General features: G+C 40.1%; 2 protein-coding genes, 1 non-coding gene and 2 pseudogenes across 3 annotated transcripts; 2 read left to right on the top strand and 3 right to left on the bottom strand.

Annotated features, from left to right (window-relative positions):
- Positions 1 to 8,976: 8,976 nt before the first annotated feature.
- Positions 8,977 to 10,900, bottom strand: LOC146915925 (uncharacterized). The gene is made up of 2 exons (XM_085721493.1): positions 10,736 to 10,900; positions 8,977 to 10,683 (listed from the first exon to the last, which is right to left on the bottom strand). Exons 1-2 carry the CDS (start codon positions 10,898 to 10,900, stop codon positions 8,977 to 8,979), a joined length of 1,872 nt encoding a protein of 623 aa, XP_085577619.1.
- A 497-nt stretch (positions 10,901 to 11,397) lies between these two features.
- Positions 11,398 to 13,227, bottom strand: LOC146915924 (uncharacterized). Its single transcript, XM_085721492.1, has one exon. It carries the CDS (start codon positions 13,225 to 13,227, stop codon positions 11,398 to 11,400), a length of 1,830 nt encoding a protein of 609 aa, XP_085577618.1.
- Positions 13,228 to 25,875: 12,648 nt separating this feature from the next.
- On the bottom strand, positions 25,876 to 27,854 carry LOC146915923 (uncharacterized; annotated as a pseudogene).
- Positions 27,855 to 34,478: 6,624 nt separating this feature from the next.
- Positions 34,479 to 38,753, top strand: LOC146915922 (ASC1-like protein; annotated as a pseudogene).
- Positions 38,754 to 56,933: 18,180 nt separating this feature from the next.
- Positions 56,934 to 57,040, top strand: LOC146915921 (small nucleolar RNA R71). The gene has a single exon (XR_015017059.1). It is a non-coding gene; the product is annotated as a small nucleolar RNA R71 (small nucleolar RNA).
- Positions 57,041 to 60,991: the final 3,951 nt, after the last annotated feature.

Below are 60,991 nucleotides of genomic sequence, written 5' to 3'. Positions count from 1 at the left end.
AGGTCCGGGAGTGCATCAACATCATCCACCACCTCCAGTTGTTGGAAATCTGGTTTTCCAAGAGTACAGTCGGAATCATCCTCCAGTATTCAATGGTCGTGGTGAACCACAAGAGGCCAAGAGGTGGATTAAGCATATGGAAAAGATTTTCTGTATGGCTGAATGTTCGGAAGAAGAGAAAGTAATCTTTGCAACTAATCAATTTCGTGGTGCAGCGGAAGATTGGTGGGAGACTGCTCAACTCCGCATGAGAACCAGTGGTGTGCAGATAAACTGAGATAACTTCAAACAAGTAATGTTAGAGAAGTATCTCTCAAGAACATACAAAGTCCGTAAAGAGCAAGAATTTCTTCAGTTGAAGCAGGGCAGTATGTCGGTGACAGATTTCACTAGGAAGTTTGAAGAGTTGTCTCATTACTCTACTCACAATGGGTATGCAGGTAATGAGATGTGGAAAGTTAATCAATATAAGCATGCTTTGAAGGGTGAACTGTCCGCGGTAGTTAGTCAACAGAGGTTGACGAACTTTGATGAAATGGTGCATAATAGCTTGGAGGCTGAAAGAGGATTTGACAAAGCTGTTAAAGAAGGTACCACAACTTTTGATAGAAGGAGAGGCAATTTTACTGATAGACACCATGAAAAGTTGAAGCGGAAGGGGTCTCTACTTAAAGGGAAGCAGTCAGGTTCATTCAAAACTTATCCGACTTGTAAGAGGTGTGGAAAGGCTTAAACAGGGGAATGTAAGCTGGGTGACAACTCTTGTTATGCTTGTGGTCAGAAAGGACATTATATGTCAAATTGTCCAAATAGAGGAGACAAAGGTAAAGGTGTAAATACCACAATGAGTAGAGGCAGGGTGTACTCACTAGATGGGAAGAAGGCTCAGGCAAATGAAGATTTGATTGGCGGTATGTGTTTTCTTGGTCAGAATCTCATTTGAGTTTTATTTGATTGTGGTGCATCATGTTCCTTCATTTCTTTTCAATGTGTGGAAACTCTTCAATTGTCTGTTTCATTACTAAATCCCCCTATGATGGTGACTACGGCCACCGATGGAGGAATTGTAGCGAACAATATTTGTGAGAATTGTCCTATCACTGTGTCTAGTAAGAGATATTATATAGATTTAGTATGTCTTCCAATGAAGCAACTTGATGTGATATTAGGTATGGATTGGCTGTCAGCGAATCATGTGTATATAGGGTGTGTAGAGAAAAGTATTTACATGCCTACTATTAACACGGTGGAAGGTGTGGCCTTGTCAGAATTACTTAAGCATACGTATCAGATGGTTCAATTTATTTGTGCTCAAGATAAGGGTTTTGATGTCATGCTCACTGTGACTCTAGAATCAGATTTGAGCCTCAGTGATATTCCAATTGTCAGTTAGTATTTGGATGTTTTTCCGACCGATATCACAAGTTTACCTCCATAAAGAGAAATTGAGTTTTCAATTGATTTGATTCCAGAAGCGGAACCAGTGTCAGTAGCACCTTATAGAATGTCACCCTTGGAACTCAAGGAACTAAAATCTCAACTCGAAGAACTTATTCAGAAGCATTTTATCAGGCCTAGTGTGTCTCCTTGGGGTGCACCGGTATTGTTAGTCAAGAAGAAAGATGGCAGTATGAGATTGTGTATTGATTATCGCCAGCTGAATAAGGTGACTATCAAGAACAAGTATCCTTTACCAAGAATTGATGACTTACTAGGTCAACTTAAGGGGGCGTCAGTGTTCTCAAAAATTGATCTCAGATCGGGCTACCATCAGATTCGTATCAAGCCTTCAGATGTGTCCAAGACGGCTTTCAGAACACGTTACGGACACTATGAATTTTTAGTTATGTCATTTGGTGTGATTAATTCTCCAGCAGTTTTTATGGACTATATGAATCGGATTTTTCAGCCATATCTAGATCAATTTGTCATTATCTTCATTGATCACATTTTGGTTTATTCCAAGAACCCGCAGGAACATGCTCAACATTGGAGGATAATGTTGGACATTCTTCTAGAGAAGCAATTGTATGCGAAATTCAGTAAGTGTGAGTTTTGGCTGTCGGAAGTTAAATTTCTGGGTCATGTTATTTCCCAAGGAGGTGTGGCAGTCGATCAGTCGAAGGTAGAGGCCGTTCAAAATTGGACTAGACTGAAAAATGTTTTAGAAGTTCGAAGCATTTTGGGATTAGCTGGTTATTACCGACGATTCATTATGAAGTTTTCCCAGATCGCTTTACCTTTAACTCAACTCACAAGAAAATATGTACCATTTGTGTGGGATGAGGAATGTGAGAAGAGTTTCAGGACTCTGAAGAAGAAGTTGACTCAAGCACCCGTATTAATTATTCTAGATCCGGAGAAGAAATACATTGTGTTTTGTGATGCATCATCCAAAGGACTCGGTGGAGTACTTATGCAAGAAAACAATGTGATAGCTTATGCATCTAGACAGCTCAAGACGCATGAAGAAAACTATCCCACTCATGATCTAGAATTGGCAGCCATAGTTTTTGTTTTGAAGATTTGGAGACATCATTTGTATGGAGCACAATTTGAGTTATTTAGTGATCACAAAAGTTTGAAATACTTGTTCGATCAGAGAGATCTGAATATGAGGCAGAGGCGTTTGGATGGAGTATCTAAAAGACTTCGATTTTGATCTGAAATATCTTCCAGGAAAGGCCAATGTTGTGGCGGATGCGTTGAGTCGCAAGGCCTTAGTTCAAACTGAAGTTATGATGCATGCTTGTAAGTTGTACGAGAAGGTCCGAGACCATAATCTTGAAGCCATAGAGGATGATGACGGTATTTGGTTACACAAGTTAGAAATCTCTTGTGACTTGCGGTCAAGAATTGTAGAAGCACATGAAGTAGATGATGAGTTATGGAATAGAATTGGTCATCCAGAATTTTCTATGGCTTCAGATGGAGCTATTTTGTTCGAAGGAAGGATTTGTGCTCCGAAGGATTCAGAACTTAAAAGGGTGATTTTAGAAGAAGCACACAAGAGTAGTTTCTCAATTCATCCTGGCACTACCAAGATGTATCAAGATTTGAAGAAAGACTATTGGTGGCCTGCTATGAAATCAGATATTGCAGAGTTTGTGGCAAGGTGCATTGTATGCCAACAAATCAAGATTGAACATCAAAGACCAGCGGGTTTGCTACAACTGCTAGAGATTCCTCAGTGGAAGTGGGAGCAGATATCTATGGATTTTGTGGGAGGTTTACCCGTACTCAGAAAGGACATGACTCTATTCGAATGATTGTGGATAGATTAACCAAGTAGGCTCATTTCTTACCGGTTAAGTGTACCTATAAAACATCACTGTATGCAGAATTGTTCATCTCGGAGATAGTTAAGTTACACGGTGTTCCAGTGAGTATCGTGTCGGATGGAGATCCAATTTTCACTTCACACTTTTGGAAGGCTTTTCAAAGAGCTTTAGGGACTCGTTTGAAGCTGAGTACGTCTCATCATCCACAGACCGATGGTCAATCAGAGAGGACTATCCAGACCTTAGAAGATATGTTATGTGCTTGCATTATGGAGGATGGTGGAAGTTGGAATCATCATTTGCCTTTGATAGAATTTTCCTACAACAATAGCTATCACTCAAGTATTGGAATGACACCTTATGAGGCATTGTATGGTAGGAAGGGTAGGACTTCCTTATGTTGGGCCGAAGTAGGAGATAAGAGTATCATTGGGCCATAAATTATTCAAGAGATAACTCTGAAAATTAAATCAATTCAAGAAAAGATGAGAACAGCTCAGAGTCGTCAAAAGAGTTATGCAGACAAGCGGTAGAGACCATTGGAATTTAGTGAAGGTGATCATGTGTTCTTAAAGGTTACTCCCAAATTGGGTTTGAGAGGTGTCTTTAGAACTAAGAAATTATGTCCAAGGTATGTGGGACCGTTTTTGATACTCAAGCGTATTGGACCAGTGGCTTATCAGTTTGCCTAACCTCCAGCTATGTCGGGTTTACATGATGTACTTGCAAAAGAGTATGGTAAGGATACTAGGATTCTAGGGTTTAGACTGATGATTAGATGCCCTGAGAATGCTCTCAAGAGTAGTATTTATAACCTGCTATGGGCTTGGGCTTTGGTTACTTGGTTCCCAAGCAACAGGGGTATTTTTGTATTTTAAAGGTTTACTGGACGGTTTCTAGAAGGTTATTAGGGCGGCGTCTATGAGCAAGCGCGCCGGGGCCTATGAACCCTTTAGGAGGGTACCTGAACCCTTCTGGAGGTTTTGGAGCCTTTCTAAGGGTATTAGGGCCTCCCCTGAGGGCTTCCAGGCCTTTAGGAATATTATGATGGTTCACAGCCCCCCAAGCACGAGTCTTGGGACAAGGCAAAGTGATGCTGATATGAGAAATGGGTTTTTGGAGGTCATTGGGCTTGTTTGGAGGGCTTCTAAGTTTTTAGGAATATTATGACGGTTCACATCCCCCTAAGCACGAGTCTTGGGACAAGGCGAAGTGATGACTCCGCAGAATCATGTCGTGCCATACTTCATTTCGAGAGATTTCTTTACGGTAATTTCAAAGCATCCAGGGAGGACTCAAGGGTAGAGCCACAAACTGTGCACATAGTATCGTACTGAGGCTGTCAGGTAATGTTGTGATAGATCTTAAGGGTGTACGTATCAAGCATTGTTAGTCCATGTAGCCCCCCAAGCACGAGTCTTGATACAAGGCGAAGTGGTTTGTATAGTTTTCGAATATCATTTGGGCGACGTTCGTCAAGGAGACCACGCCAAGGAGGCGGCGTGTTGCGTTTGTTCAACTGGCGCGGACTGTTATTTGAAGGGCGTTGTGTTTTCACTTTTGAGTGTTTCGCATTCCGCAGCTTTCGATGATCGCCACGTGTCACGATCCTACGATGTTTTCTACTGAATCGTTTTCGACACGCTTCCTGAGGTGTCTTCAGCTTTTTAAAATGCTTTTTGGTTTTACGAGTCTGTTTTCATTTCTTCCCTCTGTTCGTTTGCCTCTCCAATGGCCCTCAGGGTTTTATTGCTCCGGCTTTCGAAGATTTTTCCTTCTTCCTTCAACATGTATTCCTTTGATTCTTACTCTTTCTCAATTTTTAGTTATTTTCGCTCTTGTGAGTTTTCAACTTTAGGAATGGTTTGGATTAGAGAGTGTGATGAGAAAGGGAAATTGATTCACCCTACTGACCCATCCAAGAAAGATCAGTTGAGGAAAGAGTGTTTGAGACATGCAACCGGTCCAAACGGGGTTATTGACTGGGACATTTATTATCAAGGGTTACACAGGGAGAAATTGTTCAGTGATTTGTCAAGTTAATCTAGTGCTAGTTCGGGTAGTGATAGTGATTATGTGTTTCTGTCTAGTGAATCTAGTTCTAGTTCGAGCGTTGGGAGATTCATTCGTCTCCGAATCCTTTGTCAGCGCTTGTAGGGAGGGGAACTTCTTCTAGATCGATATGAATGTTTTCTTTTGCTGAAGAAGTGTTAGTAGAAGAGTCGTTGTATGTTGATGTTTCCGCCTTGGATACATTTCGGAGTAAGTTTGATATTTCGGCTACCGGGCGTGAAAAGGACGTCGTTTTGCTGTCTTGTGACCCTGACGAACGTGTTTGCAATCAGGAGATGGGTGAGGGCGATGAGTCTTATTTTATGTATACCGCCGTGCTGGAGGAATTTGGTGTGAAGATCCCATTCACGCCTTTCGAGATGGACGCCTTTCGAGGAATTTGGTTGTTCCCTCAGTATGCATGTAACTTTAAAGAGGAATGGCGAGATACTTTTGTGAGGGTACAAGGGGCCATTGGATGTTCTACTACCTCAGTGCTGGTGGCTGGACAGCCTAAGTTCCCCTGAGATGGACAAGTAATCCCTTAGCGGTGAAAGGGTATGACCGTGAAAGGATGTCTTCCTATGAGTGGCAGCTAGTTCAGTTTTTGGAGAAGGCTCCCCTTACCAACATCCATGATCTCCTGAACAGGGAGGGTGATGATGTTCGCATGGATGCTTATCTGCGTGAGTGTCTTTTCCTGTTTTATTGTTTTTCTTACATTGTTGTTTTGTTCTTGCTGATTATAACACTTTTTGATTATTTTGCAGGAGAGACGATGTCCCTAACTGGAGCTGAGATGAAGAGGTATTTGGCAGAGTTGGAAAAAAGTAAGAATCTGGATGGTTATGTGGCGAGTAACCCGGGGGGCGTGTCCCTGAGGAAGCTGAAGAGGAAGGAAACTGATGCGAAAGGTGATGCTGGAGTTATAGAAGTTGATGATTCCGAGGGTGTTGGTGAAGCAAATGTCCTCGTTCGGGCTGATTCTCCTGTGCCCAAGAAGTCATGGACTGTGAAGGGAAACAAGACAGGAGGAAGTCGCCCTTCGGCGAGTACTGAGGTTGGCGGGACTTCTTTGAACGACGAAGCTATGAAGTCATTCTGGCATTCGGAATTCAACTTCCATCGGTACGTTTGTTGTTTCACTTAGTCCTTTGCTTTATTCTGTTTGCTCGTTTTAGAGAAAGTGTGTATTCCAGCTATTCTTTATGCGAATCGCAACTTGAAAAGTCGTTTTCTAGTGACTTGTAGGTATATGGCGGAGTAAGTGCCGTTCGCGAAGGTTGATGTCGAAGCTGCTGTGAAGGCGAAGATTGGCGATTTGGTGGCGGATGCAGGGACGACATCTCTTCGTGTTTTGTTGATGAGTCATGCCATGGAGCTGAAGCATAGCCAAGTGGAGAAGACGTGCGAAGACGCCGTCGAAGATGTGGAAAAGTGGAAACACAAGGCCACTAGTTTGGATGGGTGCCTGTCAGATGCATTGAAAGAAAATAAGGCTGCGGAGAAGGCTTTGGAGGAAATGAAGCAAGCAAAAGAGGCTGCAGAGAATGAGAGGGACGACAACAAGGTGGCTTTGGATCAATCCAATTTGGCTGTGGATGAAGGAAGGCGTGCTTTGGCCGTTTACTTTGAGAATGGCTTTAGGCGTGCCAAAGAGCAGGTTCTTCTGTTCAATCCAGAGGTTAAGGTGGACGAGCTTGATCCATTTAAGGTGGTTGTTGAAGGAAAGTTGGTAGATGACAAGTGACTTTTTTTTTCTTTTGGAATTACTTTTTGGTTTGTAATTTTAACTTCAGCGACTCTATGAAGCGTCCTTGCGAACAGTGTTTATTACTTTTACATTTGAAGGTGCTAGACATTAAACTTTATTTATGTTATGCTTGAGAAGACTTTTTAGTTGATTGACGCGGTGTGTATGTTCTTCATGTCTTTGTTGTGTTTCTTTTTGGCGCTTGCCATTCGTCCATTTCAATGAGGTTGCCTCATCTTTTTGGTCTGTTTTCGTCAGTGCTTAATTTGATTGTTTAAACTCTTATTCGTGGCGTACTCAAAACTTCTTATAATGGCGATCATATATTGTTTAATTGTTTGGCGACTTACTTAGTTGAACCCGTTTAGGGTGATCGCATAATGTTTGTTTCTTCGGCGACTTATTTAGTCGAACCCTTTTAGGGTGGTCGCATATCGTTGCTGGAGGGTGGTCGCATATTGTTGCTGGCGACTTATTTAGTCGAACCCTTTAAGGGTGGTCGCATATTGTTGCTGGCGACTTATTTAGTTGAACCCTTTTAGGGTGGTCGCATATCATTGCTGGCGACTTATTTAGTTGAACCCTTTAAGGGTGGTCGCATATTATTGCTGGCGACTTATTTAGTCGAACACTTTAAGGGTGGTCGCATATTGTTGCTGGCGACTTATTTAGTCGAACCCTTTAAGGGTGGTCGCATAATGTCTTTTGTTCTCTGTTGTGGCGTCGTCTTTCTATTGACTTCTGTCTGTTCAAAATGACAATAACAAGTAACATAACAAGTGTTTCAGAGGTAGTCATATTTGAAAAGGAGAGGGTGCCTCGTTTAAAACCCCTGCCCTTGCAGCGGAAAAGAGTGCTACCCTCGCCCTGTGTTACTTAATAATTCAACGAGATAATAATAGTCATAGTGGTGGCTCTATGCCATCCTTATTCAGAAATAATTAACTTGCGAAAAAGAAATTACAAATGAGAAATCAACTATAGTAATGGCGTAGATTAGCTATATTCCAGGTGCGGGGAATAGCTTCTCCACTTAACTCTTCCAACTTGTAGGCTCCATGCGAACACTTCTCCCGTACTCTGTAGGGCCACTCCCAATTAGGAAATAGTTTACCTATCCTGGTGGGGGCGACGACTTGTTTTAGGACCAGGTCGCCCTCCTTCATTTCTCTGGGTGCCACCTTAGAGTTGTAGCGGCGAGCTGCTCTTTGTTTGGAGGCGAACTCTCGGATGTGGGCTTGTTCCCTGACCTCGTCGATGACATCCATGCTGACTGCCAGACCTACTTTGTTTGCTTTTCAGAGAAATAATTCGTGAATTCATGTGTCGTGAATGTGAAAGAAGTAAAATTTGTTTTCCTGCATGCAAAATTGTTAGATAAACTAATAATGATATGATACCTTCTTCTGAGAACGTGTCTCGCCGTCAAGTGGGGGTATCTATTTCCACAGGGAGCATGGAGTCCGCGCCGTAAACCATTATGAAGGGCGTTTCCTTGGTTGTGGAAAGTGGAGTAGTGTGATATGACCATAGTACCTGTACTTATGTTGACCATGACGACATTTATTTAAATATAAAGATGTAGTCTTTTTGTAATGTGTTTCGAGATAAATGACTTTAACTTGATAAGATCAGAATGACAACTATACTTACCTCATAGAGTTGTTCCGCCCATAGGCTTTTAGCCGCTTCTAGCTTTCTCTTGATCCCGTTGACAATGACTTTGTTGGCCGACTCAGCCTGCCCGTTAGCTTGCGGATGAATCACTGATGCGAACTTTGTTTGGATTCCAAGATGTTTGCAGAAATCTACCACAATCGAGCTTGCAAACTGAGTTCCATTGTCTGATACTATGCATTTGGGGAGCCCAAAACGACATATGATCTTCTTCTAGTAGAACTTCTTGACCCTCTCGACTGTTATTTTAGCGACTGCTTCTGCTTCGATCCATTTAGTAAAGTAGTCCACGCCCACAATGAGAAACTTCAGTTGTCCTGGGGCGAGGGGAAAAGGTCCGACAATGTCAACCGCCCATTTATGGAAGGGCCATAGAGAGTAAACAAAAGTTAATTCCTGAGCTGGGGTTTGCTTCTTGTCGGAGAATCTTTGGCATTTATCGCATCTTCTAACGAAGTTTGAACTATCTTGGAGCATGGTGGGCCAGTAGTAGCCTGCGCGGAGGAGTTTCGCAGCCAACTCCCGCCCTCCAATGTCGTTGCCGCACACCCCTTCATGTACCTCAAGCAGCACCAACTGGGTCTCGTCTTCACCTAAACAGCGTAACAATGGATTTGTCCGTCCTCGCTTGTAAAGCTTTCCTGATATGATGATGAATTTTAAAGCTCTCTTCCTCACTATCTGTTCTTCTTCGCTACTATTGGGCGTGAATGATCCAGTTAAGTATCTTAGTAGTGGTTCCACCCACCCTTCCTTTCCTTCGGCGACGTGATGCACAGTTTCAGTATTGGTGTTGGGCGTCGCGACTACTTCTTGGATGACGGTTCTGTTGTTGCCTGGTCGTTTGGTGCTGGCGAGTTTGGCTAGTAAGTCGGCCCTGGAGTTTTGTTCTCGTGGCACGTAGACTGCTTCGAAGAAAACAAATCTCTTGGCGAGGTCTTGTACCTTCGCCAGATATTTGACGAGTTGGGAGTCTTTAGTCTGGTATTCGCCTGTAATCTGACTTGTCGCTAGTTGAGAATCACTCTTTTCTCTCAAGTTTTCCGCTCCCATTTCTTGTGCTAAAGTCATGCCAGCAATTAGTGCTTCGTACTCAGCCTGATTGTTGCTCGCCTTGAACTCGAATCTGAGGGATTTTTCTATGAGGATATCATCTGGTCCCTCCAAGATGATGCCAGCTCCGCTACCTTTTAAATTGGAGGAGCCATCAACGGATAAAAGCCACATGAAAGGGGGGTGTTCCTGTGCTGGCGAGGTGAGCTCCACAACGAAATCCGCCAAGACTTGGGACTTGATACTTCCTCTCGGTACAAACTGAACGTCGTACTCCGACAGTTCTATAGACCAGATGACCATTCTTCCTGCTAGATCTGGTTTTCCAAGGACCTGCTTGATAGGATAATCTGACTTCACGACAATCTTATGGCTTTGAAAGTATGGGGGAAGCTTTCTTGTTGTTGTTACCACTGCCACGGCTAGGCGCTCTATCTTTTGGTACCGTAATTCCCTGCCTTTGAAAACTCTACTGACAAAATAAATTGGCTTTTCACCCGCTTCTGAGTCTTCTACCAGAACTGTGCTCATGGAATTTTCTGAAATCGCTAAGTACAAGAAAAGGATGGCGTGCGGGCTCGGTTGTTGAAGGATAGGCGGGATAGACAAGAACTTTTTTATTTGTAGGAAGGCGTCTTCACATTCTGGCGTCCATTCAAATTTATCCTTCTTCTTGATGGACACGAAAAAGGAGAAAGCTTTGTCGCCGGCGCAAGATAGGAAACGGGATAGTGCGACTAGTCGCCCTGTTAGTTGCAGGACCTCTTTGATGCTAGAAGGACTTCTCATGTCAATGACCGCCTGACATTTGTCAGGATTTGCTTCTATACCCCGTCTTGTTAAGAGGAATCCTAAAAACTTTCCCGCCTGTACTCCGAAGGAACACTTAGTTGTGTTCAAACGAATTATACTTTCTTACTTGACCCAAAATTTCTTCCAAGTCGTCAGTATGGCTATGTCCTTCCTTTGTTTTTGCTACCAGGTCGTCAATGTATACTTCTAGATTCCGTCCTATTTGATGGGAGAAAGCCATGTCCATAGACCTTTGAAAACTGGCACCGGCGTTCTTGAGGCCAAACGACATGACTTCGTAGTGGTAGTTATTTGTATTGGTCATAAATGCAGTTTTGAGGGCATCCAGGGGTCCATTCTTATTTGATTGTAACCGGAGTAAGCATCCATGAAACTCAGAGTCTTGTATCCTGAGGCGTTGCCGATTAGATGATTGATATTCGGGAGTGGATAAGGATCCTTTGGGCATGCCATGTTCAAGTTTGTATAATCCACGCACAATCTCCATTTCCCGTTTGCCTTCTTGACGAGAACAGTATTGGCTAACCATGTGGGGTATTTGATTTCACTAATGAAGCGGGTGTCCACTAACTTCTTTACCTCTTCATCTACAGCTCTTCTTCTTTCCTCGCCCATCTTTCGTTTTCGCTGCACGACTGGTTTTACCCTAGGCTTGATGGATAAGTGGTGGCAAGCAATATCTGGATCCATCCTTGGCATTTCGGATGGGTGCCAGGCAAAGAGATCTAGATTCCTTCGAAGTAAATTAACCAGGGCAGTTTCTTCCTCCTAGCTCAAAGACGTGCCAATCTTCGTTGTTTGATGGGCTTCAGGACCGATGGGAACTTCTTTTGAATCCTCCATGGGCTCTATTCGTTCATGTTGGAAATCCTCTCTAGGGTCGAGATCTATCATGTTGACTTCGTGTGTAAGCTCGTTGGTAGATTTCTTCTTAGTCTTCTGCAGGCGCAAGCTGTTGTGGTAGCATTCTCTAGCAAGTTTTTGATCGCCTCTGATGGTACCGACCTTTCCGTTATCCAACGGGTATTTCATGACCAAAAATTTTGTGGATAGGAAGCCGCGCAAAAGGTTGAAAGTAGGGTGCCCTATAATGATGTTGTAGGAACTTGGTGAGTTTACTACGAGATACCGTACGCGAATAGTTTTTGCATGAGATCTGTGGCCAAATGTTGTCTTGAGAGTGATGTAACCCCTGACGTGGACATGCTCGCCCGTGAATCCCGCCAGCGTTCCTTTGAAAGGTTGCAGTTGTTCTGGGTCTAATCCCATTCGATCAAATGTGTCGTAGTAAAGGATATCAGCAGAACTTGCCAGGTCTATTAACACTCTCTTCACATCCCACTTGAAGATTTGTAACGTGACAACCATGGGATCATCGTCGTGTGGTACGATGTCTTTGTAGTCTTTAGCAGTAAAGGATACATCAAGCTCATGCTCCGGGACCTGCTTTTCATATTCTTGGCATATCATTACCTGCCTTACATACTTTTTGCGAGATGAGCTCGACTCTCCTCCTCCGAAGAACCCGCCAAAAATCGTGTTTAGTGTGTGCCTCTTTTCTTCCGGCGCCCCCTTCTTTTTGTCCTCCGTCTTGTGTCTGTTTTCATCCCGCCGGTCTTGGGTGTATCCCCTTAGCTTACGACTCTGTATTAACTTTTTGATTTCCCGACATAGATGTATGCATGAGTCAGTGTCATGACCCTTTACCCTGTGGTATTTGCACCATTTGTCCTTGTCGGCTCCCATGGTGTTGAATCGCGGTGGAGGCGGGTCTGGGATCAACTTAGTCTTGTAGATTTCATTCATGATGCGTTCTGGTCTTGTGTTCAGGGGAGTGAAGTTTTCCAGGCGTGATCTGTAGGAATAAGGCGCGTAGTTTCGCCTTTCTGTTCTTTGGTAAAGGACTCGGTCTATGTTTGAAGGTGGTTGATAAGGTCGCCGCTCCGAATTATTGGATGCCCGCTCCTTGGCGTCCCTCGCCTTCTTCACTGCGTTTCTTTCTTCACCTTTGATGTAACAATCTGCCCTAGCGATTATTTCTTCCATGGAATCAGTGGGCTTTTGGGCTAGTGACTCGTTGAACTGTCCTGCCCTGAGGCCATTCTGGAAGGCGCCTACAAATACCTCTTGGTTAGGATTAATTACCTTTATAGTTGTGTCGTTGAACCTCGCCAGGTAGTCTCGGAGAGATTCGTTGTGCCCCTGTCGAACGTTGAAGAGGCTGGTGGCAGGAACTTTGCGATGGCGACTTGCAGAGAACTGTTGAATAAGCTTTCTTGTCATGTCCGGATAGCTGATGATGGAGAAGCGTGGGAGATTCATGTACCATCGTAAGGCGGCGTCAGAGAAGGTATCGACCAACAACTTGCACTTGAGGGAGTCTGGGGCTCCGACTACGGCCATGCGAGTGTTGAAGGCCGTGACATGCTCTATAGGATCGCTCTTCCCGTCGAAGACGGAGAGGTGGGGGGGCTTGAAGTTTTCCGGGACTGGTGCTCCCCAAATCTCGGCGGACAGAGGTTGGGGTTCTGGGTCGTTCATCTCGCCGTGGTTTGACTCGTCTCTTTCTTCTTGCTGCTTCTGCTGCATGGTTTCCATTGAAGCCAGCAGAGTGTCGTTGTGCTCCTTTAGCTGAGAGACTCTAATTCTTCATGTGTTGCCATGGTGAATAGGCTTTTCTCTAGGCCGTACGTGAGGTGCGACCTAGGTATGATGGATAAGATTTCCGAATCGTAAAGAGGTTTACGATTTGGAGTGTTGGTTTAAGGATCGTGGAATCGCAAAGTGCGATCCTAGAAAAACGTGGTCCTGGTTTGTTTTACCTTTTCCCACAAACGGCGCCAACTGTACTTGCAAAAAAGTACGATAAGGATACTAGGATTCTAGGGTTTAGACTGATGATTAGATTCCCTGAGAATGCTCTCAAGAGTAGTATTAATAGCCTGCTATGGGCTTGGGCTTTGGTTACTTGGTTCCCAAGCAACAGGGGTATTTTTGTATTTTAAAGGTTTACTGGGCGGTTTCTAGAAGGTTATTTGGAGGGTACCTGAACCCTTCTAGAGGTTTTGGATCCTTTCTAAGGGTCTTAGGGCCTCTACTGAGGGCTTCCAGGCCTTTAGGAATATTATGACGGTTCATACGATGTGTTTCATGTATCCCAATTGAAGAAGTACGTACCTGATCCTTTCCAACCAGTCGAACTAGATTCTATAGAGTTGAAATCGGATTTGACATTTCAGCCGGAACCAGACAGGATAGTAGACCGTGATGTCAAGTCTCTCAGAAACAAAGAGATTCCTATAGTAAAGGTAGTATGGAAAGGTTCGTCGGATGGTGAAGCTACGTGGGAACTAGAATCAGAGATGTTAAACCAGTATCCGCATTTATTTTCAGGTAAATTCTAAATTTCGAGGACGGAATTTTTCTAAGGGGGGTAGAGTGTAATACCCCGTTTATCTATGTTGCGAAATAATACCTGTTAATGATAAAATGCGCGCGATTAAGATTAGGGGTGAGCGTGAGGAGTATTTAAGGGATTTAGGTCCCAAAATATTCATTTTGTTACCAAATTTCCCTCTATAGGTTTTGTCTCAACTCTGCTCTCTTCCCTATCTAGAAAAAAATCAGCCCTCAATCTCCCTCCAATCCATTCTCTCTTTGTGTTATCTCCTTAGGCTAGCATCAATGTGAGGAATAAGTTATTCTTGATGGAAAATCACTAAGGGAACTTGAAGCAAGCTATCTCCTTTTGATCTCTACAACTTTAGGGTTTTGGTTTGAACATAGAAATACTTGTGTATCACTTCCTTTGGTACAAGGTGAGTTCTTAGATAGTTAACCTTCCTTGGGTGTGGATTACTTAGTGTGGAAGTTATGATTTTGTGCAGATTTTATTAGTTGTGCTTTTAGTACCCTAAAGCCAATTCATGATGATTACTTGTTAATATTGCCATGGAATATGTTTATAATTGTTTCTATATGTTGCTGGATGTTTTGGTGCATTGCAGGAACCATTAGGATGAGTTTTGGGTCAAAAATTGCAAATTTTGCACCACAGACCCGAAGAAACTCGCTATTAGCAAAATAATTTCGCAAATAGCGAAATTCTTGAGCCAAGCCCAGAAGAAACTCACTCCAGGGTCGCTAATACCAAAACCTTCTGGTTTGCCAGCAAGTTTTTTTGGCTTGTTGGCTCCTTGTAGGGACAGTGGTGCATTCCGAAGCTTCCCTTTCAGTGTTTTACAACTTCATAACCCTAAAACATCATCGAGGCAATGCACATAACATCAAACGATTCCTGAATCAAAAATCATGGCAATCTTAGCATAATTATCAAGAACGACATATGAGAATTTGTACTCGAATCATGATGGGGTAGAGATGAATTAAGCAAGGAAAAAAACATAGAGCCTCGACATAGCTTGTCGAGAATAGAACATCATCATAGGATCGATGTATGATAGAATGTGATGCGATTATATATCTTATTCACAAAGAATGTTTAAACAACATGTAGGTACCGTGTTGTTTACACTGATTTTTGGTAAACAATCGCTGGTTTAAAAATAGTTACTTGCAAGATCAACCAGTAAATCTTAAGAGCATATTTGTGCTTCTTTATATAACTTCCGATAAAGATTTGTATTGTTCTTTGAAGAACTTTAAGTAAATGAAACAAGTAAAGTAATCGAATTCAACCCAGTTGAATTCAATCGAAATCCGTTTAAGTGAAATAACTTTGAATTGCTCAAAAGAAACAAGTAAAATGTAAAAACATTTAAAGAGACAAATGTAAATTGCATTGATTGAATGTAAATTGATACACAGATTCATACATTGCAACTTGTAACTCGTTTCTCGCTTCCATACGGATAATTTGAGTGTAAGTTTTGTATGATTGAATTGTGACCCCTTTTTCATCAGAAAAACTACTATTTATACAAATAGAAATAACTACCTAAATTCGAATTCAAACTTATAACTATAGAAAACTAACAAGTCTTATCTATTAAATTTGAATTTCGAACGCGCCTCTTTGGAGATGTCTGTTGCTTGCCTTTATTCAAAATAACCGTCCCTCGATAAATTTCGTCCATCGAACTGAAGCACGTGCTCCCAGCAAGTCCAACTTCGATAAAACTTGAGAACAATTCTTTGTTTCTTCGATGATAAGGTCAATTCTCTTTGACTGCATTTAATGATAGCCTTTAAAATTATAGGCTAACAAATTGCCCCCCAGAAACTTCATTGTCGACTCATCTTATTGATAGGGAGAGAAAGATGTTTCTGACTTTGATGAAATATACTTCAGTTTGTTCGACATTTTGAACTTAAATGACGTCATCCGTTCAGGGAAACAATTCAAAAAGTAAGATTTTGGTGTCCCCACCTTAATTAGTGGGCCACGTTCCAGTTATTGGGAACTACTTTGTAGAAAACTGTCAACACAAGATGTTGACACATGTCTAGATCAAAAGGCTATAAAACATAAAAACTTTACCTTTACCTTTCCAAACTTTTCCCTTTTTACTGTTCAATCTTCTTCTTCAAAAAAGGACCAAGAAAAACCCTTTTTCAAAACTTCAACTTTTCCAGAAAAAGTTACACCATTCCATTTGCCTTTCTATTTGACAAACACTTCTAACCATGACGAATGCAGAAAGCTCCTCCTCAAAATCTGCTAATCGTGATGAACCTATTAATTTTTCCAAGGAATTTTCCGTTGGTGCTCCTGTGTTCACTGAAGAACCAGACATCAAAGAAGCTGAAGAGAAAATCTGGAAATCCCAGGTAATTATCTCTTGCCCTAAATCACCATATGCATTATTAGGGCCGCTTCCAATAGACAAAGAAACCCCAAAAGGTCTTAGTGTTGTTTTCCCATGTCTAGAAGAACAACCACTCTTAATTTTTACCAAAGGTCCATACGACTTAAGTTTCTTGAAGTCTAAGTTCAGAACGGAGCCAAAAATTGGTGAAAATGACCCTTACATTGGCTGGTTAGATAAATTAGAAAGGAAAAAAGGTCAATTTTGGAAAGACATTGGAATCTTTGACCTTATTCAGCTGTCTAGGCAGGGACCTAAGTACCATAATGAATTGTTAATTGTTGCCTTACATTTTTGGAACCCTTCAACAAACAGCTTACATTTGAAATGTGGTATGCTTACGCCTACTCTGCTTGACGTCGTAGGCATAACTGACCTTAAACCTACTGGCCAAACCTTTGATCCTGATGGCCATCAGTCAGAATTCTCTTTTGATTTTACCAGGCCTGCTTATGGTAACATTGCCATAGACCATCATGACACTTCGACTACCGAAGTTTCTGACACAGAACATATTGCCTTTTTAACTTGTTGGTTATCCAGGTTTATTTTCTGTTCAAGGTCTATCCAGATCCCTAAGAAATTAACAACTTTAGCCATTCAACTACATGAAGGCAAAAACATTTGCCTAAGCAAACTTATTTTAGGATCTCTGTATGAAAACCTGAACCAAGCAGTGATCAATATTAAAGAATACTCATCTCAAGGAAGCCTAATTATTCCTGGTCCTATATGGTTGTTTCAATTGTGGCTCTTGGCCACTTTTAGGACAAAACTGGCTGTTACACTTCCTACTCGTCTTAAGAAAGCATATGAAGATAGCCCTATCGAAGGCATAGGTCTGGCCATGCTCCAATATGGCAATGGGACTTCTCAAGATTTATTCTCTATTGCTTTTAATGCCCTTCTAGAGTGTGATACTTTCACTCCTGCTATGGCTCCATTTACAGTCAGACTTCGAGGACCAGCTTGGTTCAAGAAAGAATTTCCAGCAACTTTTATCGAGGATGAGGCAGAAACTAACGCCATTTGGGAAGCCTACTTAACTCCCACACTTTTGTCTAGCAGGCTCACCGCTGGTGGTCCTTATGGATTATACGGCTACCAGGCAAACCATGTTGCTAGACAATTTGGGTTAGTTCAGCCTAGGCCTACTTCTTTGTTCTAAAGCGTAGATGACGTGAAGCAACCAATGATAAAACACCCTTGGAGGTCAGCTTTACGCAAAGTTGAGAAACGAATGCTTGTTTTCAAGCCCATTTCATTTGCTTTATCTACTTCATGTACTGAGGCATTCTTTCGATGGTGGCGAGACTATTATAAGCGCCAGACCAATCTAGTGAATACTGATCGAATGCTCCCTCAACTAATTCTTGCTTTTACCACTGTGCAGAACAGGAAAAAGAAGAACAAAGGTACGCATATTCGAGAAATTCAAGCTTTTCTGAAATATTTCCAAACCACTTATGACCCTTTGCATTTAAAATGGACAGTTAATTATGCTACCCAAACTTTAAGGGATAAAATTTATGATAAACTTCCTTCGATGAAATTTCCACCCTACACTCCCAGTAAATATCTTTTTGCGTTACATTTTAAAATGAAATTCCCGCCGTTGCCAACTAGTAAATTGGCGTTGGCCTTTAGGCCACCATATACAAAATGGCTACGTTGTATTTCTTCACTGGAAATGAAACAACAATTAATAAAGAAAGATGAGGATAAAGTGACTGCATCGAAATGTGATCTATACACTTTTAGAGGTCATCTTGGCTTAGACCTTCCTCACATTCGAATCACTTTTCCGATAGGAATAGGTATGACATTATCAATCAATTTTTAAGAAAGAACAAGCAATTTAGAAAGAAAAAACTATTGGCACTTATCTTGTATCCTGTCTTGCAGCTATTACCTTAGATTCCAAAGATGGAGGCGAAATTGATGATGAAGATGTCCCGAAGCCATCGAGGTCAAAATCAGGGAAAACATCAAAGAAGAAAAAATCATCGAAATCAGAGAAGAAATAGATTGCACCCTCCCTTGAACCATCTCCCAAGGAGACCGGAGATCTTGGTCCTAAAGATCACGTAAGTCCTATTCATCTTGATCTATCTTCAAGTATTACTTTATGTGATAATCTCTTATTGCTAATATCTTTTCAGCCTGACTCTACTTCTGGGGCCATCGAAGTCACTACGACTTCAGAAATGCCAAAAACCAAAGATAGCCGAAGGAAAAGGAAGCATAAAGTTCAAGAGATTACTGTTGAGATTACACATACCGAGGGGTCTCTAGTCAAATCGAGCCTAAAAAGGAGAAAACAAAGTCACAAGAATTCAAATCCTAACAGCGCTCAATCTTGTGTAGGCGACAACGTATCGAAGGTAATCTATCGATTTAATGCCATATTTAACATATTCTATTATTTTAACAACCCCTTATTACATTCATTTCTTCTTTCAGGGTATCGAACATGGCATTGTTGATACATCTCAATAGGGTCAACTTTTCTCAACTGATAAAGAAATTCCAACTCCAATTGTTGAGGAAGAGGAGGGCGTTGAGACTAGCTCTCCGGATGTCGTTGTCACTTCTCCCAACCAACTATCAAAAAAACATGACGAGGGTTTAGCTCTTGACAAGTTGATTGAGGAAGAAAGGCCAGTTCTTGAGAAGAACGCCTCTGATCACATCGAGCCTTCATCGAAGAAAGTTACGTCTCTGGCCAATTTAGATTTGGCGGATGCCACCATAAGCCAAGAAGAACTTGATCATCTTGAACAAGAGAACCCTCTAGACGCCTTTGCTTTCTTGATGAAGAATGACGCACTTTTCTCGAAGAGTAGCGGTAAATCTTTGAATGTTTCCACTGATGTTCCGTCAGAGACATCAAAAGAAAATCTCTTAGCAGAATTTCGAGACGAAGTCTTGAAAGTCAATTTATTGGAAGCTATCGAACAAGATGAGAGCATTATTGATGAAGTAAAAGGATTGCTTCCCAAACTGTGCGAGCTTCCTTCTGGCTCTAAATTCCAGAACCTCTCTCAAGAGTTAGGGCCTCTTCTTGATAACATTAATCAAAGTTTTCAAGAAAAGAAATCTGATCAAACCCAACTCGAGGAGCAAACGCAACGCTGCGATAAGCTTTTGGCAGATATTTCCGTATTCAATGTCAAATTTGAAGCCTTTCGACAAGAAACTCAAGTTATTCAACAAAAGGTGGGAGAGATCGATGCTGCCATTGCAAAATACAAGGCAGAAATCCAAGCATTGGAAACCCAAAAGACCAACCTCTTAGACAAAGAAAAACTTATGAAACAAGAGGCTCATGTTGTCCTTCAAAAGGCCAGGGAATCACAACAATCTCGACAGCAAATACAAACCCTCACTGAAAATTGCAGTGCTCTCGATGGAAAGCTTTCAGAATTCAAGAGCCAACTCGACAAACTTTTGTCTGACTTTGTCATTTAGTACAAATATTCTTGTAATAATTTTCCTTTTGAAACATTTTGTTCTTTATTTTGTATTTCATGACGGTATCCCTACCATTTAAATGGCATTAACAATTTTATTTCTTAACAAAAAAAAATCACTTGCCAAATTTATTGTCTTTAAAATATTACCAAAATACTGTCCAGGAACAAGTTTCAAGAAAAATAATGATGAGAAGCTAAAAAGTTCCTTTTGTTTAACCAAACAAGTTAAACTTGTCTAGGAAACCGTAAAAACTTTCTTGTCAATTATGATTTTAGAGGAAAATAAGTAATAGTAAATAAATAAACTTTACAACTTCCCTCTTTTTCCAAGGCAAATCTGCAGTTATCAAAGCCACGTGTATGCATCTGTAAAGGCTTAAAAAACCATAAGAAATAACCCCCTCAACTTCTACCTTCATTATAAATATCAAACTTCTCTTGAAAGTTCTATCATCTTCTTCCCATTTCCATTTCTTTGCAAACTTTTTCAAACTTTCTTTCAAGTTTTTTTTTCTTTCAAAAAAATGGATTTTCTGGGTGATGATCTCCTCATCAACATAGCTGCGAGGGTTGCTAAAAACAGTATGTACGACCTCTTTTATTTCCAAAGAACCAACAAATGGCATGCAGTTCTTTGTAGGGATCCCATTGACACCAAATCTTTTAGAAACGACTGCATTCGTCTTCTTACTGACTTGGAGCCTTCCCATGAGAAACTTGATTTCATGTTGCGTTTAAGGAACCATGGCAATCCTATGTTCTGCCTCATTCGATGTTCTCAACAAATGTTGCATGAAACACTAAATCTTGGTACCATAGACCGTTTACTAAAGAACGCTGCTCCTTTTAAGAGTGCTGAATATTTCCAACTCCTCTTAAGGGCTCTTGGTCCACCTCCTTTGGACTATGAGGGACTCCTTGAGGATTTCAGGGAGCATTTGATGACCAGGCAAATGGAGCGCTATCGACTGGACATTCTTGGGGGCAGTACTCCTTTCAGATTCCGCTGTACTTGGTACAGGAGAGCCATGCCTGCAGGCCTATTGCGTCGACAATTTTGCAACAACTGGCTTAACTGCCTAGGAGACGGGAGAGCAGGACACTATCGTGGCTTTCTACCTGCTGCCGATGAAGATTACAGCTTTCACAACTTCTGCATTGATTGCCGCCTTGATATCGAAGTTTGATGGTTTATCGAAGTCTTTGGCATGAATCACCAGTGGTAGATTCACTAGTCTGTCGTTGTTTAAACTTTAATCTTATCTAGTTTGTTTTGTTTGCACTTTTTTTATGGTTAGTTTATCCATTTTGGGACTTATGATGTAAACTGCCCGTTAGTTGGCACTATCTTTTAATGCCATCTTTCATTTTCTATTTTAAACTATTCTTGTGCAATTTTAATTTCTTGCAACATCGGTTTATATTTTTTCAAATATTTTCCGTTTATGCGCATAACTCTTTGATCATCATTTAATTCTTTAATTTCATACGCATTATTCGAAAATACTTTTCCAATTTCCCATGGACCTTCCCAACTAGGAGACCATTTCCCCAACACTCGACTTTTCTTGTCGATTGGCAGAATAACTTTTCGTACCAAGTCTCGTTGAGCAAAAAGTTTTGACTTGACTTTCTTATTATAAGCTTTCGCTATCCTTTCTTTTTGCTTTGTAAGAATTTCTAGTGCCATCAATCTTTCTTCGTCTAGATCCACTAATTCATCCAGAATCATGCTCCAATAATGATTCGTTGGAATCTTAAATTGTATTTGGACTCTAGTTGATTGAAGCAAAATTTCGACTGGCAAGACAACGTCGTGGCCAAATGTAAGCCTATAGGGTGTAGTATTTGTCGATTCTTTGGGAGAAGTTCGACATGCCCACAAAGCTTCACCAAGAAATTCATGCCAATTTTGGAGTTTACGCTTGGCTTTCCTTTTAACTATCGAAATAATATTTTTATTTGCTGCTTCAACTTGACCATTGGCTTGAGCATAATATGGTGTAGAAGTTAATAACTTGAAGCCTGTACTTTCAGCAAACTTTACCATCTTTCGACCAGTAAACATAGATCCTTGATCTGTAGTGATAGTTTCAGGAATGCCAAACCTGTATATGATGTATTTTTGAATGAAACTCATCACTTCATCCTGTGTAACTTCCTTTAGTGGGATTGCCTCTATCCACTTAGTAAAGTAATCTATCCCTACTAAAATATATTTGTGGCCTTTCGATGATTTAGGTTTTACTTCCCCAATCACATCCAAAGCCCAACCTCTGAATGGCCAAGGTTTGACTATCGAGTGTAGTTCACTTGCTGGCACACGTTGGATTCCAGCGTGCTCTTGGCACCCTTGGCAACCTTTGGCAAATTCTATGCAATCTTTTAGCATGGTTGGTTAATATAGTCCTTGTCGAAATAATAGCCACTTCATCTTATGGCCCGCTTGATGCGTACCACATGCTCCACTGTGAGCATTGGAAACGGAAAGATATGCCTCAGTTTCTCCAAGACATTTAAGTAAAACTCCTTCTGGAGTCTTTTTGAACAAATCGTTCCCCACAATCATGTAACTCAAAGCTTTATATTTTATTTTTCGACAAGTTGTACCATCGGGATTTTCCAGATAATTAACAATGGGCTTTCGCCAATCATCATCAGATAAATTGTTAACAACCAAAATTTCGACCAAGTTCGTACCTTGTACTTGTCTATGAGATGCTTCCATGCCCCCAAATTTTGGTGTTGACAATTCTCCAGGGAGAGATTCTGTCGAACTGCACTTATTCCTGATCTCGATGGGTTCCTGTTCTTGATCTTTTGAAACTTTATACCTAGAAGCTTCTTGAGCAAGGTCATTTGCTTCTTGGTTTTCCATTCGGGGAATGTGTTTTATTTTAACATGGACAAAACGTTTGAGCAACGCATTTGCTATGGAGAAGTAGAGAATTAAACCTTCCTTGACGCATTTGTATTCCTTGGTCAATTGTCTCAACACTAATTCTGAATCTCCTTTAATTTCGATGTTTTTTGCCCCCAGTTCGAGTAAGATCACTAAACCGGTAATTAAGGCCTCATATTCAGCCTCATTATTGGAACAAAATTGATTAATATGAAATTTATATTTAGTGATAGTGTTGTTAGGCGAAACAATCACCATCCCAATCCCGATGCCATTTTTATTACTAGACCCATCGAAATACAACTTCCAACACTGGTTCTCGATGCCCCCAGGCACTGGTTCTTCTACCGAATGATCAGCAATAAAATTAGCCACAATTTGGCCTTTAACGGACTTCAAAGATTGATAAGTCAATGAATATTCCGTAAGTGCTAAAGCCCTTTTTCCCACTCTGCTATGCAAAATAGGTTTTGACAACATATGTTTAATTATATCGAAATGAGACCAAACACAAACATCAAAAGGCTTTATATAATGCTTAAGTTTTGTACATGAGAAATACAAACAAAGACATAATTTTTCACTGGGGTGGTATCTTGTTTCAGCATCATTCAATACCCTACTAAGATAATAAATGGCTCTTTCTACGCTATCTTCATCCTCTTGAGATAACATATTTCCCATAGTACTTTCAGATGTTGCTATATACAATTTCATCTTTTTATCTTTTAAAAGAGATGACAAAATAGGAGGATTCATCAAATAAGATTTAATCTCATCGAAAGCCTTCTGGTGCTCTGGTTCCCATTTGAACACATCTTCCTTCTTCAGGCGAAGTAGTGGCGCAAATGTTTGTGTCCTGCCACTTAGGTTTGATATGAACCTTCTAAGAAAGTTGATCTTTCCCAACAAAGACTGCAACTCTTTCTTGGTCGAAGGGACTTTAGTCTCCATTACTGCTTTGGTTTTGTTTTGATTGATTTCAATCCTCTTTTTGTGGACAACAAAACCTAAAAACTCACCTGCACAAACACCAAATGCACATTTCAATGGATTCATTTTTAATCCATATTGCCGCATTCTTTCGAATGACCGACATAAATGATCTAAGTGCCTATCTTCTGATGAAGATTTCACCACAATGTCATCGATGTAGACTTGCATAAAGTCTTCTATGAAGTCATGAAACATCGAATTCATTGCTCTTTGGTATGTAGCACCAACATTTTTTAGGCCAAATGGCATCACTAGCCATTCATAACAGCCTAATGCCCCCAGGCATTGAAACGCTGTCTTAGAAATATCTTCTTCAGCAATAAAGATTTGATTGTAGCCTGAATAACCATCAAGAATACTTTGATATTCGAATCCTGTTGCTGAATCTACTAGCATTTCTGCTACAGGCATGGGATATTCATCTTTGGGAGCAACGAGATTTAAATCTCTGAAGTCAATGCAGACTCTTATTGTCCCATTTTTCTTTTTAACAGGCACTACATTTGCTAGCCAATCTACATACCTGGATGGTCTGATGAAACCGTATTTCAAGAGTCTTTCGATCTCTTCTTTAATCTTTGGAAAGATTTGTGGCGCAAACCTCCTGGGAATCTGTTTCACTGGTTTTTTATCTAGTCGAATTGGCAATTTCAACTCTACCACTTTTCGATCTAAACCAGGCATTTCATTGTAATCCCAGGCAAAACAATCTTTGTATCCTTTTAGAAGTTCAACTATTCGATCTTTGAACTCTTTGGGAATCTTTGCGCTCACATAAGTGGGTCTTTTGACGGAGCCATCTCCCAAGTCTACTTCGTCGAGAGGATCTTGCGCCTTCATCTTAACAGTAGAACCCATATGATCTTCTTCGAAGCCCAAAGGTTCGTCATCATATATGCAATCCAGTTTTTGGTCTTCAAGAAGGTCATCAGTAGCATCTCCTACCAGAGTTTCGATCACCTCTTTTTGTGAAATTTCGGCCTTTTTAGCCATTTTGAATTGAGTTTCGGCCACGTAGGCCGTAATTTTATCCCAAACATTGGGCTTAATCATGGATCCCTTTTCGATATCTCACCCTTTTCGTGAGATTGCATACTCTATCGATGAGGTCGTCAGTAACCTTCCTGTATGCTGAAGTTCTGGTTCTAAGTACATCTTCCTCTTCTAGGGGAGCTTCTCTAGGATTTACCATTATGTAATCATGATCCATAAGCTCTCGTTCCCATAAAAAACCATCTGGATGCAGTTTCATAGTGCACACTTCATCTTCAGAAACTACATATTTGGGACCCAAAGTCCCAACTGGAGAAATGTTTGCAAGTTGTTTATCGAAGTTCTTCTTGGTGATGGTATTGACTTCAGCCAAAAAATAACTTTGATTAACCTCTACATTTTCTACCAAACCATCTTCTCTCTAGATAGCTATCCTTTGATGCACAGTAGATGGCACTGCCCCCACACCATGGATCCATTCCCTGCCTAATAACACATTGAAGTTAGCCTTAGACGGGACTATCATGAACGTAGTTGGTCTTTTCACACTCCCAACTATCGAATCCACTTCGATAGCCCCACGCGAATTGCCAGTTGTTCCTTCATAATTAGTAAGAACTATGTTATGTGGTTTCAAATCAGAATCAACAAGTCCAATTTTTCCTAAAAAGGATTGGGGTATCAAATTCACTGTAGCATCTCCATCTACCAAAACTTTATTTACTCCCACACCATTTATCTTGGCTTGGATAAATAAAGGATTAAGGTGATGCATCATCGAGACATCAGGCCTCTCGAACACTGCATGTTGATCTTCGACACAACCATTGTTCATAACATAATAGCACAATGGCTTGTGTATAGCCATTTCTTCAGTGAAATCACTTTCCACTTCATTAACCTCAGAGGGCACATCATATTCAACCGGCAATATTGACACAACATTACACACTATGTCGAGACTTGGGTCAGATTCAGAGAAATTTGAAGTCATTTCTTCATCCTCCTTTGGAAGATCTTTTTTCAAAGTTGATAAAGGGGGAAATATTCTTTAAGTGGCTGGTCTTTTGACCATTTCGAAAACAGTTTCTTGTTTTTCTTCCTTTTTCTCAACATTAGTGATGTCTTTCGAAGCACTTGCCTTTTTCTGGCGTTGATACCTTCGCCATTGTGTTTTGGTCATGGGGTTTTTTCCCTTGTAATTATTGTTGTAGGCATACTTGCTGGAATTCGATGTCTCCTGCTGATGAGACGTTGTGGCCACTCTTTTCACCCATTTCGTTGGTGGGGCGGAGTAACCAAATTTCTTGCCCCCAGAAAAGAACCAAGTATCTGTAGGAACCTTCGAACAAGGATTAAAAGTTTTCCTGTTATTTTTGCCTGGATTTTTCTCTAAGGCTTTCATCTTATAAGGAACCCCTCGTTTGTCGAAACCAAATTTTGGACGGTTATCAACCCAACCGTCTTTGCGCTTGGCTTGGGGTCGAAATCCCTCGACAGATTTTGCAGCTTCTTTGTCGAAAAATGCACTGCATCTTGGACAGAGCATGGCATGTGCATTGGAAATTTTGCATCTGTTGAGAAAATCGATTAAATCTTCCTCAGCCTTTGGATATGCCACTTTCATTTTTTCAGCAAAATGGTCTTCAGTAACCATTGCATTTTCAGACTGATGGTCTTTAGTAGCCATCTCCTCGTCAATTTTTAAATTTTCATTCGAGACTGGGGCCAAGGAAGGGGATTCAGTGCCAAACTCCTCAGAGATATCTACCATGTTTATGGCGACCACATCGGCATACGTTGAATCAGCTTTCTTCAAAGGATCTGCATCAAGTTACAGTGGCTGTTTGGTCTTATCTCCAAACTTCAACCTTCCCTCATCGAGAGCTGTTTGTACAGAATCCCTGAAACGAGTACAACGAGATAAGTTATGGCCTAAAAATCCATGGAATTTACAAAATCCTCTTTTCTTTCTTTGTTCTAAAGGAGGTAGTTTCATGTTTTTTGGCACTAATATTATGCCATCTGCTACTAAGAGATCAAAGACCTCTTCACATTTAGAAACATCAAACATATATGTTTTAGGGGGTATTTGTCATTTTTAGGCTCTTCGGGATTTTTCCCATTCGATGGCCTTAACAATTTGCATATGTAAGGCAGTCCATCTTTTAGTTCTGCCAGATTAATCTCGTTTTCTTCGACAGTATCGGATCCTCAATCGAATTCGGGATCGCTGTCTCCTGCATCTACATAGGCGACTTTTTCCTTTTTAGGGAATTTGTTCGTCCGGGCTTTTTCAGCTTTAAGCCTTTCGACTTGTCGGACTCTATCCGCTAATTGTGCCATGTCTCTAAGATATTGGGTATCCAATTTCTTTCGAACAGAGTAATCGAGACCACAAGCAGCCATTTCGACCAATTCATGTTCGGGCACTGAAGTAAAACATCTGGCCTTAAGAAGACGGAATCTATTCAAATAATCATCTATTGATTCATGCGTCCTTCGTCGAACGCTGGCCAGTTCCTTCAAACTAATTTTAGACTGGCCCATATAAAATTGCTCATGAAAAGCCTGTTCTAATTGATTCCAACTATAAATTGAATGAGGAGGCAAAGTAGTGAACCAAGTAAAAGCATTTTTCGTCAAAGAACTTGGAAAATATTTTAATTTCAAGTTTTCATCGTTTGCCATTTCACCTGCCTCCATCAGATATCGAGCAATATGTTCGACTGTTGACTCATTGGTTTGCCCAGCAAACTTAGTAAATTTGGGGACTTTCCAATTCCTTGGTAAGTCAGTCTCTAAAACATATTCAGATAAACCTGACACAAAATTTGGCCTATGTAAACCCATATTAAAACCATTATGGGCCAACAAAGTCTCGACAACATTCGCTATATTATTATGGCCCTCATAATTGTTTCGACGGGCTTGCATGACCACTTGGTCCGCATCTTGGTGCCTGTTCACCAATATTGGTGCCTTTTCCGGTTCTTCTAGCATATGTGCCAGTGCATTTGGCGGTTGCATTTGATTTTCTGGCACCTGGGCATTTTGACTAACTGCAGGGGGTTCTATTGACCCACCGTTTAAGTTTCGAGTTACCGGTGTGCTTCGCGCCGCAGGGGCACCGAAAAAATCAGCAATTCACTCCATTTGAGCGGATAATGCTTGGTAACTGTTGTTAGTATCTCGAATTAAAGGATTAGTTATTGCACCCATTTGTTGTGTTACTAAATTGGCCATATCATGGTTGGCCTCATCCATTTGTTGCCTTAATGCCATCATGGATGCATTTGTTAAGGATTGTTGGGGTGTTGCAATCAGAACGCTCACCCTAGGAGCGAACAATTGGGGCATTGGCACATTTAAACTTTTGGAAAACGAAGATGGGTTCGTGTGTAGGACCTGCATTAAAGAAGTTGGCATGTCGTACTGCATAGTTCGACGGCTTGTGCCAAGATTAAAAAACCCTTGGTTCGATGTATTAGGACTGGCCTGCGAAGTTTGCGCGGCCAATGTAAATGCTGGAACGGCCTGAGTCATTTGGGTAGTCATAGTTGAACCCGTCGAAGCGGCCTGAGTAGTTCGCGTGGCCGACGTAACCACCGGCATGGCCTGACTCGTCTGCATGGCCATTGTCGATTCGACCGGTTCTATCATGGTCGTCATGGTACTAGTTGGTACCGCTTGTGTACCACCAGACGATGTGGGCGGAGGGCGCGTCATTTCAGGAAGTACTTTTTTATTCCTCAATAACATGCATAACGCAAATCAACAACATTGAACAAGTAAATATAAAACGTAAAGTTATTAAAAAGCAAGCACAAAACGGTCCCACTGGGCGTGCCAATTTGTTTACACTAATTTTTGGTAAACAATCGCTGGTTTAAAAATAGTTACTTGCAAGATCAACCAGTAAATCTTAAGAGCATATTTGTGCTTCTTTATATAACTTCCGATAAAGATTTGTATTGTTCTTTGAAGAACTTTAAGTAAATGAAACAAGTAAAGTAATCGAATTCAACCCAGTTGAATTCAATCGAAATCCGTTTAAGTGAAATAACTTTGAATTGCTCAAAAGAAACAAGTAAAATGTAAAAACATTTAAAGAGACAAATGTAAATTGCATTGATTGAATGTAAATTGGCACACAGATTCATACATTGCAACTTGTAACTCGTTTCTCGCTTCCATACGGATAATTTGAGTGTAAGTTTTGTATGATTGATATGTGACCCCTTTTTCATCAGAAAAACTACTATTTATACAAATAGAAATAACTACCTAAATTCGAATTCAAACTTATAACTATAGAAAACTAACAAGTCTTATCTATTAAATTTGAATTTCGAACGCGCCTCTTTGGAGATGTCTGTTGCTTGCCTTTATCCAAAATAACCGTCCCTCGGCAAATTTCGTCCATCGAACTAAAGCACGTGCTCCCAGCAAGTCCAACTTCGATAAAACTTGAGAACAATTCTTTGTTTCTTCGATGATAAGGTCAATTCTCTTTGACTGCATTTAATGATAACCTTTAAAATTATAGGCTAACATGTGTCTCTTGTGATCCACACTAGCTTGGTCTCAAGAGGTTTCCATTAGGTGAAACAGGATTAGCCGTAAGGGGCCCGCACGTCACATAGGGAGTTCCGATGGTTATACCTTAGATAGGTTTCCAACGGTTAGTGAGGGATTATGCTCGGGTTTACTCCACCCCGGGGCTCTCCGTAAAATGAATTCAGATAATGTTATTGTTCAACGCTAACTCCTAACTTAATTACACTTGTGTAGACCCTGATTTTCGGGTGTCAATCCATTAATTGGTTTTGAACCTTCAATCGTTTGGACTTTTCGATCTTTATTCGTGGGAAGGGAAAATATGAATTTAAAACCCTTTTTGGATCCGGGGGTTGGTTACGATTGGGGAAGGTGTTAGGCACCCGCATCGTCCACAGTATTCTGTGGGAACCTCTTTTTAAGTTTATCTTGTGCTAGGTTATTTTTATTTGAAAAATTTATTGCTTAAAATCTAAGTGAAAGAATGGAGGGAGAAGAAGTATGAGTTTTTGTTCTTTTTATTTGATCGATTTGGAAGGAATAAAGCCCTTGCCTACGTACCCTTAAAAGGGATCAAAACCGCCGTAGTTCTCTCTTAAAAATATTTTTTGTGGGTTAGGTTGATTTTAATTTGATTTTGAAAAATGGTTTTAAGAAGGGTTGCGAGACCTCAAGGTATAGAAGAATAAAATAGGAGTGAGGTTGTTTCATTTTATTTATGAAATTTAGTCTAAGTTTAATTAAGATTCATTAGAAGTTGATTAAGAAAATAAAAAGAAAAACAACTTGGATTTTGATCCAAGGTTTATTAAGAAAATATTTGACTTTTTTACTTATTTGATTTTTTAGGATAAAAAAGATTTTTCTAAACTAACGGTAAGCTAGTGTAACGACGTGAAAAATAAAGCGATAAATAAAGTGATATGGTGTCGGTGCAAGTGTCAGTGTGTGCAATTACTACGCTATTACATACCATCCTAGATCCATTCTAAGGCGAAAAATGCGAAAAAATAAATTACATCAATACCTAAAATACACACTAAATAAATAACTATAAAAAAACAACCCAAAAGCAAAAATAGAATGAATGACGAAAATAAAATATGTATGCAAAAATTCTAAACACAATTAAAACATAAGTAAGCACAAATTAAATTGAGCACCACAATTAAAAATAAACAAGCAAGCATTAGGAGAAAGTAATGAAAATAAGCAATTAAAACAAAATTTAAGGTTAGAAAGTTTAAAAGGATGAAGATATATTTTTAGGAATAAAAGAGGCATTTAAATGCCAAAAGTGATGTAGAAAATAATAAAAATGGAGAAGAAATTAATAAAATTAAAATTGGCTCAGCAGGATTAAATCTGGACCACTTGATGCATCAAGGGGTCCAAACTTAATCACTAAAGGGCTCATCACAGCCACTAGATTGATCTAAAGGCTAAAAATAACACAGGAAAAAATCAAGGTAAAAAGTTGAGGCCACAGCAGTCATTAGATCAATCTAAAAAGTTAAAAACAAAACAGAAAAAAAGAAAAGGAAAAAAGACAGGGAACATAGCAGCCACTTGATCAAAGTTGATCAAGATCAGAGAGTGAATCCTCCCAAGAGCATCCTCGGGCGTTGGATCTAGGATCCAATGGCCTAGTCTTTAGGTCACATGGCCACACAATAAACAGTAAGCATAAAATCACAGTTAATACACAGTAACCATTGGATTACAGGAAAAGAGACATATCTGAAAGCATGTCCACACACGTATAATCAACCGTTAGGTTGTATTGTAGACACGTAGTAACCGTAGGTGTTCCCTAAGGTTATCACTAGCTTAGGGTTAGGTAGAACTCACTGAGGCATTATGTCTCGTCCCTCTCCTTATTTGTTCAGGTTCTCAGGTGTCACGCGGAAAAGGTAAAGAAAAAGCTTTGGATTGATTATGCTTGCGAGGAATCAACTTGGTGTTGGAGCAGTTGATGCATATGTTCTATTATAGATGTTTTGTAATGAACTATGTAGCTAGATTTCGTTCGGCAAACGCATTGTGAAATAATATAACATAAGACTTTGGGTGTTTTGGTATCTGAATTCTCGACTTAATGTCATTCATCATTGTAAATTAATGTATCCAATATAAGTTTTAACGCACTTTTGAATATTCTAGACACTTTCAAAGTGGGCGTTACATTAACCTTGGTTAGTTCATACACCACTTAGCTAACCTTGGCCTAATTAGGATTCATCATTGGAGGTTGGAACATACGTGTGGCTTAAAATGTTTTTAATGCCCGTTTGCGTTGTCCTATACATTTGTTTGTTTTTACTGGGTTAGGTTTATGTCCCCCTAGTTTTTTTTTTTGTATTTTTTTTAATAATATTTATGAGCACTTAACACAAGATTAGAGTATAGTTAAGAAATCACATATTCTATTTCTTGATGTTATTATGCTTTGGCCTTATAAAAAAAAAACTTAACTTGTTAAATCGTATATTTTTAAACACCAAAGGTCTAATAAATTTTTAAATAGTCAAATAATAATTTGTAATAATAATTAGGGAAATATAAATTGAACCTAAATCATCTATGTTTTGAACCCCAAATTATCCATTTATTCACCTTAAAGGTGAAAAATTTGTCACCAAACTACTTGACATAAAAATAAAGTGAACCGAAAATCGTAAAATTAAAATAATATATTTTAATAATTTAAGATGCTATTTTTTATATATTACTTATATTGTTAAGATGTTTTTCATTATACCAAAGTTATTTATTTTCAATATTAATAAAAGGAATTTACTTTACTGTCTGTATAAAATTGTTATACTAATATAATCAAATTACTTTAATGGTCAACTATTTTATAGATTCAATGTTTCTTTATTTCTTTTGAATGATTCAATGTTTTTTCTCTTTTTTTCTTTTTTCTAATATATGGAAATAAAATTTGATTTCAATTATTTTTTTCTATAATTTTTTGTTTTAATTTTTCCCTTCTTAATTTTTATTGTTCAATTACTTACTTTATTTTGACAAAACATATCATAATAAGATATGTCTGTTATGCAGTATGAGAATATATCTTGCCATAAATAAATCATTGTATCTTAATAAAAAAAATTAAAAAAATATCATTGTATGCGCGTACGTGTGTGTGTGAGAATGATACAAAATAGTTCGACAATTATAATACAAATTTAATTATTTACTATGGTTCTAATTTTATGTATAAAAAATAGTTAATACAAATTTAATTATTTACTACGGTTCTAATTTTATGTATAAAAAATAGTTAATTGTAAATTGTAACCTCAAAACAACAAGTTAATTGTAAAATAGTTATTAGTGTCAAAGTATTTAATTTTTTTTATAGGCAAAATAAAGAGATAGGCATCAGGGAGAAGCTGAAACATCCCAACTAGGTTGGCACCACCTCCCGTCCTCTGCCGCCTCCCTAATACATAATAATATTATTAAATAAATGAAAAATCTGTACAAAAGAGGGCGGACTAGGCCAATACCCTCAAAAAAGGAAACGAAAAAAAATAGAAATTAAAAAGACTATAAATGGCTACGTGAATCTGTAATTAGGAAGCCCATTTCTGTCTCTAGTAAAATCAACCGACAGTGAAACTGGCATAGGGTGAGCAATAATTGCTTTGACTGCACATTTCTCGAAAAGCTATCCGGGAATCATTGTTACCGATCCCCCGAATGTTCCAGAAAATAATCACGATGGAAGAGGACCCTGAGAATGGGTTTGATAACTGACCTTATTCTTATTCAATTTTTTCTTCCGAGACTTAGAAATCACTAGTGAAAAAGGTAGATCAGTTTCAGCCGCTTAATTCAACCAATCTTGCATAAAATTCATTTCCTTCCGTCAAGTGGGATCTATAGTTGCACCAGGGGCTGCCGCTGTAGAACTAACATCTAAAAGCAGGACGGGCGTTAAAATTGGCACATGATAAATAGTTTCAGTACGAACTATATCACCTGTAACATTAAAGAGTTGCATACTGTAAGAATTAGCATTAGTGGGGATTACCCTGTTTGCTTCGGAAGGAGTTTTGGTGCCTGCAATCTGGTCTGAATTTTCATCCACATGGATATTCATATTTGTGCCAGTGTCATATTGAGGAGTAGTGTTGTCTTCAACATGAATAAAAGACTGATGTTGCGCTCTACAATATCTTCCTCAAGAAAGTTTAAATCCCCTATACTCCCCCAAGACGCTGAGAGAGTTAGTAAAATTTAGGAGTTGCCAATTTCGGAAAGTTTAAATCCTCTATAAGACAATAACTGAGATCAATTCTTGGAGTTGCCTATTTGAGAAGTAGTCCATTCCTAACCTATGTGAAAAAAAACCAAATGTCCTTTGATAGACTCTAGAAATAGTGGTATAACACGTCCAAACGTTGGGGATGCCTTGCGGAACCCATCTCATGCCTATGATTATCCTTTTTTCCCCATGAATTTGGAGGGAATCCATCAAGTCCTTTTTCTGTATAATAATATTAGTAAAATACTCAAATAATAAATTGGTAATTTTATTTCATTTCACTATTTTAGCATATTCCATCCAACTCTCCTTTTTTATTTTTAAACGGAAAACGTTAGTATGTTGATTGTTATGTTAATTTTTCACTCTTTTTGAGGATTTGAACTATGCTTCTAATATTTTCTCAGATGGGGGAGTTATGTTAGGATAAAGAATAATTGGAAATTCGAGTATTTAGGAAATATTAGGAAATCATTATGTTCATTTGATAGATTGTGAGTGATAGTGGATAGTTCTTTTCTCCACTTTCTTTCAGTTTTCCAGTAATATAATTATTTTTTGTTCCTAACAGACGCGTGGTTAAGAATTTTGTGAATGTGAGTTACAGACACAGTTCAAATAGATCAAATCTAGTTTATTCTTGGATGATAGGATTGTTGCGTTTAAACTTGTAATCGAAAATAAGTATGTAAACACACCAAACAAATGGTACAATTTTTGGAAGATTTTAAAGATTATTATAATATGTGTTTATCATTTCATGTCTGTCTATATCTAAATGAATCTTCTCTTATCATGCTTTGTTTATAATAATGGACTCAACTTATTACTTGTTTCTGCCTAAAGTATACCTTTAATGAATCTTCTCTTTCTATACATCTAGTCAATCTAAAGTTAGTGAAATTTGCAGAAAGTTGCCAGAAGATTGATTTTCGGAAATGTGAAAGAAGCGCTTGATTTTCAGACAGAAGATCGGAGAAAGAAGATTAGTAAGTTTAAGGAATCTGCATGGAAATGTGTTTATTTTTTATCGGCCGAAATATTTGCATTGTCTGTAACATATGATGAGCCGTGGTTTACTGATACAAAAAAATTTTCGGGTCGGGCCAGGGGATCAGATATGGCCAGATCAAAAGATTAAGTAAGATTAATATTGATATTCCCAATTATTGTGTTTCAGACTTCAGTTGCATGCAATTTCAATTTAACCATTTATAATTTTCAGACTAAAATTGAAAGGGTTGTATATGTATGGTGCTGGATTTTATTCATACTCCATACCTGCTTTAATATTCTGGGAAACAAGACAATCTGATTTTGGGATTTCCATGGCACATCATGTTGCTTCTCTAAGTCTCATTTTGTTATTCTATATTTTTAGGTACAATTTCACTCTCTGAGTAATGCCTTTACCTTAAGGAAACTTAAATTGGTTTTCTACGCACATTAAGGACTCAACACCTGCACTATGTAACGGCCTGATTTTTCGATTAGATTTATTTTAATTATTTCATGTGTGTTATATGTGCTCTCATTTGATTACTTGCCTCTGAGTTTATTTTTGGTTGTGATTCGTAGAATTAGGTGTTAGAAGGGTATTTTGGTCATTTTGAGAGTAAGGGTAATTTTGTAATTTTGCTGAGGATTACTTTTAGTGCTTAGTGAGAGTTGTTATTTTACTAAGTTACTAGAGTGAGTGTAGTAATTATTTTATTACCGGTAAGTGACCGTTAGTATTACATTTTTACCGTTAAGTGAGTAGTAACATTTGGGTAAGAATAGAAATGGGTTAGGCCCATTAAGGTGTTGTGAGTTAAGCCCAATTAAATAGAACATATATAAACTCTTGTTAGTAGAGAAAATAGGTTTTCACCAACATTTCACAATTGAGAAGAGATAGAGGTAGAGAGAGAAAGACAAGAGAAGAAGGGTTTGGAGAGGAGGCTAGAGAGAGAGCTAGAGGGAGGTCAAGCTTCAAGGATTGGAGCTAGGATTGGAGCTAAAGTGAAGCCTTAGAGTTGATTGTGAAGAATTAAGGTAAGGGGGTTAGGCTTTAATCATAATCTAGTAGTTTAACTTCTACCCTAATTCTTTGCATAATTGTGGTTAAGTGCTTAATTTGATTTTGATTGTAGAATTTCGTGCTTATGTTTTGATGCAATGTTTAGGTATGCAAATTGAATGTTAATTGAGTTGTTGATGATGAAACTACATGCTTAAGTTGTGGTTATATGTGTGCTTTGCATTTTTGCCCAAAAAAGATGATATGAGATGTTGTTGTTGATGAATTATGATAAATTCATGATTGGTTGTTGTTGTTGATGATGAGAGATGATGTTGTTGATGATTATAACCTTGGGTAATCATAATTGTTGAGTTGGTTATGAATTTGAATTGTTTTGAAGTTTTATAATAAATGGGTCAAATGATGAATTTTGTGGGAAGAATGTTTTGGTGCAAATTTTATATGGACTTGAGTGTCTTTTCATGTTTAGAAATGTTTAGACAAACCTTGGGATCAAATTTGGGCATTGGGGAATCAAAATTGGGGTTTTGGAGTGAAAATGGCACTTTTTCCCAAAACTACTGACACAACTCCCCACCTCTCTCGCAAGGCGAGTTGGACGCGAGCAAGGGGAGGCTCTATGGAGCTTACTCGCCTGTGGCGAGTTGCACAGGGCAGCACCCCCTGTTTCACGTTTTTGTGTCTTTTCTCCCGTTTCTGTTTTGAGCTGGCTTTTGGCATAAACATGAGAATTGTAGATAATATTTTTAGCTTTCCAGAGGCTTTGGTTTGACTTGAAAATGATTTTTGGTTCTCAAGTTATGAGAAAAATACTTTCGAAAAGTCTTATTGAACAACCCGCATAACTAATCCTAAGTCGACCCAAACCTTATGGATTGTTTCCTAACTTTAAACTTGGTTTCTATGAGTCCAATTTAAGTGTTTAATGGTTCTTAAATCGTAATGCGGTGAATCTAACTTGTTTTGTTTTGAAAATGGGATTCTTTGGTAAAAATAACAAAGAGAGACGAACTTTGAGGTTTTCATGATTTCGTCACATTTGGCCGGTGAAACGCCTAGGTATCCTCTACTGCACTCACATGTGGCCTAGAGGTATACTTAGTTGAGGCATTGAATCTTGTTCAGTTGGTTTGGTTCAATAATTTCAATTATTTTGAAAATGAGATAAGATAGACGAACTTTGTCGAAACGGTTCCTTTGAACCAATTACCGTGTAAATATTTTGTGAATGACTTTATATGATTAATTGAGGATATATGAATGGTTGTTGAAGGTTGAATGTGATGTTTATCATAAATGTTGTATTATTCCACTTTTCTTGGTTTATGAGTAGTATCTGGAATTGTTGTGAGATATTGTGTAGTTGATGATGACTTATGTGGTGATGACTCATATGTGAATTGTGATTTGTTGAATGTGTGTGGACATGAATACTTGATAATGCAATGTTGTTGAGCTAGTCAATGTAATTGGAGGTGTACATTTACATTGTCGTTGGTAGTTGTCTGTTGAAGTTGTGCATTATCGGGTCATTTGTTGTATGTCCATGCATCATATCATATGAAGTTAGTTGTGAAATGTAAAATGAGGTGTACTTTTACATAGTAAGAGGAGGTGTACTCTTACTTAGATGTGCGGTTGGCATCTAATGTTGTTGTATGGTACCACATGTATGTATGTGTCGAGTATAGGCGCATTGCATATTGAAATGATATCTTGATGTAATGTGTGAATGTTTTGGTGATAATTGGGTGCTTGCTTGTAATATTTGGATTGGTTGAATGAATGTATATATAGAAGTTAATTGTTTATTCAACTATTTGAGAATTAATTTAACTTCTTCACATCCAATTATTGTTTATTGATTATGATTAATGTAATGCTAACCTCCAGTGGTTTTGACCGCCTACCAGTCTGTATGGATGGGTAGACGCTGTACAGGAGTAGTCCGCTTGCGGTGAGTGCTTGGATAGCTGGAGTTAGCCTCCGCTATCTTTTTGGAGTTATAGTTTAGGGCTCTGATTAGGTTAAGTCAGTGTCTTTTTACGGTGTTGGACTTATTTTATTTGAGGTGTACTCACTGTTGAGACATAGAGGATTTTATGATGTTGATGTTGATGTTATTGGACCATGGCATATGTATTGATTTGGAGATGTATTGATTTTATCCGTTGTGACTGTTGAGATATTATATATGCATGTATGTTGAGATATTTGGATATTATGTGAGACGTAGCGTCTATTTCTTGAATATTCGTTATATTCGCGTGTTTTATCACTTTAATAGAAATAAGGCGTTACACACTAATTCTATTTTTTTCGCTTATTTGTTTAATACACACAGGTTTGTTCGAATTGGATCAGTTGTTTTAGCTCTTCACGATGCCTCTGATGTGTTTCTGGAGATAGTGAAAATGTCCAAATACAGCGGTGCTGAAAGTATAGCTTTCTTTGTGTTTGTTCTTTTTGTTTTATGTTTCACCATACCACGTATCGTTTACTATCCATTTTTGGTTCTTTGAAGTACAAGGTTTGTTTTCTTTCTTTCTCCTTTAATTTGTTAATGAATAATTGATTATACTAGATACATTGTCTAAAGTCTAAACTGAATTGCTCAGTTTATAGGAGCAATGTTCCTTCACATGTCATTATATTATGGTATTTAATCGTTTTCATCTTTTTTCCAGCTATGATTCGGCTGCCATCTTGAAATTGGAAAATCATTGGGTGAGTGGCCCTATAGTTTATTATGTTTTCAACAGTCTTCTTTTCTGGTTGCTTGTTCTTAATATTTATTGGTGGGTGCTGATGCTTCGGATGGTTGTTGGTCAAATCCGCGCAAAAGGAAAAGCTAGTGAAGATATTCGATCAGGTAAGTTAAACATTTGATTGCATATAAGGCCTTCTATTATGCATAACATCAGAAATTATGACATTTCATTCAATCAATCTTGATGTGGAAGATCCATCTACATAGCCATAGGAATGGCTTTGGTTGGTAAACTGTTGCCCTTAACAATTTCTTGTATACGCAGATTCTGAAGATGAACATGAAGAATGAGCATGAAAATAAGATTGGGTAATGTCTCACTTGTTCGACATGGTATCAAATTTTTTACACGCACCTAGGCATGTTATACATTGTCACATTTTATGTAATGACTGTAAAATTCTCAAAAACTAGTGTTTATAAACAAGAAACTCCTAGTACAAATGTTCAAAGGTCAGCTTCTCTTTCTTTTCTTCCCCTCAATCAACCAATGTATGTAGTTTACTAAGCTACCATTACATTAAATCTGAGGCCAATTTGTGAGAGCTTCTGTAACGCCCATACTAAACGTACCTAGGAAGTTTAACATGTGCATTAACTTGATATTGGATACATTAAATTTTACAACAATAATACATAGAATGAATAATCTATACAACAATGAGCGTTCGTACAAACAAATATACTCTACTACTAGTCCAAAATGTTGAAAATACATCCTTGAAATCCCTGACATCCCGCAGCGGGTACGAACGATCGCTTGCTGAATTATCCATCTGACTACGAGCTAGCAAAACCATCCTGCTTATCTGAAACAAATAAGGATAGGGATGAGACATAATGTCTCAATGAGTTCTACCTAATCCTAGGCTATAGGTAACCTCGGGGGTAACCTATAACCTGGCGGTTGATTATACGTGTGTGGTCATGCTTTCCTAGACGGTCGTGCATACTAGATCCGTCATAGGTTTTTCTTACTTGCTATAGGTCTTTACTAACATCATATGTGTCATGGCAGTTTAAGGGAACCTAAGACCACTATGCCAAGATATGATAAATGCATCGAGGCCTGAATATTACATATTCATGACACGATCCTAAACTGGACGAATAGGGGAAACCTAGGATCGTCATCGGCATAAACTTCATAACTTGCTCTATTCACAACTTGCACGTGTCTAACGTCATCATGCTATCATATTAGTTCTCGACGATCTACGTCAAGGCTCTATTACATAACCTATGCATAACTAACATCATAACATAATCAAGTTCATTCATTAAGTTAGAGGTTAGCGTTGAACAATAACATTATCTGAGTTCATTTTACGGAGAGCCCCGGGGTGGAGTGAACCTGAGCACAATCCCTATCTAACCGATGAAAACCTATCTAAGGTACATCGGAACTCCCTCTGTGACGTGCAGGCCCCCCTTGCGGAGCTTATCCCGTTTCACCCAGCGGAAACCCCTCGAGATCCAACCTAGTGTGGATCACAAGAGACACGACACCTAATAGATGACTTTGTACATGTAAACAGTCTAAAACTAAATAATTCAATAAACAGTTAAAGTCGTATGCTTGAGTTTGTTCCATAAACCGACCAACCTAGCTACAAACATAATGCTAGGCTGGTGTTGTCGTGTTGTTGGTTGCATATTCATATAATTCATAATTTATTTTGGTACTGGTACAAATTCAAGTACGCAACTTTCAAAAAATTCGATATGTGGTACGTTTAAATCTAATTATCCATACTTGAATAAAAATATTACTATTTAATTTATAACTTAAAAAAAACGGGATAAAAAATAATACCAGTAATAAAAATAAAAATAAAATAAACATTAGTTCATACACCACTTAGCTAACCTTGGTCTAATTAGGATTCATCATTGGAGGTTGGAACATACGTGTGGCTTAAAATGTTTTTAATGCCCGTTTGGGTTGTCCTACACATTTGTGTGTTTTTACTGGGTTAAGTTTATGTCCCCCTAGTTTTTTTTGTATTTTTTTTAATAATATTTATGAGCACTTAACACGATATTAGAGTATAGTTAAGAAATCACATATTCTTTTTCTTGATGTTATTATGCTTTGGCCTTATAAAAAAAAAAAACTTAACTTGTTAAAGCGTATTGTTCTGGACCGGCCAAGAGGTTTCTTGGCCCATCCACTTAGGCCCAATATCACTCAAAGCCCAAACTCCACGTTTGGCATTATTGCTCGTAACTTACCCCCTTCCCGAGGGGGGTGCACGAAGCAAACGAGACTGGTTTAAACGAACCTCAATGTTTCTCTTGCACATTCTGCACGTTCCCGCAATAAACTCTCTGGCGGTTACACTTCCCACGATTTCGTAACCGCCAGAGCCAGGTGTGCCTCCTTAACGGCTCTGTAGCTCTCCACCTCTATAAATAGGGGACTCACTGCAGTCCCCAAGGTAGAACTCTTTCTTCCTCTCAAACCCTCACTCTCTGATGTCTACTGACTTGAGCGTCGGAGTGCCTGCAGGTACACACTCCCCATCCGTTCCAAGAAGCATTCTGACGTATTCCACCACCATCACAACCACCGCATTCAAAGCACCGGCAGTCACCTTCTGACCAGGTACGATCAGTGGCGCCGTCTGTGGGAAACACATAAGCTCCCCCATTTTTATAATACTAAAAACCAAAGCTTTCATAAAATACCATGGTTGCATACGGTGCCAAATCCCAGTTACGAAGTGAAGTGCGCATTCCTCAACAGGATGGCATGACATTCTCACCTTGCTGTGGATACACCCAGGGAGGAACCAACTCAAATAGTTCCTCTCCAGCAAGGGCCTCTGCAAGGTCCCAGCCGGCCTACAGAGACAACAGAAGATGCTACCCCTACCGTATACTCATCGGTAATCGAGGAACAGAATCGCCGACTGATGGATCTGGAGCAAGCACGTCAAACCGTTCAAACCTGGCGATCTCTCTCCCCAACACATAACAGGAGAGGAGATAGCCCCAGTCGGGCACGTTCCAGATCCCCCGGCACTCAGTGAGCATCGGATCTCCTTCTTGCACCAGGAGGTCAACAAGGAGATCTCCCCGACGGTCTCCACCGAGGAGATCTCCTTCAAGGCGATCTCCACCCAGGAGATCTCCTCCAAGAAGGGCCCCGTCACGAAGATCCCCTCTGCGCCGAACTCCACCCAGGAGGTCTCCACCCAGGCGCAACGAGCGTTCACGTTCACCTTCCAGTTCATTGGACACTCGCGATACCGGAACAGATCGTAACGCTTACGGTCCGTTCACACGGCGTATCCGGGAAGCTCCTATCCCTCACGGACTAGAATAGCCGCCTCAAATGGACTCATACGACGGGACTACCGATCCGGATGATCACATCGAGAACATCGAAGCAGTTCTCACCTACCGGTCGGTGCGGGGCGCCGTCAAATGCAAGCTTTTCGTCACCACCTTGAGACGAGGAGCGGTCATGTGGTTCAAGAACTTGAGGAGAAACTCCATTGACTCTTGCAATGACCTCTGCAACGAGTTCACTACCCATTTCACCGCGTCAAGGACGCAACCAAAAACAGTGGCTTCCCTCGAAGCCATCGTCCAAGGAAGAAGCAAACCTCTCCGAGACTACATCGAGAGGTTCAACAAAGAAGCCGTCCAGGTCCGAGGCGCAAATGAGACTATGAAGTTGTACCTCTTTGCCAAGGGCCTACGCGACGAGACGGACGTAAAGAAGGCTGTCCTCCTGGATCGCCCAAGGACTCTCAACGAGTTCCTAGCGATCGCTAAGATCTATATCGCCTACGAAGAGGCTTTGTACGCGGACAACCTCAACAAGGTCAAAAAGGAGGAACCTGCTGCTGAATCCTCCAAAAAGCCCTTCCACAAGAAAAAGAATGAAGGAAAAGCTGCTCGCGAAAGCAAGAGGCCAAGCGGCCACTTCACCGAGTACACTCCATTGACTATGTCAAGGGAGAAAATCCTCGCCGAGATCGCCGTAGCCGATTTAGAAGAAGTTGGCATCAAGCCACCAAAGGCTCCATCTCAGGAGAGGAAGGGAATCAACAAAACAAAATATTGCTGGTTCCACAAATGCCACTGATACACCACCGACGACTGCGTCCATCTGAAGGATGCCATCAAACTCCTCATCCAGAGGGGTCGGCTCAAGCAGTACGTAAAAAATCCAGAAGCCGAATGGAAAGCTGTCGAGCTCATCGGTGACGGGTCTGAGCACGGAAGGACCATCGACATGTCCGTGGAACATCTCGGTGATTTCCCTGACAACATGGAAATCACCCCCTATTCATGCACCTGGGAACAGTTCCCCACCGCCAACATCATCACCAGAGGAACACTGAACATCTCCATGGGCAGTATGAAAAGGAAATTCGAAGAGCTCATGAGCGTCAATACCATGGCTCCCTCCAATCGAGGAGGAAGGCCACCTCTGGCGTTCTATGACTCCGAACTACCTGGTGGAGCTTCAAATTCTGCCATCCCTTTGCTCGTACGAGCATCGATGCCCAATGCAGATGTCCGACGAGTCCTGATAGACACAGGAGCCTCATGCGACATCATCTACACCAGCCTGTTCAAAACTCTCCAACTAACAGAGAAAAACCCTTCTCCTTACATTGGGGATGAACTCTACGGCTTCAACGGATCATCCACCCAACCATGGCGGTACGTGGAGTTACTGTCTCTTTCGGCGAAAAGGAGGCCAAGAAGACAATAAAGGTCCCATTCTTGGTGATCGACTGCCCTTCTCTCTATAACTGCATTATAGGGAGGACCGGGCTAGCCTAGCCAGGGGCTGCATGTTCAACCGCTCATCTGAAGTTGAAATACCATGCAAAAGACGGCATCATCGCCTCTCTCAGCGGAGACATCAAAGTTGCAAGAAGATGTTTCCTCCAAGCCAATAAAACCCAGAACTCGGTTTCCCAACCCAGCAAGCCTGCTGAGGACAAAGGGAAAGCTGCTGCGAGTACCCCAGGTTGGTCGAACTTGACCCCAGGTTCACCAAGGAAGACCTAAAGGAGCAAAAATGGGAGAAAAAGGATCCGCTCAAGGAAGACCTGTTCCTGATGGCGAGTTCGAGCTGGTCCCTTTTGGAAACGACCCCTCGAAGAATTTCAAGATCGGCAAGGACCTCCCAGAGCTTGTCAAGAACCAGCTGATCGCTTGCCTAAGGGAGAACACTGACCTGTTCGCCTGAAGCGCGACTGACATGCCCGGAATCGACCCCAGCGTCGCCTGTCACCAACTGACAGTGGATCCCGGAGATAGCGTTGTAGCCCAGCGTCGCAGGAAGCAGTCTCCTGAAAAGTCAGAGGCTGCAGAAAAAGCTGTAAAAGACCTCCTAGAGGCAAAATTTATTTCCGAGGCCAAATACACTACCTGGATTTCCAATGATGTACTTGTCAAGAAATCTAATGGAAAATGGCGTATGTGTGTTGACTATACCGATCTTAATAGGGCCTGCCCTAAAGACGCATATCCTCTTCCTAACATCGATAAACTCGTTGATATTTCCTCTGGCTATGAACTTTTATCCTTCATGGACGCCTATTCTGGGTGCAATCAGATACCCATGGCTGAAGAAGATAAAATGAAAACAACCTTCATGACCGAATCAGGGAACTATTACTACAACGTAATGCCCTTCGGTCTACGAAACGCGGGGGCTACTTATCAATGTATGATGAACAGAGTCTATGACAAGACACTTCTGGGCGACATTCTAGAGGTTTACATGGACGACATGATCGTAAAATCCCAACAAGAGGTGGATCATGCCGCCCATCTCAAAAGAGTGTTCGAGCAAACTTGGAAATACAACATGAGGCTCAACCCAGAAAAATGCACCTTTGGAGTCCAAGCGGGTAAGTTCCTCGGTTTCTATCTGACAGAAAGAGGACTTGAAGCGAATCCAGATAAATGCCGAGCATTTACTGAGCTTCCAACACCCCACTCCAAGAAGTGCATCCAAACGCTCAACGGAATGTTGACCGCCCTCTCAAGGTTCGTGGCTAAATCCGCTCAACACGCACTTCCTTTCTTCATGCTCTTGAGGAAAGAAACGAAGTTCGAATGGACGGACGAGTGCGAGACCGCTTTAAAGCACCTCAAAGAGACACTCTCTACGCCACCAATGCTATCGCGACCAGATCAAGGTGAAACACTATACCTTTACCTCTCTGTCTCCTCTAACGCGGTATGCGCCGTCCTCATCAGAGAAACGGAGGAGGGGCAGAAACCGGTATATTTCACCAGCAAAGCATTGCTGGGACCTGAAACAAGGTACCAAAGGCTTGAAAAGGCAGCTCTCGCACTCCTCACTTCAGCCAGAAGGTTGAGGCAGTACTTCCTAGCACACACGGTGGTAGTCCGGACGTACCAACCCATCAGGCAGATCCTGGGTCGCCCAGACGTAGCCGGTCGGATGATGAAATGGTCACTCGAGCTATCCGAGTTTGACATTCATTACGAATCCAGAAAGGCACTAAAGGCTCAGGTGTTCGCCGACTTTCTCGCCGAGATGACTTTCCCAGCCGAGGAAAGCCCTGAGGAATGGATCGTCTTCGTAGATGGGTCATCCAACTCCAAGGGAAGCGGAGCCGGAATAATCATCGAAGACAACAAAGGTATCATTGTCAAAATTTCCCTTGCTTTGTCTTTTCCTGTTACCAATAACACTGCAGAGTATGAAGCCTTCCTGGCTGGCTTGCGAACCGCCAAAGACATGGGGGCCAAAAAGGTGAAAATCTTTACCTACTCACAACTAGTGGCTTCTTAAGACACAGGAGAGTTCCAAGTAAAGTAAGATCACCTCCAAAAATACGTCCAGTTAGTACTAGAGAAAATGGAAGAATTCGAAGCCGTCGAAGTAACCCATGTTCCCCGGGAACAAAATACTCGGGCAGACATTCTTTCAAAACTCGCAAGTACGCGAACTGCGAACGAGAACAAAACAGTAATACAAGAGGTCCTCGGCGAGCCAAGCATCCAGAACATCCGAACTATGCATCGGAATGGAAGATTGGAGGGTACCCATCTCTCGATACATAGAGAATGGCGAGCTCCCGACCAATCCGCAAGAACAGACAAGGTTGAAACGAAGGGCCTGCTCATTCACTTTAGTGGACGGAACCTTGTATAAAAGAGGTTTCAACATTTCGCTAATCAAATGCCTAGGACCTAATGAGACCCAAGAAGTCTTCGCCGACATCCACAACGGCATCTACGGACAACACCTTGGTGCAAAAGCTCTCGCAGAAAAAGGTCCTACGAGCAGGATACTACTGGCCTACCATGTTGAAAGACGCCCAAGACTACGTGAACCTATGCGATAAATGCCAGCGACACGGGGACATGCACCTAGCACCTCCTGCTGAGCTAACATCCTTGGTCTCACCTTGGCCTTTCGCGTGGTGGGGCATCGACCTTTTGGGACCATTCCCCAAAGCCGATGGGAAACTAAAATATCTGGTCGTCGCAATTGACTACTCGACCAAATGGATCGAAGCAGAACCACTGGCCAAGATCACAACCAAAAACGTACTCCGCTTCTTCAAAAGAAACATCTTAGCAAGATTCGGAGTACCAGCATTAGTGATATCGGACAATGGTACACAGTTCACGGACCAAAGGTTACAGGACTACCTAAGGAATATCGGCATCAGGCAAAGTTTCACCTCTGTCGAACACCCTCAAGCCAACAGCCTCGCCGAGGCTGCAAACAGGGTCATTCTGCGAGGAATACGAAGAAGGTTGGACTTGGGCAAAACTCAATGGGCTGAAGAGTACGCGGTACTATGGGCCTACAGAACTACTCCCCATTCCACAACTGGCGAGTCACCCTTTCGACTCACGTACGGGACAGAAGCGGTCTTACCCATTGAGTTAACTGAACTCACATTGCGTATGGACGCCAGTACTGACTTCCCGGCCAACACGGCAAATCTACGTGAAGAGCTCGAATTCATTGACGAAGTCAGGATAGGGGCAACCTTGCGAGAAGCAGCGCTAAAACAGAAAATAGCCGCTCGCCACAGCAAGAAAGTCATCAAAAGGGAATTCGAAGTAGGCGATCTCGTCCTCCGGCGAAACCAGAAGGATTCTGAAGAATGGAAGCTCGCCGCCAACTAGGACGGCCCCTTCAGGATCCGGATGAAGACCGGGACGGGAGCTTACGGACTCGAAGACCTCCACCAAAACGCAATTCCAAGAACTTGGAATACGGAAAAACTCAAAAAGTACTACACTTAGATGGCAAACAACGCCGACTCACTCTAATGTACGTACTTAGTCCTGTACAACGAACTCATCGCTCCCAGTCGAGCAAATAAACGGAAGAGGAAAGTCGTGCCACTCTGAATCCAAAAAGAAAAAGGATGAGAGGAATCTACATAACAAATTCTCTTACTCCTCAGTATGTACGCTTACCGCTGCGACATCACTGCTCGGCATGATAGGTGGAACCCCACCTCGCGATGGGTGTTTCACGCCTCAGTGGAGTGAACTTAGAAAAAATTCTCTCATTCATCCGCCGTTACATGTCCATAACTTTGGACACACATTCAGATAAACAATCACTTGGATGTGCAATACTTCTGACTAATACCCCAAGTAAACAGTTGGAAACTCCCTGCCTGAAGCTCTTCCTTGCAAAACTACGCAAAGGTAAAAACTTTCCAAGCAAAGTAACTTATTACCTGGAAAGAAAAAGGCACAGCTTTGATTTCATCAAGCCAAAGCAACAAAACGCTGGGCGAGCGTGCAGGACTCTCCAGTCATTAAGTCACTTCGTCGAAATAATGACTACGGGGGGTAGTCCATCCCACCACACTCAACTTAGGAGCTTCGCAATTCGAAAGCAGACAAGTTCGCAAGTTGAACAACTAAGAGCACAGGAATTATTGCAATCTGTCAAAAACACAAGGCAGATAGATAATTCGCTCTCGACAGCGGCTAAGAGCATACGAATTATTGCAGTCTATTATACACACAAGATAAATCATACATTATAAATAATTAAGAATAAAACAAGTATAATTAAGAATAAAACAATCATATTATAAAGGTGCTAAAACCACAAAGGGCGCACAATGTCATTACAAGTTTGGTTGTTAAAGAAGATATTAATTACAATGCCTCATCAGGCCTGGGATTCATCAGCATGCCCGTTATCTTCTTCGGGATCAGGGGGAGGAGTAATTACACCATCTTCCACCTCGCTAAGGGGATGAATTCCTTCGACGATCAACTCGATACCCGGGTTCACCACCTTCAGCTGAGCCACTGCCTGCTCAAACCCAAGCTTGACAGCGTCCACCAAGCTTCCTTCCAGCTCACCAATCCTATCCACAAGGCTGGCGCGCCGCAGGACAGCGAGGTCTTCCGCCTCATCCTCTCCAGGCAGGTCCGCCTTCTTCAGAGCCTCTTCCAAAGACGCCTTCTCCTCCGCCAGCTTTCGGGAGGATTCGGTTGCTCGCTCGAGAGCAGTCTGGGCCTCAGACAACTGCTCCTTCAAAGAAGCCAGTTGATGGTCACGCTCTTCAGCGACAGACCTCTTGCTCCTTTGATCCTCCTCAAGAGCAACAACCTTGGCGGTCAAAGCATCCCTCTCCCGCACCAAGGCGTCGACCCAAACTTCACTGTCCCGGGAAGAGTTGTTCAGGGCAGCGGCGACCTCCAAAGCCTTCATAGTGGCAATAACTCCATCAGTTATCACCTTACTCCGGCCAGTGGGACCCAGATCCTGGATAATCTTCAGCTCAGGATCATCCAAGAACAAGGTCGATTGAGGGCCACACAGCTCAGGCTCGGACCATACCTTCGGAAGTTGGAGGAAGGCTCCCTTCTCTGAGCGAACGGGGACAGCCTTGATCGGCATGATTGGATCCTCAGAAGGCATCCTCAACTTCTGCCTCTTAGCAGACTCCTGCACCAACTCCTGAGGAGCCTCCTCATCTTCCAAGTCCGCCACAGGACCGGAGGCTAAGCCAGAACCAGAGCCAGCTATGAGATGCTCTAGAGAATGGACATCCTTATGCTTCTTTTTGGCCGAGATATTTTTGCTCGCCTCATTCACAAGGGCTCCCAAGACCTTCTTCATTTTCTCTACAAACACAAAGACAAAGGAAACTGCGTCAGTTAATGGAAACAAATAAGAAGGCAACAAAGGATACAAGAGCAAAAAAATAAACTACCAAGGCAGGCATCAGAATTATCAGAGGTCAACAACTCGTAAGTATTGATGAGGCAGAGTTCTGTTACCGGGGTCCCATCCGCACTCATCAAAGGGTTCCCCCGTCGGTCAGTCTTAACCCTCTGGGGGAGGGACTCGATGAAAGCCCAGAGTTGTTGACGAAGACCTTTCTCCTCGTCAGTCAGAGTGGCGACGGTTCAACCAAAGTCCCTCGGTTCATAAGCAAAATGGTCTTGAGACCAGCACAGGTGGAAAAAAGGACGGCGCTCCTGCTCGCCTTCCTTAGCAGCTTGCAAGAGATTATCCTGAGCGGCTGTACTCTTTGGCCAAACCAGAAAGAAGCGCTCTTTGAAACTCCGGATCTTCCCGGCAAAGATCTCAAACATCTTCTGGGTCTGACGAAAAGAAACCCAGTCCGTACCCCGCTGTACGGTGAAGAAGGAGAAAAACCGAAAGCCCTCATGAAAACATAAGAGTTTGGATGAATCTGGGTAGGTCACAGTTTGGTCCAACGGAGCACCTCCCGCTTGAAGTTAGAGAAGGGGAGCCGAAAACCGATGTCTTTGAAAACCACCTCATACATGGGAAAGGCATAATTTTCGTACTCCGAACACACCCTGTCGGACGTGCTCGGCATAATCAACTCCCAATCTCTCCCTCCTCCAATGAGGTCAAAAGGGGCTTCGTTCACACCATCGGCGGCAAACACCGATTCAGTTTCTAAGGGCTCCTCTGCGGGCCGCATAACGACAGACGCAGCAACTCCCTCGTTAGCCATGACATACCTGGAAAAAGCAAGGGAAAAAGTGAATCTAACAGTCAAATCCACCCTTCCTTCACCTATCAGGTCGGTCACGGCAAGGAAGGGATCAAATCGCTACCGTAAGAAAGCAGAGGGATCTAGAAGCTCAACTCACGCATCGAGGAGACCTACCCTCAGCGAACAGACTTGGACCTCATGGAAGAAACCCAAGCCTGTCGCCAATGTTTTCTAAATACTAATGGAAAACAGACAACATATCTACAAAATTCTTTGATGTACGGTGGAAACCACCTAAACCAATGGCGGAAACAACCGAGTCAAACTACTCCTGCCCTAGAAGCATGCACTCCTACAGTTTCTAAAAAAGAACAGAAACTAAACATACAGAAGTAAAGAAACAGGTCATCAGAACGTTACCTGTGAAAGGGAAGGGATTGAAGTTGCGATTGAAAGGCGAAAACTCGGAAGACCTTTGCTTTTGGAAATTGCGGAAAATCTCTAAGTCTCTGAGAAATTTGAAATGCAGTGACGTTCCAAACAACAATGGAACTATTTATACTCGTTTCACAAACCACCCAAAAGTCACGAAGTCTATCCAGTGCATCCCCTCACTCGCGACTCCTCCTCTAAAACGCTGCTTCTACGGTCCAGATTCAATCATACCTATTCATCCAAGGGCTAGGATCCTTCACTACGGTTCTCCAAACGTCAGGATCCAATCAACTGTGATGATGACACCTCAAAAATACCACCAGAGAACACGCTGGAAACTATAGGTACTCAAGTGCTACTAACAGCTTCTGCACGTGTCACTCAGAAACCAAAGGTCATGTCCCCTCCACTTCTCCCTCAAGACGTTGGCATTAATTACGGAATGACATCCGACCAAACTTCCTGACGAGGGAATCTTTCCATACGATCTCATACCGTCGGACATACAGATGCCGGACTCCGCCACCTAGCTAGGCGAACTTGCATCGTTAGAGGGAGAACAAACGCTTCGAGATAGGCGAGCCTATTCAGCCCAAACTCTCAGCATTCTCAATCAGCCTCACAAACGATTCTCCGAGTCAACACGTGCATAAGTCATGCGAACGAGATCCATGTCTTCCCCGAGCATGGGGATACATACCAACTGAATTCCCCTTGAGGTCAGCTTCTGACGAGCAAAACGCCCGCATTTAAGTCATCACTCTCCATCAAGAGCAACGACTTGGGGGGCTACTGTTCTGGACCGGCCAAGAGGTTTCTTGGCCCGTCCACTTAGGCCCAATATCACTTAAAGCCCAAACTCCACGTTTGGCATTATTGCTCGCAACTTACCCCCTTCCCAAGGGAGGTGCACGAAGCAAACGACACTGGTTCAAACGAACCTCAACGTCTCTCTTGCACATTCTGCACGTTCCCGCAATAAACTCTCTGGCGGTTACACTTCCCACGATTTCGTAACCGCTAGAGCCAGGTGTGCCTCCTCAACGGCTCTGCAGCTCTCCACCTCTATAAATAGGGGACTCACCGCAGTCCCCAAGGTAGAACTCTTTCTTCCTCTCAAACCCTCACTCTCTGATCTCTACTGACTTGAGCGTCGGAGTGCCTGCAGGTACACACCCCCCATCCGTTCCTAGAAGCATTCTGACGTATTCCACCACCGTCACAACCACCACATTCAAAGCACCGGCAGTCACCTTCTGATCAGGTACGATCACGTATATTTTTAAACACCAAAGGTCTAATAAATTTTTAAATAGTCAAATAATAATTTGTGAAAATAATTAGGGAAATATAAACTTAACCTAAATCGTCTATGTTTTTTTTTTGAAGGAAAATCGTCTATGTTTTGAATCCCAAATTATCCATTTATTCAACTTAAAGGTGAAAAATTTGTCACCAAACTACTTGACAGAAAAATAAAGTGAACCGAAAACCGTAAAATTAAAATAATATATTTTAATAATTTAAGATGTTATTTTTTATATATTATTTATATTGTTAAGAAGTTTTTCATTATATCAAAGTTATTTATTTTCAATATTAATAAAAGGAATTTACTTTACTGTCTGTATAAAATTGTTATACTAATATAATCAAATTACTTTAATGGTCAACTCTTTTATAGATTCAATGTTTCTTTATTTCTTTTGAATGATTCAATGTTTTTTTCTTTTATTCCTTTTTTCTAATATTTGGAAATAAAATTTGATTTCATTTATTTTTTTTATAATTTTTTGTTTTAATTTTTCCCTTCTTAATTTTTATTGTTCAATTATTTACTTTATTTTGACAAAACATATCATAATAAGATATGTCTGTTATGCAGTATGAGAATATATCTTGCCATAAATAAATCATTGTATCTTAATAAAAAAATTAAAAAAATATCATTCTATGCGCGTATGTGTGTGTGAGAATTATACAAAATACTTCGACAATTATAATACAAATTTAACTATTTACTATGATTCTAATTTTATGTATAAAAAATAGTTAATTGTAAATTGTAAACTCAAAACAACAAGTTAATTGTAAAATAGTTATTAGTGTCAAAGTATTTAATATTTTTTATAGGCAAAATAAAGAGATAGGCATCAGGGAGAAGCTGAAACATCCCAACTAGGTTGGCACCACCTCCCGTCCTCTGCCGCCTCCCTAATACATAATATTATTATTAAATAAATGAAAAATCTGTACAAAAGAGGGGGCACTAGGCCAATACCCTCAAAAAAAGGAAACGAAAAAACAAAATAGAAATTAAAAAGACTAGAAATGGCTACGTGAATCTGTAATTAGGAAGCCCATTTCTGTCTCTAGTAAAATCAACCGACAGTGAAACTGGCATAGGGTGAGCAATAATTGCTTTGACTACACATTTCTCGAAAAGCTATTCAGGAATCATTGTTACCGATCCCCCGAATGTTCCAGAAAATAATCACGATGGAAGAGGACCCTGAGAACAGGTTTGATAATCGATCTTATTCTTATTCAATATTTTCTTCTGAGACTTAGAATTCACTAGTTAAAAAGGTAGATCAGTGTCAGCAACTTTATTCAACCAATCTTGCATAAAATTCATTTCCTTCCGTAAAGTGGGATCTATAGTTGCACCAAGGGCTGCCGCTTTAGGACTAACATCTAAAGGCAGGACGGGCGTTAAAATTGGCTCATGAGGAATAGTTTCAGTGCGAACTATATCACCTGTAACATTAAAGAGTTGCATACTGTAAGAATTAGCATTAGTGGGGATTACCGTGTTTGCCTCGGAAGGAGTTCTGGTGCCTGCAATCTGGTCCGAATTTTCATCCACATGGATATTCATATTTGTGCCAGTGTCATGTTGTGGAGTAGTGTTGTATTCAACATGAATAAACGATTGATGCTGCACCTCTACAATATCTTCCTCAAGAAAGTTTAAATCCCTTATACTCCCCCAAGACGCTGAGAGAGTTGGTAACATTTAGGAGTTGCCAATTTCTGAAAGTTTAAATCCTCTATAAGACAATAACTGGGATCAATTCTTGGAGTTTCCTATTTGAGAAGTACGTACTCCATTCCTAACCTATGTGAAAACAACCAAATGTCCTTTGATAGACTCTAGAAATAGTGGTATAACACGTCCAAACGTTGGGGATGCCTTGCGGAACCCATCTCATGCCTATGTTATCCTTTTTTTTCCCATGAATTTGGAGGGAATCCATCAAGTCCTTTTTCTGTATAATAATATTAGTAAAATATCAAATAATAAATTGGTAATTTTATTTCATTTCACTATTTTAGCATATTCCATCCAACTCTCCTTTTTTATTTTTAAACGGAAAACGTTAGTATGTTGATTGTTATGTTAATTTTTCACTCTTTTTGAGGATTTGAACTATGCTTCTAATATTTTCTCAGATGGAAGAGTTATGTTAGGATAAAGAATAATTGGAAATTCGAGTATTTAGGAAATATTAGGAAATCATTATGTTCATTTGATAGATTGTGAGTGATAGTGGATAGTTCTTTTCTCCACTTTCTTTCAGTTTTCCAGTAATATAATTATTTTTTGTTTCTAACAGACGTGTGGTTAAGATTTTTGTGAATGTGATTTACAGACACAGTTCGACTAGATCAAATCTAGTTTATGCTTGGATGATAGGATTGTTGCGTTTACACTTGTAATCGAAAATAAGTATGTCAACACACCAAACAAATGGTACAATTTTTGGAAGATTTCAAAGATTATTATAAAAATATGGCACGGCCGTGCCAGCCTTAGCACGAGCCGTGCCAACCTTCCGGTCATAGGAGACTTCAAAATTTTCAGTTTCTTGAATCGTACTTGGACAATTACCTACAAAACAGCTTAAAACAAAGAAAAACAAACAAAACAAAAGCAACTAAACGCGTGGGTTGCCTCCCACGAAGCGCTCGTTTAAAGTCATTAGCTTGACGGTTAGAAAGAGTCCTTAAAATGGATCAAAGAGATCATGTTGTGTAGATGACGCTATAAAACGTTCTTTCACATCACAATCTTTAAGCATGCAACAAGAATAAAGACCAGGACCTTTCATAATACCTTCCAACTCAAATCCTATCATTTTATCACTCACTTGAAAGACGATCCTACCATTCTTAACATCAACTAGAGCTCCCGCAGTTACGAGGAAAGGTCTACCTAGGATTATAGGGACTTCATCGTCCTTTCAATGTCAATGACTACAAAATCAGTTGGGATGTATATCCCTTCTATTTTAACAGGTATGTCCTCAACATATCCTACTAGTTTCATGGTAGAACGATCATCTAACTTCAACTCTAACTCGGTAGGTTTCAACTCTCCTATCCCCATCCTTTTAAAGAGGGACAAAGGCAGCAAACTAACACTAGCTCCTAAGTCACACAAGGCTTTGTCTATGGTTTCATTCCCAATTTCACAAGGTATGGCAAAGATACCTGGATCTCTAAGCTTAGGGGGTGTCTTCTGAATGATTGCACTAGTGTCGTTAGCCAAAGCTATTGTCTCATTATGCTCTATAGACCCTTTCTTTGAAAAAAAATTCTTTAAAAACTTAGCATATAGAGGTATCCGAGACAAAACTTCTGCAAAGGGAAGTTTAATGCAAATCTTCCTAAGTTTGTTAACAAATTTTTCAAATTTACCCTTGAAGTTAAGCTTAGCAAGATTTAAAGGGGATGGAGTTTTGTTCTCATCAAGTGGTTTCATATCTTCTATCACGGTTTTATCACTTAAAATCTTGACACTTTCTTTCCCAATACTTTTAACCTTAGCAATAGTTTCGCCTAGCTTACTACCCCCAAAAGATATAACATTCACTTGGGCTTTGGGATTGGCTTCGGATTGACCAGGAAAGACTCCCGGTGTTTGAGAAGAGGTAGCCACTTGTTGGGCTACTTGGGCGATTTGGGTTTCAAGCATTTTAGAGTGAGTAGCAATATAATCGACTTTGGTATTGAGTTTGGAAAGAGAATCGTTCAGAAATCCGGTTTGGTTTTTAAGTTCTTGAAGTTGTTTGTTTTGGTTGGCAATAGAGTTTTCCAACAAAATTTCCAAATTAGATTTCTGAGCGACTCTTTGGTTGATTGCATAGCCAGGTGGTGCTACTTGTCCATATGGATTTTGATTTTTATAAAAATTTTGATTTTGTCTCATCCCTTGGTTGTATTGAGCATAGTTAATTTGCTCAATACCGTTAATAGCAATACCTAGTTGGCAATCAACACCAGCTGTTGGTGTAATCCCTAGAGGCCAATAGTTTTTGTTAAACTTATCTTATGTATCATGACTTTTATTATTGAATAATATATGACACTCTTTATTATATTTATGTAATGTTAATAAAGTCCTTAGAATAGATAGTTTGTGTAATAATATAATTAAGTGTGACTTAATTATGAGATTACATTATCATAAAGAGCGCTATTCTTAAATGTATCCGTAGTCAAAGCTTTAATATGAATAAAGGATAATAATAAAGCGTCGAGACTATTATGTACATAGACTGATGACCGCATCTCATGGTCATAGATATGAGATATTAAGTCTATACATAGGTATAAATATTAGGAGTAATATTTATACTGGATTGACCCACCGTGAGAATACTACATAGTAAGTTATGCAGTTGTCATAAGATATTCTCACAGTGATAATAGTGTATATCGCTCTTAGACCTGAAACCACTATGATCCCTAGATGTGGACTCAAGTGCTTTGTTGCCATTCTAACGTTGTCTGTAAAAGGATAACCATAACGTTGGTTGATGGGTACTTGATGAAGCATGATGAGGGACATGAGTGTCCTAGATGGAATTTGTCCCTCCTCATAAACGGGAGATATATCTTTAGGCCCCTTGACGAAATATGACTGTAAAACTGCATGACCATGCCGAACTAAGTCAATATAAGATATTGGACTTATTCGTTATTCAATATATTTCGAAATCAAGAAATATAAGTATTGATCTATACAAGGGTGACAATTTCTATGCCTTGGGATCAATAAAGATATCGAGACAAAGGAGTAATTGTACACATGAGTATTATCATGGAAAGGTTTCGTCAGATCACTTGACATTCTTGTTACTTGGGTAGCAATGATGTGTTCCGAGATACCGCTCATTGTTTATAATATTAAATATTAGATTTAATATTATTGCCAATGTGATAGAACCTATAGGGTCACACACAAAGAACAATCAAAAGAGAAATATATAATAATGACTTATATAAGGGGTGCGTTTAGTAAATAACGCTAATTAGTTAGCGAAATTACTAAACTCGTTGTTGGGCTTACTGAAGCCCAATAGTGACTTCTGACTTGCAGAGCACACTAGAAGTTCTATAAATAGAACTCTAGTGCTGAAGTTTTTGGTTACACGTTTTGGAGCAACCCTTCTTCTCTGCACTTCCGATTCATTGGATAGCATCGAGTTTATGAGGAGCACTGTTCGTGTGGACTTGCTAGAGGCTTTGCAGGTTGCTGCTTGCTTGGCTGTGATCGAGATTCCAGTTTCCAGTTTCCAACGTTCAGATTCCGAACTTCGAGGTAACAATCGAATCACAGATTCATGTTTGAATTTTGTAATGATCCAAGGAAAGAAAATCGAAAATATTTCGCTACTTCTACTCCATTCTTCTATTCGATTTTCCTTCACCAGCATGACCAGTTATACCACAAATTTAACAAAAAGGAGTAGAAGCAGAATTGATGGCATTAACATTGAATTTTTCAAATTTTTGAGTTAGTGCATCAATCTTAGAAGCTAGGTGATCATAGTTAGAGACTTCGTACATACCTGCCTCCTTTTTGGAGGGTGAAGAACTAGTGATGGCTCTCTCGTTGGTCCATTTGTAATGATTTTGAGCCATGTCTTCAATCAGGGTGTATGCCTCCGTGTAGTTCTTATTCATTAGAGCTCCACCTGCAGCTGCATCAACAGACATCTTAGTGGTATAACACAAGCCATTATAAAAGGTGTGGACTATAGGCCACTTCTCTAGGCCATGGTGGGGACAAAGTTTTAGCATTTCCTTGAAACGCTCCCACGCCTCATAGAGAGATTCCTCATCTTTTTGATTGAACCGTGTGATTTGGTCCCTTAGTTTAGCAGTTTTAGATGGTGGGAAGAATCGGGCAAGGAATGCTTTCGTCATTTGATCCCATGAAGTAATGGAACCGACTTCAAGAGAATAGAACCAAGTGCTAGCTCTATCCCTTAAGGATAAGGGAAAGAGATGAAGTCTTACGGCCTCTTGGTTCTCCTTAAGGGTTCCACTAATTCGTAGGAAAACAGAGATGTGAAGATTGGGATCCTCGGCGGGGGATCCCGAAAATTGGTTTTGCTGCACCAAGTTAAGTAGGGCAGGCTGGATTTCAAAGTTGTCATCCTCAACCGTTGGGTACACAATAATAGCTTGTGGTTGTTTTATCTTGGTTTTCGGGTGTCAAACATTGATTACGTTTGAACCTTTTAACCTTTGATATCTCATTTTTTCTTGGGAAGGGAAAAATAAGAAAACCCTTAAGAATCGAGGTCCGGGAGTTGTTTTCGCTACGGGAAGGTGTTAGGCACCCATAACGATTATAGTATCCTATAGGAACCGTCTTTATTTTCTACGCGCGCGCTTTATTTTTAAATGCTATTTGAAAAATGATATTTACACCTAAGAGTTTACTAAGTGAAGAATTGGAGGGAGAAGAAGATGTTTGAATTTTGTTTTATTTGAATTGAAGGAATATTGTTTCCTTGCCTACGTACCCTTTTAAGGGATCAAATCCACTGTAGTTCTCTTCAAAAATTGTTTTTTTGATTTTTTTGTTTGATTTTAAGTTTTGGAAAATGGAATTTGAAAGAAGAGATAGGAGGCCTCCAAGGGCATGAGATTAAGGAAAAAGTGAAGTTGGAATTAGTTATTTGCAAAAACAAGTCAAAGTTGGAATTAGTTTCGTTGATGCTTTTATTAAGAAAAAAAAGAGAAAAATTCACTTGGAATGTGTTCCAAGAGTTTATTTGAAAAAAAATTTGAGTGAGATGGTTCAAGTTTTTTGGTTTGGAAAATTGGAATTTTCTCTAAGTGTAAAACCTAAGCATACATCTAAACATGCAATTACCTAACCATACATCTAAACATGCACATCCTAGCCATACATCTAAAGTGAGGTGTGTGCATGTGTGAGTTTTTAGTGTCCATAGTCCATAGTCCATATTACATCATTTCCCTACATACACACTACTTCCTTGTGGGAACTTAATCCCACATAAATGAAATTTAAAGCAACATAAAAGTGTAAAGGGAAAGAAATGAAGAATTGAGATGAAAGTGATGGAAGATGCTTATGAAACAATGAACAAATGGTTAGTAATAATAGGCATAGGATAGTAGAAAAATTGGCAAGGAAATAAAGCATAAAACATGGTAAAAATGCAAGAAAAAGTAGCAAAAATGCACTTAATAAAACACCAAAATTCCAAGGCAAATGCAAGAGACTCATAACTCTTCATTTTGGCATTTTTCAAAGGGTTTAGGTTCAGTCCCAATGTGAGAGTTATGAGAAAATTACAAGTCAAGAAACTATGGTGTGATATTAAGCCTATTTTTGCATTAATTCACACATTTAAACATCAAGTAACTTGCTATGTAAGTATCCAATTATCACATATTCAAAACAGCCCCAAACACTACTTATCAAGCATCAAACAACACTCCAAGATCATTCAACAAAACACAATCATTATGAGCCAAAAGATTGGAATTAGAAAGTGCAAAAAACTTCATAAAATTTGGACAAAACAACACAAAATCACAACAAATCCTACAAGTATATTTTCCTAACAAATTTCAGCATACAAAAATTCACATGCAACAATCCTAAATCAATCAACACAAATGCAAAAAGAACTCACCAAATTTTACAAGCTTTTCATCAAGATTTTTCAACAAAAAGTAAAAGAAAAAGCATTAAACCAAGGCAAAATAATTTTCTAGTATTTCTTGATCAATCTTGACATGCAATATATCAAAATTGATCAAAATATACTAGAAAAATTATAGGAATTTTCTTAGAATTTTTCAAAGAGATTTTAGGCATGCAAAGGTGTATTCAGCAAGAAATAGTGTGCATATAGCAAGAAAATATGGAGAAAGTAGTAACAAAAGTCCAGGCCCAAACACACAAGATCCACATCCAAACAGAAAGCATCAGGGACCGTAGGATTGATCCAATTGGATCAACCCTTGATCCAACGATCAAGAAGGCAAAGGAACATGGAATGAATGTGGTCATGCGCGCATAGGATAAAACAACACAACAAGTAGTAACTAGAAAAAGCTTTTCACGTGAAACAACAAGCACAACACCAAAACTTTCTCTCTCTAAAGCCAAAGCCTACATAAACTCTCTCTTCTCTCTCTAAAATGTTCATCTTCAACCTCATGAATGTCACCGGAAAGTTCAAGAAATTCGCCGGAATCTTCAAAGGTTCGCCGGAAAATTCATAACTCCGGCGACACTTCCGGATTCCGGCGAGCTCCGATTCGGTTTTTTTTTACACTTTTAAAACCGGATCGTTATCCTCTTTTCGAATATGAACTCGGAAACATTCAAAACACAATCAATCCACCTACATCTAACGCATACAGCCGCACAAATTGGAGGAAAAAGAGTGGAATAAAAAGCTTGGATCAAGAACAATACCTTGATGCTTGACGAAGCTTTGAATGGCTCCGGATTCTTCTTATGTATTCGAATTTGGTGCTGTTTCTCTTCTTCCTTTGCTTCGATTGGATTCCTTTCCTTCGTCCGATTCCGGTTCGTCGTTAATGGAATTGATTGAAGGTTGTTGTTTATGGATGTGATTTTTGTGGAGTTGAAGGTTTGTGATGATGAGTGTTTTGGATGAATCCTTGAATTTAGTAATGGATTTGTGGAGGTTTGAGGTTAATTGTGGTGGTTGAAGTTTGTTAGAGATGAAGATTGTGGTGGTTATGGAGGTTTTGTGGTGAATTTTAATGGTGGATGTTGTTGATGATGATGGTGGAGGAAGAAGATTGTGGTGGTTAGAGAGAGGTTGAAGATGAAGTTGTGGTGGTAGAAGTTAGTTAGGGTGGTTAGAGGTGGTGGAAAGAGTTTGTTATAGAGGTTAGAGGTGGTGGAAAAAGTTGGTTATGGTGGTGATGGAGGTTGTTGCGATTTGGAGAAGAAAGAGGGAAAAGAAAATTGATTTTTGTGATTTTTGTGTATTTGTGAAAAAATGATTAGTGTGTTGACTCTTTGACCATGGGACCCATTATATAGGTGATGTGTGAATTTTTGGACCAATAGGAGTAGGACATGCGGCGTAACTAACTTCTTGGACAAAAAATGAACTAAAATGCAATTTTAACAACTTGAGGACTAAAATGCAAAATTAACTAAAGTTGCATTAAAAAAAGTAATTTGAAAATTAACGTAAAGTGAAACGATTAAAAATAACAAAACGGACTAAAATGAACCAACTACTAAATGAGGTACTTTAAAGTAACCTCTCTCTGTCAAAATTTTATGTGAAATGACCAAAATGCCCTTAGGGACTAAAATGACTCAAAATGACTCAAATGCAATTTTTAAAACGGTTTTTTAACAGGGAAATAAAGCAAGAGTTTATACAAGCAAATTAAAAGACTCAGAGACAATTTTTAGGGATTAAAAGGAATTTTAACACAGGAAATGACTAAAATGCCCCTAGGGGCTAAACTGACTCAAAGACTTCAAATGTGATTTTTGAAATAGATTTTAACCTGGAATTAAACAAAAATTCATTCAAACCAATTGAAAGGACTCAGGGACAACTTTTCAAAGATTGAAAGAAATTTTAACATAGGAAATGACTAAAATGCCCCTAGGGGCTAAACTGACTCAAAATGACTTCGAATGTAATTTTTTGAAATGGATTTTAACATGAGAGTGAAACAAGGACTTATACAAATCAAATGAAAAGACACAAACAATTTTCAAGGACTAAAATGAATTTGAATGCAGGAAATGACTAAAATACCCTTTTTCATGAATTTTGCAAA

The sequence above is a fragment of the Medicago sativa genome, chromosome 6 (assembly GCF_051527215.1).
Source record: "Medicago sativa cultivar Bolivia chromosome 6, Bolivia_mono, whole genome shotgun sequence".
NCBI lineage: Eukaryota > Viridiplantae > Streptophyta > Magnoliopsida > Fabales > Fabaceae > Medicago > Medicago sativa.
Note: the sequence above shows the minus strand (reverse complement) of the source record. Positions and strands in the feature narration are given on the sequence as shown.

Coding starts and splice junctions, on each gene's coding strand:
- LOC146915925 (XM_085721493.1), bottom strand. CDS start 10,900: ATGTCGTTTGGCCTCAAGAACGCCGGTGCCAGTTTTCAAAGGTCTATG. Junction 10,684..10,735: donor TGGAAGAAATTTTGGGTCAA/GTAAGAAAGTAT, acceptor TTCGGAGTACAG/GCGGGAAAGTTTTTAGGATT.
- LOC146915924 (XM_085721492.1), bottom strand. CDS start 13,227: ATGGAAACCATGCAGCAGAAGCAGCAAGAAGAAAGAGACGAGTCAAAC.